The 72,089-nt window shown below is 33.7% G+C and overlaps 2 protein-coding genes and 1 non-coding gene across 4 annotated transcripts; 1 reads left to right on the plus strand and 2 right to left on the minus strand.

Annotated features, from left to right (window-relative positions):
* The first annotated feature begins 15,480 nt into the window (after positions 1-15,480).
* On the plus strand, positions 15,481-23,143 carry LOC123561397 (uncharacterized). Of its 2 annotated transcripts, XM_045353745.2 has the most exons (3): positions 15,481-15,672; positions 17,576-18,077; positions 20,312-23,143. In XM_045353745.2, exons 1-3 carry the CDS (start codon positions 15,670-15,672, stop codon positions 21,232-21,234), a joined length of 1,428 nt encoding a protein of 475 aa, XP_045209680.2. In that variant the 5' UTR covers positions 15,481-15,669; the 3' UTR covers positions 21,235-23,143. The 2 variants fall into 2 exon arrangements, with proteins under 2 accessions (XP_045209680.2, XP_053409209.1); XM_053553234.1 differs by having other exon boundaries at positions 15,482-18,077.
* A 9,455-nt stretch (positions 23,144-32,598) lies between these two features.
* LOC123560250 (mesotocin receptor-like) lies at positions 32,599-35,174 on the minus strand. Its single transcript, XM_045352487.2, has one exon. It carries the CDS (start codon positions 35,154-35,156, stop codon positions 33,780-33,782), a length of 1,377 nt encoding a protein of 458 aa, XP_045208422.2. The 5' UTR covers positions 35,157-35,174; the 3' UTR covers positions 32,599-33,779.
* A 9,303-nt stretch (positions 35,175-44,477) lies between these two features.
* Positions 44,478-44,553, minus strand: Trnas-cga (transfer RNA serine (anticodon CGA)). The gene has a single exon. It is a non-coding gene; the product is annotated as a tRNA-Ser (tRNA).
* Positions 44,554-72,089: the final 27,536 nt, after the last annotated feature.

Genomic DNA, 72,089 nt, shown 5'->3' on the forward strand with positions numbered 1-72,089 from the left:
ATATCACATCAATTTGCTAAAGAAGTATGAAGAACGCAAAGACACGATTGCAGCAAGTGTGGCAATTATAGAAGATGACAACCATATTCAAGGTGGAGCGGTAGATGATGAAATTCTTCTAGAGTTTCCAGGATACACAAGTGGTGAAACATTTTATGATGTCAAGATCTGTGAAAGACTTACTCAGGAACAGAGAAAGCAAGTCTTAGATCTTCTTCAAGAATTTAGTGAGGTGTTCTCCGAACAACCAGGAACAACTCCTCTCATACAGCACCACGTCGAACTGACTGACCAGAAACCTATCCGAGTGAAGCAGTACCCAATACCATACGCTAAGCGTCAAGATATGGAAGATGAAATTAAGAAGATGCTGGAAGCTGATGTTATAGAACAATCTGTATCCGAGTACAATGCACCTATCGTAATCGTAAAGAAGAAAGACGGAAGCAATAGATTCTGCATTGACTTTCGACGCCTTAATTATGTGACCAAGTTTGATACCGAACCTATGGCTAGTGTGGATGATATTCTGGCAAGACTGAAAGATGATAAGTTTTTTACAAAGATCGACTTATGTAAAGGTTACTGGCAGATTCCAGTTGCTGAAAGTTGCCGAAGAATGACAGCATTTTCTACAGACAGAGGGAGTTACCAGTTTAAGAAAATGCCATTTGGAATGGTCAACTCTGGGGCGACCTTCAATCGTATGATGATGAAGCTGCTAGCAGGATGTAACAACGTTGATAATTATATCGACGATATGATAGGACATACTCCAACTTAAAATGATCATCTTGTTATGCTACGAGACCTCCTCCAAAGACTTAAAGAAGCATGTCTTACAGTTAAACCAACAAAATGTTTTATTGGGTTTGGCAACATTGGATTTACAGGACATATGGTTGGAAATGGAATAGTTCAGATGGAAGAGGAGAAACTTAATCGCATAAGGCAAGCAGCAGTCCCAAAAACCAAAAGACAAGTTAGGGCATTTTTAGGATTAGCAGGCTATTACAGAAAATTCATACCTTCATTTGCCGAAATAGCAGCACCTCTAACAGACTTGACGAAAAAGGGACAGCCGAATTATGTCAAATGGGAAGTAAGTCAAGATAGTGCTTTTAATACCTTGAAGGATCAACTCACCAGATCGCCTATTCTTCGACTACCAGATTTTTCTAAACAATTCATTTTACAGTGTGATGGTTCAAGTACCGGGATCGGAGCGGCGTTACTGCAGCAGTATGAAGAGGGTTTGTTTCCAGTTGCCTTTGCCGGCAAGAAGCTGCTCGATCGTGAGAAGAACTACTCAGTTGGAGAAAGAGAGTGCCTTGCCATAGTATTCGGAATAAAAAAAATCCAGAAGTATCTTTATGGGAAGGAATTCGTCATACAAACAGACCACAATTCTTTAGCATATATCCAGAAATCCGCACCAGATAATGGAAGATTAGTGAGATGGGCATTATTTTTTGCAGTCATATAAATTCCGGATTGAGGCAATAAAAGGATCAGACAACATCTTTGCAGATTATCTGAGCAGACAAGATGAAGATGATGAAGACAGTCCCCACATTACAATATCAACAGAGGATATGCAGACAGAATAAATCAGATATTTTTGCCATGATTTTGAAATATGGAATATTTCTTTAGAAGGGGGCTGTTGTCAAAAATATCAATTTATTTGTATAAAACAAACACAATTTGCCGCCATTTTGTGTATGCTATTTTTGTTCGCGTGACGTCACAATGGCGTCTCTCTATCCGGTTCGCGCGTTCTGTATTTATACTTGAAATGGAATAGAAATAAAAAAAAAGAGAGAAAAAAATAAGGTTTAGAAAGAAACCTCCAGTATTGTCACTAACGAAACTTAAGAGTTTCAGTTAGAGGAGTACGTCTCCAAAGCGCAGCAAGTCCCGGTTGCGCAGCAAGTCCAATTTGGAAGAGTAAGTCTTCCAAGTGCAGCAAGTCCAGGTTGCGCAGCAAGTCCAGTAAAAGGTGTAAGTCCAATTCGGAAGAGAAAGTCTTCCAAGTGCAGCAAGTCCAGATTGCGCAGCAAGTCCAGTAAAAGGAGCAAGTCCAATTTGGAAAGAGTAAGTCTTCCAAGTGCAGCAAGTCCAGGTTGCGCAGCAAGTCCAGTAAAAGGAGCAAGTCCAATTTGGAAGAGTAAGTCTTCCAAGTGCAGCAAGTCCAGGTTGCGCAGCAAGTCCAGTAAAAGAAGCAAGTCCGATTCGGAAAAGTAAGTCTTTCAAGTGCAGCAAGTCCAGGTTGCGCAGCAAGTCCAGTAAAAGGAGCAAGTCCAGTTTGGAAGAGTAAGTCTTCCAAGTGCAGCAAGTCCAGGTTGCGCAGCAAGTCCAATAACAGGAGCAAGTCCAATTCGGAGGAGTAAGTCTTCCAAGTGCAGCAAGTCCAGGTTGCGCAGCAAGTTCAGTGAGAGGAGCAATTTAAATTAGAGGAGCAAGTCTAAGAAGCGAAGCAAGTCGAAGAAGCGAAGCAAATCTAAGACGTGAAGCAAGTCCAGGAAGTGAAGCAAGTTTAAGACGTGAAGCAAGTCTAGGGGTACAGCAAGTCAAGTATATCTAGGAAACCTTCATCGTGTATACTGCTTGGAAGATACCTCAGATATTGTCACCATTATAGTTAACCCAAAACTTGACACACACACATTTGTCATTTACGATATTATATTTTCTGAGACACGAGTTTTTAATCCAAATAGGATATGAAGAACATTGTTTTAAGCGACACCAGCATGTTTTATTTCATCAAATTTGTCCGATTTTTCGCTCTGTTATATCCATGGTGTTTATTCTTTAACATATATTTATTTCAAACATTTAATATTGAATCACTGACAATAAACAACCACAGATAATGTTTTATTTAGATTCATTATCTTTTTAGAAAAACAGAATAACTAAGAATGAGATATGAACTGGTAACGAAAACTTCAAGTAACAATTTCGAACATAATATTAAGAACGTTTAAGATCCCAACGTAGCTTTGTCTAAAGTAGGTCTTCATCACTTCCTAAAATTAATTAACGTACCTTACTATGGCACTAAAACGATGAACTACGAAACATAATTTAAAATTTAAAAATTGTTCTTCGTTCATCTTCTTGAATTTGTGAACACGATCTCATGTCTCAATGCCGAGTGCAGTATACGTTCTCCAATCTTCGTGCAATGACCCCAATGTCTAACAAATGGTTTCATCTCTACATAGGCTTTTCCATCCTTGAGCTTTTTATTCTTATCTTGCTGTGCAACATCTTTATTATTAAGCTTTGTTCCCGGACCTATTTTCGACACTTTCCTCTTGATCAATCTTAAACTCTTGAATATAATTTTTGCATGGCTGTGTGTACTAGTAGTCGCGGTATGTTGTCGCAAATCCTTTTTAATTTAATTGCAAGACAATTTCGGTTAATATCGTTTTTCTTCATTTTTTGAAGTTTGATGAGCACTGTAGCACTTTAGTTGATCTTTATATAGCTATTCGTGTATGATTCCAACAAATTAAAATGCAGCTACCATGCAATGCAAAGCGCATTCTAAATGTACGCTTTGTTTTGAGCACTAACTGGGTTTAGTTATGTCTACCGACTAAACTTATAACGACAACAAAACAGCGCTATTTTCATCAGTAGTGTATATAAAGGATATCATGTTAAAGATTTTGTAAAACTTCGTAAAACAATAATGATAAAAATGTTTTCATACAATCCAAAGGGTGTTGGTTCATCCTTAACACAAGTGATAACAATGTGTGTTTTAAAGTATTATAATGTTGCCAAACTCCTGTTACGTATGATGAAATAGACATTTAAATTTGATAAATGATTTTATACATGGTTGCTTAAGGAACTGTATTAACGATTGCTTTATTGTGCGAACGACTGTTCATCGCGTATCAAAGGTCGTATAATTTTTAGTATTCTTACAATGCTAGTTCTCCATATGAACAAAAAAAAAAACATTTTAAGAACATGCATTAAAGTATAATTATGTAAAAGACTTTTCCATATTCTTACTTTTTCGTTTCGAGTGAAGATTTTGGTAAAAGTCTTAGTTCATTGCTGTTGTTTTATTTCCTTTTTTTCTCAGTGTAAACAGTATAAAATTACATCTCTCGGTCGATCAAATTTTGACTTGACTTTCGGTTTCGTTCCAAGTCTCAGATAGGTTGGCTAGTGAATAATTACTGTATGTATTGCTGTGTATGCTTGTAAGTAATATTGTATCAGTTTTTGTAAGTAATATTGTATCATATAGAGTATTAAATTACTGTATCGACTCTAGTATGTAAAGGCAGCTGTGATAAGATACCTCTAATGTTCTTATGCCAGATGTGTCTGATATGATCTTAGTTTATTTGTCTTCTGAAACAAAATATCATATGTATTGATGTCAAAAATATAACTTTAACTCGACACTTTTTACATACGTGTTAGGTCACTTGGTCATTAATGGTATGTAAAACATTTTATTGTGATGTAGCATTCTATAATGGTCTTAATGGTGATTGTTATATCATGTCTTAATGTATTTGTAGTTCTGTGTCTGTACATATATGATCATATTTGTTTCATGTACATATGTTGTGCTCTTCAGTATTGGAGGAATTAAAAGTTATCTATCTTTATCATGGTTAAAGGCAAGCTTAAATTGTTGCGCGTGAACAATATACAAGTCTGATTGAATAATTGCTATCTCAATTATAAATAAAGGAGGCTAAAACGGATCAAACGGTCGAAGAAACTGCTGCTAGAATACATCTTAATGATTGATTCACAGCAGATTAAAGACGTCGAGAACTATATAATCAATATAGCCCTGTAGGGATGCTGTTTGTGAAAGGATGTTATAATTGTTAAGAGAACTATTTTAAATAGATACTGATGGAACAATAAATACATAATCTACATACTTTGTATTGCTAAGTAAAAGCTAGTCATATACGTTCAGGCCGTCATTTTAGGCCATTGTATGGTTTGTAATATCTAAATAAAAATCAGTAACAATGCAGAAATCTGTAGAAAATTAAATATAAGAACTGCTGCTGGTCTGCAGTCAGACTTATACTGATCCAAACGAGTGTTTAAATACCTGCGGATATATTAACAACACGATTTTCTCTTTTCGCCTTGGTTGTTTATTACTGAAAGAAAACGAGTTCAAAATTGTTTTTATGATAAAATTTTCTGTTTAACGAAGCCGAAGTTTGTTTGTGATCTGCATTGTGAAAGGAATTATTTAAGATTAACTAAAAGATAAATCGGGACTTACCAAGAAAATATACTGACGTAACCATCTAACAATGTATCCTTACATGTGCCCTTATATACGCTGCACAATACCCTTCTTTGATCCGTATATCAGACACGTTAGGGTTCGTGTTATGTAATGCTTTTTTCGGCGTTAGCTGAATAACATGGGTTTTGACCTAGATTCTGTAGTAATCGGGACACGGAACAGGTGCGCGCTGAGAAGATAAACCATTTATTAAGTCTTAAATGACATTGATTATCAGAAAGCATATATTAAATGGAACATATTTAGTAGTTTTGTTATCCTAAACCAAACTGATATATTCTAGTTTAAAGTTTTTAGTAATTTATCACCGCTAGAGAAATCGAAAGTAAACTTCTTCCCCCGTTGCGTACCTCGCTTATGGATGAATGAGTTGTTGCTGGTTGTAAATGTAGAGTCAGAGTACCCTGTGTCGGACTGTACGCGGTTTCGCACACACAGCAAATACATGTTCTTCGTGAAAATAAAGCAGACAATTTAACAATTTTTTGTTATTATTTCGCGAAACTGAGTTATTCCCTAAATAATTTGACACCAGGGGAATTTTCCCACTGGAGCCTCGCTCTGGCAAGTGCAGACAAAAACAATAACAACACCAATGGAGGCCAGTAGGTCAACTGAAATGTTTTTAATTTCATGAAACTAATGACTATGCAAACAACAACAATGTGCAAATTAAATTCAAAAATCACTATTCCATCATGTATTATGTTATTTACCTATTACTTTACCCAAATAAAAAGGATTTTAATATTTATTGTTTATATATATATGTTTTGCTTTAAGTTATTTTTTTTAACTGAGAACTTAACCAAGTAATTAGAGTTATGGGGGTCACTACTAGTGATTTAAAAGCTAGGATTTTATTTTCATGTCAACTGCTTTAGCCTTTTCCAGTCCAACTAATTGTACGTTGGTCGACATATTGTGCTAGTGGGTTACTTATGGGGGATTCTGACCCAACACGAGATTATTTCAGAATCAACCCAGGACGTCAAATCATTTTGACATTCTACCACTGAAAGGATACCTTTTGATCATCTAAATTTGCTGCTTAGTTGAAATATTTGCAAATGAATAATGTGTTCGTATATGCATATCCACATCTTTTCTGTCTGTACATCCTGTTTAATTCTGAATTTTTCATGCGCCAAACATTATTACCTCTAAGCCGTTTGTCTTTTTAAAGACATTTCTTGTTTATTCTTTCCCGACCTGGTTTATATTCAAGCAAAATAGAAAATTCGCTCAAATTTTAGTTTACGAAAAACAATAGTTTCATTACTTTTATGGAATAAACATCATTTATTAGAATGATAGTGTGTTTAGCTTGACGAACAATTTATAACTATTATCTCTCAGTCAGAATAAATAATAAATAAGTTATGTCTTATATTGCTACGCTAAACGCGAAATCAAGACGACTGATAAAGAGAAACGTTGCATTTATTGAATTTATCGAATTTGAAACAAAATATATGCTCTTCGATTATATTATTACTCGAGTATGATATTTTCTCGAAACCCCATGTACGGCGTGTTAAGTAAAACCTTCTTACTGTCTACGAATCAATTAAAGAGCATGAGCATGGAATGAGAAATAAATTTAAAGTAAGTTTGATGAAGCTACACAAAAATGGGAAGAATTTTCGGATCAAACTGGGTTTCCAGTCTTACACTTTATCAAGTTCCAGTGCCACTACTATGCGGTAGGGGATGTTTATTTGTCTTCGTCTGTTCGTCCGTCCGTCTGAAAAAATTTGTGTCACAAAAAGTATTAAACGATCGTCGCATAAAGGATTGAAAGTCCGTCATGAAATTGTGTTGGAATGTTATTCAACATTAGGAGTTGCGCAATATTCTTGAGCACAAAAGGCTTGAAGTGAGCATTGTGGTAGGACAGTGTCGTCCGACGTCGTCCGTCGTTCACAATTTCACTGTTAACTTGGAGGTTGCAATTTAAGTCCAATCTTTATGAAACTTATTCAGAACTTTGTGTTGAGAAAATTTCGACAGAGTTTGATATAGGGTCATTATGTGACTAGGTCAATTCATAAAAAAGCCTTGTTAACACTCTAGACTCCTTTATACTGAATCTATGTAAGACCTGGTCAGAATATCTTTATGAAATTTACATCAAGTTTGAAACTAGATTATCTAGGGTCCAAAATCAATATCATTAGTTGAAGTCATGGGAAAACATCGTTAACACACTAGGGGTTATGATTTAAATTCGATCTTTATAAAACTTGGTTAGAGTATTTGACTTTAAAATATCTAGATATATTTTAGAATTTGGATTATCTGAGGTAAAAAAGGGATCAAGAGCTGTATCATAGACAATCAAGCATTCTTAACACTGTAGAGGCAATATTTTATGTTGGATCTTATGAAACTATATTTACCTTTATTAAATGTAGGTTACCTTTGAAACGGGTTGAAAAATTTGGTCATTAAGCAAAATAACAGAAAGCCTTGTAAACACCATAGAGACTAAATTGTTTACCTGATTTATTTGAAAGACAGTCATAATATTTGCTTGCATCAATTCTAGGTCAAGTTTGAAACTTGGTAATCTAATGTTAAAAAGTAGAACAGTAAATTAAATCGTAGAAAAACATTCTTACACTCTAGATGCCATATTTTCTTCACGAAACTAAGGCAGGCCATTTCTGTTTAATATAAATGAAGAAATAGTGTTTTCTAAGATATGATATATAACAGAAAATATACTTGACACTCTTCAAACCTATTATCTATGTCGTCAGTCATTTTGTTAAGACAAGAATTCTGAACAAGGCGCAATACAATTGGGCCATAATTGTTATTTCTGGAGTGTTCAAAGCAAAGTTGTTTACGTCGGACGACGACGAACGGACGATGCACTGAGCGATCACACTAGCTAAACCTGACCACTTTGTCTCAGATGAATGTCATGTAATGTTGAAGAACATTTCAATAAAGCGTAATGATGTTTGACCACAAACTTTGGTTATATGTAATAAGAATCTTCTCTGACAGACAGACGAACGGACAAACAAAACCAAATCTATAACCCCACCGCAAAACGGTGACATATCAAGCAAATTCAGCAAATTTATATCCCTCGTTAATCTATTTTTTTTTTGTGAATGAGGGAAGTATGTTTCAAAAGATATTTATTTCTAGATATACACAAGTTATGTACAAAATGTGAGCAATGGTCATATGCTAATTAATAATTATGGGAGGTTTAGTGGTTTTAACTGAAATACTTTTTGAAACATAAGCATTTTCATTTTTTATTACAAACAAATGGAGTGGAAAATATCTGCTTTGAATTGGTCAAGGAGGATAATACTACAAATGTCATATGCTAATTAATATCTACATATATTTGTGTTAGGTTTTCTTATTGTAGCATTGTAGCAGAAAACCCTTTTGAATCATAAGCATTTTTTTTCAAACAAACCAAGGAGGAAAACTGTTTTTACTGGGTCAAGGAGAATAATTCTACGAATGAGCAAAGGCAGTGTGCCTCTTCATAACTATTTGAGGTCAACGCTTTTTGAATCATAAGCATTTTCAACTGCCGACGGTCGTACGGACGCACGGACGAAAAAACATCATGACGGACAACGCCAAAACAATATCCCTTCGCCTTCGGCAGGGGATAATAAGACAGACCTTATCGTTATTATGGAAATGAATTATCGTCTACACATAATATAATTAAAATTTTGAGATGCCCCCCTTAAAATATCGATCGTCTTAGGTGTCCACAGTCCACTTTGGCTTAATTCGCAAATGTCCATTAGTAGCGCAGTATATATGTATCTTACTGAACATTGTTTTGATAAGGTTTAATAAAACGTGAAAGCGGCTTACGGTATCGCACCATAGAAATGACAATCCCTGAATAATCAGTGAGAACACTGGGTATAATCAGATTTTTTCTAATCAATAAATACATTCATACAAATTGTGGAATCGTCTTCTAGACAATAAACACACGACACCATACATCTAAATATATCATATGGTGGAAAAAATGTACATAAACATTTTAGAGTGTATAACAGTTTACACAATCCTAAAAAATCAAAATTAGGGTTGTCACAAACTCTCCCTTTGAAATATCCGTTCGAAGGTCTTAAAACCCAACAGCAGATAAACTGTTAAACAATTTTCACTTCTTATAAAAACAACCTGCAGATTGTGTAAAAAGTATTTTATCATAGATTACATTGTAAAGAATCCTTACAAAATGAACAACTTAGTCAAAAGTGATTTGTTAATTTATCTGAAAATAAAGATGACCAGTACTTGCATGATATGTCACCCTTACAGAAATAAACTTTTTTTAATATCTGTTAATTTTTTGTAGTGAAAGAAAGGTAAGAAAATGACCATGCTGTGGAGTTATTCTGAAACATTACAATGATATATCAATAAAGTAACGCATCTAAACACATTTCAAATAACTTAAATAGTCTTTTAATGTAGCTCAAACAACTGAAATCAACTATTCCAAAATACTAGAATTTTCAAGTTTATTGTTTGTACACTAGGTTTGGTTGGCGAATATAAAATTCTCTCTAGTTTGTTTAGTTTTGCCCATTGTTTTCTCGTAAAGGGCAAACCCATTATTTTGTCTGGGAACCATACTCACTTTTCATGGAATTACGCACAAGTCTATCATTTAAAGGCTCCACGTACACACCTGCAAACATCTATAAATTGTTTTGTTATTTGTAAATGTGCAAATGTTGAGTACTACTCAATCCCGGGCCGGAGGGCATAGCAGTATGCATTTCCACTACCTTCGATGAACAGTCTCGATCAAACCGCAATTTGTTGTGTTGAGTGACTTGTGAAGATCCCAGGTGTCCCTCCGTGTATTATTTTAGGCAAAAGCGGACACCTAAGTCAAATCATCAATTTTCGGAAGCAAAGCAAGCTTGATCACTTTGCACATGAATTAATTCGGTTTCGGACCAATGTCTAAGTGGCCAATTATCCATTATTATATATATTCATATATTATAAGTCAACAATCTTGACCACTCGGCCTTCAAGTCCCTTCTTGTAAAGTGTCAGTAGTAAAATTGTGTGATAATAACACAGCTGTAAATGAATGCGACTTACATTTTACCATGCCATCTTGTAATGTTACTGTATTTGAATACAAAATTCGCAATTTATTGAACAAGGGTATTTAAAATTTGTTAAAAGAGCCTTATTTTTTTTTTTAATTAAACACAGCGTTTCTGTCAATATAAATAAATCTCATTCGCATATGTTAACTAGTTCTCCCCATAAAATAAACATAAGTAGTTCGCAATGCAATAAAATCCTATTTCAATGCGTTAGAGACACTGTTTTTATAAAGCTCATAAAATGCTGTATTTCTGTAGTCAGAATAAAGACGTCTTGTTGAGACATTCATTTAGTTATGTGTTAACATAGCACAGTGAATTATAAATCAATGTGCGTTATACCAGACATGATCTTGTTGCTTATAAAACGAACGAACGTGGTTTACAATTTATGATAGAATAAAGCACAGACAAGAAATTCGCTGCAGTGGGTCAAACGATATAACAGTTCTGTTCACATTAAAAAACACACTATTTAATTTGTATGGTTAGAAATCTCATCAGATAGGAAGTTTAAAAAAATAACAGATTGTAGATGAATCATTGACTGTGACTTCTGAAATATTTTTTCACGATTCAAAATCAGCTAGCGATGTCAAATGGGAACCACGACATAGAAGCGGTGTCATATGCAGAAGATATGCGAAATATACGTTTGCAGAATATTGAAAAATAGCTAGCTATTTCAGAGTCAGAGAGGTTGAAATGTTCAATGAGAAATTTTGTTTCGAAGAGAGAGAGAGTCTGATATGTACAGAGCTTGTGGAAAATGAGGTACTAAAGGAAGCCAGTACACTAGAAGTGTTTGACACGGAAAACGAAGATAAATCGCGTGTGTTTCGGCGGGGGATTAGACATTCTGATAAATGCGCAGCCGAGTCGGTTGTCCCCAATGACGAGAGTATGGAGGCAACAGATTCTGTCAGTAATAAAAGTAGTAATTCTATCTTAGGATAGGAGGGCGGCCAAGGTCCAACACAAGAATCTAATTATACAAATATGAAGTTACTTGGTTGGAACATTGAAGGGTTGAGGTCAAAATTAAGTGACTATGAAATATCTGACATGCTTTTATCGTATGATATAATCAGTTTTCAAGAGACCTGGGATATCAACTCTGATTACTGTGACCACTATTTTACAGATCATGTTATATAAATGAAAACTGTGCAAATGAAAAGGGCGCTATATAAATCTGGTATAATAATAATAATAATAATAATAATATACGCATGTAAAGCTAAACGATCAAAAACGGGTGGACGACAAATGGGAGGTGTACAGTTTTAATTAAAAGTAAGTTGTCAAAATATGCGCGTATGTGAGAACTTTAATTATGGGGTCGTAATACTCATAGATAAACTAATATCTGGCACACCACGGAATGTATTATGTTTCTATGTATGTTCCACCGGATAATTCGCCATTCTATGACGATGTTGTAGTGTCGGGCATAGAACAGTTAGAGGACTGCATTACTACAAATTACCTTGATACTGAGCTTCTACTGAATGGAGATTTTAATGCACGAACCGTTAATCTTCAGTTGTTGAATTTACTACGTCTAATATCAACATACCAGAACTGCACGAATTCCATGATATTATAAATAGCAGTGTGCAAACAGGTAGAACGTCATTCGATAATATAGTAAATAAAAATGGCCGCTAACAATTAGATTTCTGTCAAACATTTACTTGTTCTGTCGTTAATGGACGGTTCGGACCTCTCAGTGGCGAATGTACATTTTTAAATCAAAACGGTAGTAGTACTACTGACTATTACATAGTGTCAAAAAAATTATTTGATGTTATCAGTAATTTTGAAATTTTAGGAAATACTGAGACTTGCTTTGCCATTAACTTTACATTTTCATGTGTCTGATATATACCATGATGAAAGTAATACAGACACAGGTAACAATACACGGATTAAATATAACTTAACTGATGATAACAGTAATGAATACAATATGTATTTAGAAGAAAATATTTTAAATGGTAGTTTTGATGTTGTGGAAACCCTACTGAACAATGAAAGCAGTGACATCAATACATTAATAAGTGCATTTGAAGAAGCTATTTTAAACAGCAGTGATGCCTTTAAGAAAGTAAAGCAATTTGGTAAAATATTCAGAAAACACAAATCGAGGTTTGGTAAGGACTGCAAGCAAGCAAAGGGTGAAGCGAGGATAAGTTTGAACCGTTTTCGGTCCAGGCGAAGTGAAAGTAACTTAGTGTCATATATAGACAGTAAAAATACATATAAAAATACATGCAAACGAAAACGATTTGTGTATAATAAAAATACATTATTTAAATTAAAAACAACAACAGGCAACTCGAAAAGTGAGATAAAAAAGCTCACTAATAAACCTAGAACGGACCCTAACATTTCACTAGATGATTGGTTTAACCATTTTTGAATTAGTAACCCGTTTGCACAGGCTAACTGCGGAGATACTGAGCAAGGAGGAGATGGAGGCCAGATGTACAAAGTGAAAACATTGAACTTGATGAAAGCGAGCAATTGGTATTCAATGCCAGTATTACAGACGAGGAAATAACGGCTGGTGTAAAGTCACTAAAATTAAATAAGGCTACTGGTGGAGTAATTATTCCACAACATTTACTATATGGTGTAAATGTACTTTTACCTTTTATTCATAAACTGTTTAATAGACTATTTTCTAAAGTTGAATTTCCAAATCAATGGACAAAGTCAGTTGTTATACCGTTTTTAAAAAAGGTAGTGTAAGTAACTCTAACAATTACCGTGGCATCGTATTATTAGATGTTCTGAGCAAAGCTTATATATCAATTATCACAAAACAATTAACAGTTCATGTGAATGCATATTGTAAATTTTGTGAATCACAGGCGGGATTTAGATCGGGGTACTGTACAGTTGATAATGCATTTATTCTTCAAGCAATTGTAACCAACTATCTATGTTTGAAAAGGAGAACGAACGTGTATGTAGCGTTTATTGATTTTCAAAAAGCGTTTGATTCGGTGAATCATAATATATTATATAATGTTTTAAGACAAAGGGTATAAATTGTAAGTTACATAAAGCAATACAGTCTATATATGCTTCTGTAAAAGTGTGTGTCAGAACAAACAAAGGTATAACAAATAGTTTTGAATGTCCAATTGGATTACGTCAGGGCTGTAATTTGAGTCATATCCTATTTGCATTGTTTATAAATGAACTATTCACATTGCTACGTAGAAATGATGTTAGAGGTATACAGCTATTTCCTCATATTGTAGAGGTATTTTTGCTTATCTTTGCAGATGACATTGCCCTTATTTCAAACACAGTTGCAGATCTGCAAAAGCAACTCAATATATTGAAACAATTTTCTACTGACAGTAAACTTGTTGTTTATATAGATAAAACAAAGGTTCTTGTATTTAAACGAGTGTTAGACTGGGACAAGAGAGCGATGGAAATATGGAGATATGTTTACAGACGTTGTTAATGGTTTCACTTATGTTGGAATATACTTTTCTAATAGGCTCTCTGTGTACAAAATAGCAGAGGCTATGTCAGTTAAAGCAAACAAAAAGTACCTCTATATTTACTAAGTACGTTGCATAACTTTCCGCGTATACCATACAAAACATTTAAAATATTTGAATCAAAAGTTGCATCTATTGCTCTGTACGGCTCTAAAATATTTGGTCTTAAATTATGGCTGTCTGGAAATGTTCAGATATTTGCTTGTAAAAAGTGTATGAAAGTGGGTTAAAGTGCTTGTAATGATGCAATATTAGGCGATTTGGGTAGACACCCTTTGTATATATATGCTGCTAAGCGTAGTGTCAAATACAATGTGTTATGATACGCTTATTTATTATGACAATATTGATTACAGTAATTGAGTTACTGATATACGAACTCATTTGTACGAAAATGTTTACGGGTACCAGTGGGAAGCCCAAAAGGTTGACAACCCTAATTTGTTCATACTGCAATATGTACAGCGACTGAAAGACCAGTATATACAGGACTGGAAAGATAGGTGTGAACACAATGCAAAACTGAGTTATTATACTAGGTATAAAACAGTATATATCGATGAAAAATATGTAAATGTGGTTGATACTGATAAATTTGGAAAATGTCTTGCAGCATTAAGAAGTTCTAGTCATTCTCTTATGACTGAAAGGGTAGACACTTTGGTATTGCAAGAGAGGTTCGGAATTGTCTTTACTTTACTGTGAATGTTATATTGAAGATGAATATCACTTTGTCCTCTTGTGTCGTTATAGATATTCGCTCCTCATATATTCCAAATATATATGGTTAAAATATATCTGTATACAAATTTTACAGTTTAATGCCATCAAATAAAGATGTTGTATGCAATTTGGCCATATATATATACTATGCTTTAGAACAAAGGGAACAGTTTTTGTCAGTATGAAAGTAAGTTGCTGTATTCGCATTACATGTTTATACATTTATATATGTTACTATAAAATTGTATATAAAGTGCATAATCTAATTGCTTATTTACTGACCTATATGTAATTGCACTCTGTGTAATTTTGTCAAATATTATACATTATATGTGTTTGGGCCGGTGGTCTTAATGTACAATAAACTATTGAATTGAATTGAATTGAAAGCAACGAGGGGTTAAATGTTAAAGTTTGTAAGTTTATGTTTTAAGTTTGTAACTTAAATGTTGTTATTTTAAAAGAATACTGCTTGATAATCATATATTAATGACACTAATAATTATCTTTTTAATAACAATAAATATACATATAAATTATCCTTTGAACAAATTCTGTATGTACAACTAAAAGTGGGTAGATAAAATGTTGCATGTTTATTGTGGAAGATAAACCTTTGCCTGGAATCAAGGCTCAGTGATGTAGCGTTTATAAATAAATTTTATATAAACTTATATAAAAGGATTTAGGTATTTGTTTACCATTTGTATTTTCTATTAAAGTTCTATGTTTTATGATTCAATTAAGTTTATGACGCGTACAATGGAAGGTAGCATCGTGGATAAGATAATTAAGTAGAGCCAATGAGAAACGAGATCCCTAGTCACGTGATGCGATTAAACCAATCGCCGTCTTGTAAATCATTCTTGTTTTGGATGCGGAAAGGATTAGTTCAATATATATTTGCTCGTAACAAATACAGTTTTATCATGTTTTGAAGACGTTAATCTTGAAAACTTTAATGGTATGAGATTTTGGAAATATTGTTTATGCTTTGGCATATTTAATTTGTCAGCACAACCACCGTCTCTCGGAATAATTTTGTTGGAATGTTAATTTCATAACAAAGGATGTAGGCTATCACCAATAGTGCGAATAGCCTAGCTGGAACTAGGTCAAACTACAACCTGAATCGGACTGCTATTTTTATCACAGTCACGTGTCATCGCCCCGGCGTTCAAGATGGCGGATCGGGCATTGAAAGTGCAATTGTTTGGTCACTCATTTGTGAAACATTTGAAGAATTTTATCTTGTCGCACGATGATTTTCATCCACAATTAAAACTTCGAAGAAGTACACTAGTGCAATACACGAGTTTCAGTGGAGGAAACGTGGATACACTAAGACAAAATTTAGTGTATGTGAAGGACTTTGATCCGGACATTGTGATTTTAATTATCGGCACTAATGACCTTGCTTCGCCAAAGAACAGTCCCGAATCAGTTAGTTCGGCCATTATGGACTTGGTGGATACGCTGCTATTTATTCAAGCAGTACCATGTGTAATAGTGTTTCCAATCTTTTATAGGTTGGTTAACAAAATTCCAATTCGTCATGTAGTGGACATTCCCTGGTTCAATAACAGGGTTTATGAAACAAATGCCATTCTCACTGCAAAGATAAATGGTTGTTCTCATAAACGTGTTCGCTTTTGGGTGCCAAAAGGTTTCTGATCAGATGAAGTGCTGACGGAGGTCCTAGCCAGTGACGGGGTTCATTTGTCAGAGAGGGGTCAACAGAAACTCTACAACAATATCCGGGCGGCGGTGGTTGCAGAGCTGAATGCAGGCAGTCTTGTGTTATAAGATGCGTATTGTTTTAAGTTCATTTTATTTTTAATTTTCGTAATATAAATACATGATCGAGTTGCATTCATAAGGCAAAGCCTGTGACTACATTAAATTTCATTTTTCTTATGGATTTGCATCTGTTTTCTTTAATTTTAGTACAATACTTGATATTTACAAGCTTTACGGAATACAAGTGCAATGTATAGAACTGTCAGTTCCATCTTAAAGTTTAAATGAAACTTTTGACTCGGCCATAGGCATTCATATGCAGTTTGGAAAGACACATATCCGCCTTTTTATGTGTAGCCCTTTTTGCTCATTTCCGCTTGAGCTCGGCAACTAAGCTACACCACAATTTCCATGGATTAATACTGATTATTCTGAGTCTGTTTATTTTCTACTTGAGAGCGGTTGCTTTTCGGTAGTATATCCGACTATTTGCTTGAGAGTAGTACTTGTGTGTATACTGCTACTTTTCAGCTTTTATGTTATAACTTATTTTACTGCTTGAGAGCAGACGCTATTCAGCAGTCATCTACATACATATGCTTTGTATATTATAGGTTATTGTGTGTCGGCAATTGTAATCTATTTACTGCTTGAGAGCTAAGACTAATCAGCAGTCCTTTTTCAGTATATATATGTTTCAGTACATATACATGTACCGGGTATATGACCTACGTAATATATGCTTGACATATGACATATCATATTTTTCAGCAATAGTGCGTATTTACTGCTTGAGAACATGCGTTATTCGGCAGTGGTTTTAAAACTGAATGGTTTTCTGTCTTATGTCTGGGGTCATTATACACATAATGCCATTATTACTTTTACACAATCATTTACTTTATAATGAAATTATTATTGATGTACAGCAACGTTCGATTGGTTATCTGATTGAATTGTTTTGTCTATAAATCTATTCGCACATTTATTTACAGACAGAAATTTCCGTGCTGATCTGTCGGTGAGTCTGTTAAGACAGTTTAAATGGCTTAGCAGGGTGAATTAAATTTATTCACTCATGTTTATTGTCTAAAGTACATGGATATATTCAAATTTCTGTATTGCAGATGCGGTCTAAACGCAAAGCTGTTTCTACAGTGTCTTCCTGTCCATTTTGTCCATCAGAGAAAAAAGCGCGAAAACACGGGCCAGCAGAAACAGTTAATTGTCAGGTTCAAATGCCCGCCGCTGACTTACAAACTGAAACTAGTCGTAAATCACGAAGAGCACAAAGGCCTTCGGTTGATACGGGTAAATTACAAACAGGAAACAGTCAAAAAACCCGTAAATCCTCTCGCGTGACCGTCCATCAAAATCGGAATGACATTCAAGTGCAATCATCCGTGTCAAAAGTGCACAAAAATATGAAAACAAACAATAAAGGGAAATCATCCACACAGAGAAATTTGGGTGAACTTTTAGAGGAGAATTCAGAGGACATTTCCACGGAGGACGATCTGTCTGACGCCTCTAGCAGTTATTCGAACATTCCAGTGTCTTCAGATGAGGAGGAAGGGTTGCCATTTGGGGAGGCTATACAGAGCCACATAAATGACATTGTACCAGGAGGTAATAGGCCTCTATTGGTAGAACCTATCTCCACCACTATTGAGTCACAAATTGATATTAAGGTTCAGAAAAAAATTTGGGCTAACAGATATATAGATTAAGGTGTTCTTCTGCCAATGCATGAACCAAATATGCAAATAATGACAAATTTATGATACAGGTGGACAATGCCAACAATTTTAGTTTTGTTCCCTAACAAAGGTCTAGAAAGATCCTTTCAATTGAGTTATGGACCACAGCCTTTATAAGATTTTGTGCTGTATATGCGCTGAAATTTCCGAAGGAAATGCCAGCGCTCATGAAATATATGGAGAAATTGTTAGGGATCTGGCGCATAGGCACCCGGGGTCGGCTTGGCAGCACTATGACACTCAGTTCCGTATGTTGCGCGAAAAGGTCACTTTCCCTTGGGATCGCCTCCACACGGAAGATTGGTTAATGGCTTCTACACACAGCCCAAACCATAATTTTCGTCCCTTTCGGAACACAAATTACTCCCAACTTGGGGGTTCCCGTTTTCACCAAAGAAAAACACTCGGTCAACGTCCAAATAAATTCTTGGAAAACACATGTTGGGTGTTTAACAACAGGTCGGGCAACTGCAGATTTCAAGTGCCGCATCCACACGTCTGTGGATACTGCAGGGTCACACCACGCCAATCATGTTCATTCAGCGTAAGGAGCAAGCCGCAGCAGAATTGCCTCAGATTAATCCAACCACACCCAGTCTGTCCGTTCAGGCAGAAAATGATGTGGTCACCCCAATAAAAGTAAGAATGTTGCAGTATTATTTGCAGGGCCATCCACACACAAACTATTTAGTTCAAGGTTTCTCACAGGGTTTTGATATTGGCTATACCGGTCCAAGACGTCCCGTAGATTGTATGAATATGAAGACTTGCGAAGATTTTCCTGAACTGATTCAGGCGCATATTGATACAGAGTTGGCAGCCTCACGATTACGGGGTCCGTTCAAATCCAAACCATTTCCGAACCTTCAGTTAAACCCAATAGGGTTGGTTAAAAAGAAAACACCGGGTCAATTTAGGTTTATTCAGAATCTCAGTCATCCTAAAGGTAATTCATTCAATGACCACATTAGGTCAGATTTAGCTTCTGTAAGATACATGACTTTTGAGGATGCCACATTATTAGTTCGGAAGTTGGGGCGAGGCTGTTATATGGCAAAGACTGACATTGCAAATGCATTCAGAATCATACCCATTCGCTCAGCAGACCATGAGCTTTTGGGTTTCAAGTTTAGAAACAAATTTTACTACAATGTCTGTCTGGTAATGGGTAGCTCCTCTTCTTGTGCAATTTTTGAAACTTTTAGTTCTGCTATGCATTGGATAGCGCAGGTCAAGCTTAAAATACCAAACTTGGTTCATATTCTAGATGACTTCCTTCTCTTGGGTAAAACATCCTCAGTATGTCACTCTTACCTGTCATCCTTTTTACAATTCTGCGAGGAGGTTGGTATACCAATAAAGTCTGAAAAAACAGAACCTCCCAACCAGGGCATGAATTTCATGGGTTTACAGTTGGACAGTGTAGCAATGGAAGCTAGGTTACCAGAAGACAACTTGGATAAACTAGGGTCACTTTTGCAAAAATACTCAAAGCGTCGAAAAATTAAGTTAGTAGAACTACAATCACTACTTGGGTTACTGAATTTTTGTTGTAGTGTTGTCCTGCCGGGTCGGTGTTTTATGCGCAGATTGACGGATCTCACTACTCTAGTGAGAAAACCTCAGCATCGCATTTCCCTTACTGCTGAGAGTCGTCGTGATTTACAGGCTTGGCAACTTTTCATTTCACATTTTAACGGTAAAAAACTTCTGTTGGATTTCAAATGGATGACTGATTCGGCTTTGCATCTGTTTACAGATGCAGCAGGATCTTTAGGTTACGGGTCTGTTTTTGAGTCCCACTGGTTTTATGGTAGTTGGCCCTCTCATCTTAGGCAACACCAAATTACATTTAAGGAGTTGTTCCCAATAGTTTTGTCACTAGAAATTTGGGGTGCTATACTTACAAATAAGTGCATTATTTTGCATTCTGACAACCAAGCAGTGGTTTATATTATCAACAAGCAATCAAGTAAGGATAAATATATTATGGTACTGGTTAGACGTCTAGTTTTGGCATGTATGAAATTCAATATACTAGTGAAAGCTGCTCACATCCCTGGTAAAACCAATACTTTACCTGACTTACTTTCACGTTTACAGATCAACAGATTCAAGGCCCTCTCATCAGGTATGGATGTCATGCCGACGGCAGTCCCGGATCATCTATTAGACATTTGAACCAGTCTGTTTTTAGGCTGCTGGAGGGCTCGCTGGCACCAGCTACAGCAATTAGTTATAGAAACGCTTTTAAGCGATATACACGCTTTCACACCACGTATTATCCATCTGATAACTTACTACCTATTTCAACAGCAAAAATCTGTCAATTTATTGCTTATTGCCATGACAGTGGTCTTAAAGGTTCCTCTATTACTTCCTTGATCTCAGCATTAGCATATATTCACAATATTTCGGGTTGGAAAGACCCGTCTAAAGCTTTCGTTGTTAAAAAGATCTTGTTCGGTCTGAGAAAGTTACATAGTGCTGACAATAGGTTACCAATTTCCTATGATCTGTTAGTTAAAATAGTTAAAGTTCTGCCTCAAGTTATCCACGACACTAAATTACGCCTCTTATGTCAGACAATGTGGGTTTTAGCTTTCTTCGCTCTGTTAAGGATAGGGGAACTTACGGTTACACCCTCTGGGGCCCAGAATACAATCCTATTAAAGAATGTTAGGTTTCAGTATAAAGATCGAAAACCTGTAGGGGCATCACTGCTCTTGGTCAATTTCAAACACTCACACGGGATGTCTGCTACAGTCTTTATCACAAGAAACAACAACAAGGCCACATGTCCGGCGAGATTATTGCATAAATATATCCGCAACTGTCATCATAAAAGTGGTCCTTTGTTTTGTGTCCCTTGCGGTCGTCCAGTAACAGACAAATTTTTTAGGTCTGTCTGGAGAGATTGTATTCAAAAATGTAACCTTAATACAGTGTTATACACGCCGCATTGTTTGAGGATTGGGAGTGCAACACATGCATATGAGCGCAATATGTCAGATTCTAGGATATGATTGTTGGGAAGATGGAAATCAAACGCGTTTAAGAAATACATCCGTCCTGTTAATTACATAAAATAGATAGCAGCTTTAAGTAGTTTATGATTCGTGAGGGGCCTAGTATTTAGACGTGGTACTACCACTGCAGTTGTCTTTGGACACCATTTGTTTTTTGTATATTTTTGTTTTGTTATACAGATGATGTTTATATTCATGCACATTTGCCCTTGCAAGGTATCAAATATTGTCTGGTAAAGCCAGCTCTGGAGTTTCACGTTCACAGTATTTGTCTCTGATACAATTTTGCAAAATCACTTGGTTCGACACTTCTTGTCTGGTTGAGCCAGCAATTAGTAATTTTTTATATTGCATGAGTCTTGTGTTGCATTGCAATGCACATTTCAAATCTTCATAGCTGCTAAGATTTTATTTTTTCTTCTTTCGCAGCCTTTTGTATAATTGTGTTGTACATATTTTCATTATTTTCATTATGAAAAGCGTATTTGACCATACCGATGAGATCATTGTCTGGTAGAGCCAGCTGGAACTCATAGGGAGCTTCATGTTTATAAACATTGTTCCTCATACAATGGTAATATATTTCATTACATTTCTTGTCTGGTAGAGCTAGCAAGTTGATGGATGATGGATTGCATGATTTAGCGTTATTCTTTCACACATGATACATTCATTTTTTCGCAGTGAAATAGATGAAGATTATCATAATAATTATAATATCTGCTATATCAGATATTTTAAGGGTTTGCCATTTGTGTTGGCATTATCTAATTGTACATATCGATATTATGAAAATGCTCAGCTTAAGTTTCGGTCTGGTAGAGCCAGCCGGAACTAGTGATATACGTCGTGCTTTTTTCAACCAAGTTTACTGTGTTATAGTTAGTGTTCCACCTCTTGTCTGGTCGAGCCAGCAAGTGGTTGGGTTTTATATAACATGACTTTGAATATGTATATACTTTACTCAATATAGTTATGTGTTCTAGTACAGCTAGTCAGATGTTAAGACATTGTTTGTCGAGTATACGCAAAGTGCCAAATTATAAGTCTATCCGAGCCAGCAAGAGATTTTGGTATAGTCTTTTTTATGGTTATTAATATACATTCAACTCTATGGTGCTGTCGGCATCTTGAATGCCTTTTGATAATTGTTACCTTTTATAGATTTCCCCGTACGGCTAGCTTGTGTATCATCCAGGGCGCTGTGTGGCGGTTTCTTATCGCCTGGATATAGATAACTCATACTTTTTCCTACACTTTAATGTAATTTTGTTTTCCGGTATTTTGTAAATAAATATCCTATATTCAATTCATACAGTAGTTGAGTTTTCTATACGAAGTGTTACACAAGCTTTCCTTTGGGGAAACAATGAGACATAAATAAATTTTATATAAACTTATATAAAAGGATTTAGGTATTTGTTTACCATTTGTATTTTCTATTAAAGTTCTTTGTTTTAAGATTCAATTAAGTTTATGACGCATACAATAGAAGGTAGCATCGTGGATAAGATAATTAAGTAGAGCCAATGAGAAACGAGATCCCTAGTCACGTGATGCGATTAAACCAATCGCCGTCTTGTAAATCATTCTTGTTTTGGATGCGGAAAGGATTAGTTCAATATATATTTGCTCGTAACAACCTCCATCTTTCCCTACCTCCTCCGTATTTTAGGTTGGTAGACGTTCAATTTTATTGTCGGTTTTTCTTTGGCTCTAGTTTCTTGTCGCTTGTATTATACAAACATGTCTGTGTATATATGTATTTTTAGCGTTAGTTAGCTTCTAATTGTTTTGTCGGCGGTTTCTTATCGCCTGGATATAGATAAAACTCATACTTTTTCCTACACTTTAATGTAATTTTGTTTTCCGGTATTTTGTAAATAAATACCCTATATTCAATTCATACAGTAGTTGAGTTTTCTATACGAAGTGTTACACAAGCTTTCCTTTGGGGAAACAATGAGACATAAATAAAGGCCATGCGTAAAATCATCATTTACGTAAAACTTCAAACAATTGTGCAGCCTTTGCTTCGGCCGTTCCATTACATTTTACCATGTTAATTAGTGCACTCATCTTCGAAAGTGAGTACTGGACCATTTTATTGTCTTGAGAAAACATCTAAAAGTTATAGAATTGTTAGAAATACGTTTTACACCATTTCTACAATTTTAAAACACTTCTTACTTCAGCTTTCTAGTCGGCGATTTTCTAAGAACAAGATAAAAAGACAAGAAAAAAAACACAATTCATTAAATTTTATTCTTTAAATGTTTTCATTTTTATGTATTAACATACGATAACTGTAGATGTGGCTGAAATTCGGATACAATTATCCACACCTAATACACAGTGATATTTATATATTTGCTTAAATATTGTCATAAAGATCTAGCGGGTTATTTGAGTAATTCTTTCTTTTTACAGTATCCATAACTGATTTTAAACTATCATTATATGTAATTCAATTATCTAAATGTCGAGCATATATATGTTTTAACAACACTAAATATCTCCCCTTCTTGAATGGTACAGTATCTGTTTCTGCTAAGTTTTGTGCATGTACACAGGTATTATTGAGATTTCTTGCAAACCAGACGGGGATTTCCGGTATTTTTACCGGTGCTGGAAAAATCCATCTTAAACCCCGGGGTGTAAGATGACTCTCATGCTTTAAATGACGTATTACGAACGACATATATGTAGAAGGTTTATGTAGTTATTTATACTTTATTTCGAAAAACGGAATAAAAATCCAATACCTTGACAGTTCCTCTTTGCTCCTGATAGTATATTTCTCGATTCAAAATACGTTATTTTATCAAATATTCATAACGTTACGCTGGAACTGATAAAACAAAACCGGAACTAAACATTGTTGTTTGTCTTTGAAACGTCATGACGTCTTTCCTGTTACGGACGTTGATTTCCCGCGCTTTGTTTAAATACGCTGCTATAAGAAATAGTTCTAAAAAGAAAGCCGTTCGACTGATTTTATTTTTATTATTATATCTTGATATCGGTATGCAAGAAAAAGATTCTGTCACTGGTTATAGGTGCAGATGGGAATATACGGCTCTCTGGTAACTGTTTAGGCGGTAACTTTGTAGGAACCTCGTTATCGCCTAAACAGTTACCCTCGAGGCCGGAAATTCCCATCTGCACCTATAACCAGTGAAAGAATCTTATAGCACTATACATTATTTTCTTGAAGTTTGCCGCAACGTCTGATTTCGACGTTTCCCGTATTTTTTGTTATGACGTTACACCATTGTATTATTACAAACTGTAACTGCCTGAAGATATGTGCAATTGAAAGCGCTTGCAGTGAAGAATTAAAATTATTGAAAAGAAAAACACTCAGAAGTCTATTGCTGTTATTCCTTGAAAATTGAAATTTTATATATTTTATTTCTGCACAAGGGTTTTACTGACTTTTATGTTACTTTATATATATGTATATTGCTTTATTTGTTCGTTTGTCATGATACATATGCGTTGTCTGTGTCTCGTTATGTGTGTTTGTATATGTCTGTTAGTCTTGTGCACGCCCGCGTGCTATGGGTTGTGGCTTTAATTTTTGGATATTCGTCTTTTTTGAGACAATACAACAGTTTTATATACTAGTATATCCTAGTCTAAGAACGGAAACAAATATTTTAATTCAGTGAATATACATCACCTGTTATTCAACCAGAAATATGAAGGCTATGCAAAACAATTTTAATTGAACACCTTTTTGTTGTGTGTAGAATGGATAAGCTTAGACACTAGTTTGTAGTTTTCCTGAAAACAGTTATCATTTACAGACAGAATAATCACGACAATGAAGCCGCAAATAGTTGCGAGTGTCAATGGCTGGAAACATTTGTAGATTTAAGAAGTTAATAAAGATCAAGTGAAAGATATTTTTTCAGACTGACATTTAAATCTATGTGAAACACAATCTCTCGCTTCATTTCAAGATTAAACCTAATACAGCACATTACAGAAAGTGCCATAAAAGAGGACGATAAAGAGGAAAAATATTCTTAAATGGACTTAAACAAATGATGCCCTGTCTAAAGAATTTGCTTCAGTGTGCTATGGTGGCAAATGTTATATTCTATAAGTTAAAAGTTTAACGTATACATATAGTCTTCACGTTCATATTTGAAAATATAAACATAAAAGTAACAAGTTTAAAATAAAATATTTTATGATACTATCCATCACAAGAAGTTATATTTCGACTCGATGAACACAAACTACTGAGCCTTGAGGCATCTCAGATCGATAGAGCTTTCAACAGATAAAAATCTGTATCAGTGATGTACAAAATATATCAGTTTAGACAATACAGCCCATACCGGTTTAACTGTGCATGTTTTCATTTGTTTTGTTGTGATGGTAAGTATAAACATAAATTGTAATCCATGAAAAAATTGAAATAATATGTAAGAATACACTTTGCCGAAAAAAATATTAAGATAGGCATTGTTGTAAACGTTATAGTTTAAATATAAGAACGATCTGTTTTGCCGCATATGATTGTCATTTATTCGCAGAAAGTGCTCAGTATCACGTTTTACGATAAAAATTCTATTTCTAGACGACTGAAGGCCGTTATGATTAGCTATGTTAGGAATATTCTTTTATTTCATTTCACGGACGGAAAAGCTTCACAAAGCCGCAGTCACTAATGACATACATATCTGCATCAGTTAAAAATATCCCGATTTATTTACCAATATGCTGCCTGAGAAATAAGTACATTGGAAGTCAGTTATTCGGTCAACAAATGCTTTCGTGGCCTAGAATCCATCGTAAAGTTACAGTAAAAAGACCATAGGGTCTACATTAGCTCATTAGATACAAAGGGGTTGACTTTATTCAAATGTTTATATTTCGTTAAAATCCTGATTTATTACGATGAACTTTGGTGATATATTAGGGGAGGTCAATTTTTAGCACTTTCTTACGATTTGGAAATACCTGGGCTTTAGCACATGTCACCTATTTCAGCTATAAAAAATTATTCGCACGCGGAAAAAAACAAAATTGTAACGGAGAAAGCGTTTATGGAGAATTTTGGAACTTCGTCAACTCGTTTACTCGTTTCCACAATGAGAAATGCAGAGCTAGAAATTTAAGGACTATTTTCAAAATGACTTTCGTGTAATAAATGTTGATTCTACGGAAGCGTGAAAGGGCAATCATACGCTACATGTAATGCGTTTTATTACGCTACAGGTGCGGAAAGGTTATTGGACAAGAGCTTTAGGGTAGAAGATGACCACTGACTAGCAATTAACTAGTAACTATTCATCCCCTATTTCCTTTTCATTTTTTCGTTTATGTATTTTAGAATAGGAAATCATGATTACGTAAGACCTGAAGTTGTCTATTTTCTTATCTGAAACAAAGACTGACTTGATTTTAATGATCTTTCACGACAAAAATTCAATGAAGGTCCTCCAGATACGAAGGTCGGGGAGTGACTTCGAATATCTGACTTCTTACTTCTAAATGATTTTATTTGAAAATTCAGAGAATTCCTTTAGGCCATGTATGTATTACGATAATATTGAATAGTAAAACGATAAACCATTTACCGTATCTTGGCATTTTATACATGATTTATTACTGATTTGACAGGTTATTTTCCATAAGTATTGATCTGACACTCGTGAACATTTCATATGCTTCCGTAAATAAATTAATATTTGGTTTTTGTTCCAAGATAGCGATATTACTATAGACATACCTATTTCTGACTACATCCATTTATTTTTTTTACTTTTATAAAGGATAGGTTTTTCTTCAAGATATAGATCCTTGATTTATCTACACTGGATTAAAAAATTCGAAGGAGTCTGTTTCATCAAATTAAATCTTGCTATGACTATGTGAAGTCACAAAAATATGTGACAAATTGTTCGATGAATAATTTGAAGATGATGTACCTGATACTATCAGCTTATGAGGAAAATACACTGAAACGCTTTAAAACACACACTTTTTGAGGTTATGTGATGAATGGGGACGGGGGATCCACAACCACTTTGTTGAGGCTATGCCATCTTTACTATTGATAAACTAGACATGTATTACGTCATTATGTCAAGAAAGTGGTTGTGGATCTCTCCTCACCCCCAGTCATCAGTTATGATAAAAATCGATTTTGGAATACATTATTTTAAACAAAATGTCTGATAGCAAGATAAATTTAGATCTATTACAATTTCTTATGTTTATTTTTGAAAACTCGTGAGTGAAAATGTTTATTAGCGAGAAACTCGTGTTTTTCGATCTCCAGTGAATTCAGGTAAAACTGATAAATTGCCGGCGAACTGTTGATCTGTTTCAAGTAACAAGTGAAGGTCAGTAGCCTAACATATGCTGTATCCTTTTATGATTGTTTATTCTCGCCGTGGGTGTCCCACCATCAATACGCGGTTCTTCCTTTTGCCGTTTTACGCGAGTAAGAGTGACAGTGCTAGGTTCTCAAACATAATGTAATTAAAACATGTTATTTATAGTCACGTTTGGTGTGCGTTTTCAAAGCGCTTCATATGAAAATTGAATATAAAACATTAAAATAAGTGTTGGTAACAATAAAAAACATCAATTGTGTGTGCCTTTGCCATTATATGATAACGGTAAATGATCACCTAAGATATTCGCCTTAACAAGACCATATTTAACATTAACAAGACTTAAGTTTCTTTGACATTCCAATGCATTAAAATGCTGACAATGCATTTTGCTTCACATCAATTTATTTGTGGTAATAGGGTTAAATTCATCGTCTCTCTAAACTGAGAAATAACAGCTTTCTTCTCGGAAAGGCACAATTTGAAAAGACAGTGCACTAATTGATACGATCCGTGACATTTGACTCACTGACAACTAGACAATGTTAATCTTAGCTGCATCACATTTCGTTAAAGAAATGTAATAGCTATGTACGACCTGAAATCATAAAGCCACCTAGTAGCAAATTAATGCTTTTCCTGCAATGACATATAATAAGATTAGACTGACATTGAACTGAAAAGTAGATCGAAAATGAGATGAACTTAATTAATAAGTAAAGAAATTGTACAGATCCATGCTATAAGGCATGCATATTCTTATAGGAAAATTGAAATAATGACTATCAAATATTTCAGTATTCATTCAAAATGCAGCGTTGATGATACTAATATAAAAGAGCAATTTGTAACATTCGTATGCCCAATGATGGCCTCTTTGAGGCGAGTTGGTATGTAATTGTGGACTGTTGCTCAAACACAATAGGGGTTACTTTCTGATTACAGGCGGCAATCCTACGAAGATTAACATTCTTCAGTTATTGAGTAGAATACCATTTTCCGATTCGAAGTCACTGTGATATTGATGTCAGACCTTCAAGACAATGGGGGCCGTTTACTGACTGCAGGCAATCGTCCAATGAAATATAACGACTGAGAGCTAAGGTGTTCCTCATTTACTAAGCGGAAACCCTGAGGAGAATCAATGACATAAAAGGTGATTAATATGATACACTGACTGTAGTCAGTAGATGACCCCTATTGCTTATTTTTGAGGAGAACAAATTTAAAGGTAAATGTTATAATGATCTTAAGTTTGAAGCTAAAAATGTAAATAGATTTACATATAAGGGAGCAAAATAGTACTACTTTGCTCAACAGATCCTTCAGTTGTCAACAATGCCATATTTAAGAGGTACAGCCGAATTCATTTGAATTATATCACGGTGGTCATAATGCTTAACTCTAAAATATAGTTATTTTATGTTTATGCACTTTATTGTGAAAATAGCACTATGTACTTCCCTTAAAAACATTGTAGTCTTCCATTGCTCATATAATGTAGTTATATATGCATGTTTTTGTGACATACACTTAACTTTATCCCTTTTACAAGTCACAATAATACATAACTGACTGAGTGAACTCCATGTAAAAGAAAATCTCTTTTGTCTCTGAACTATGGACACAGTTCAGACAGAAATATTTGATGGCAAGAAAAAGACGTTATTTTACGGATGTTTTTGCATATATCCTGCATCCTGCACATTTCATAATCTTTTACGAAGCAAAACTGTGCTTCTATTTGTGCTTGGTTGCGCTGCAAGGTTGTACAACAGACGTTAAACAAGGCAATGCCAAAAAAAAAAAAAAAAAAAAAAAAAAAAATGCTAAAATGGCGGACTATGATAACTTTAAAGATATTTTGTACAGGAATAATCATATATAACTGTGGATTCGTGAATTGTTACTCTTGGTTTCTCTGACGTAAACCATTTATAAGTTGTTTTTTTTTTGTTGTGTCATAAACAAAAATGACCTTGATAAAATAACAAAAATGTACTTACGTGTGATAAAGACTGAACCTCCGCACAAACACATTTATGTTATATTAACTACAATCTTTCAAATTTGACCATTACCAAACCACTGGATAACATGCACCTCGGTTACAAAATAATCGGTTTTCACGCGTAAAAGTGATTTTATATCTACATAATATTAGATTTAATTCTTAGCTCGCTCTTTCATTATCAGGCCATTGGCTTAGTTGGCAAGGAGTTTGTCTCAAACAACAAGTTCTGACCGTAAACGGGGCGTGTTTATTTTTCTCAAAACATTTTTTTGTGTATATTTTACTTGATATTTTATATTGTTCAGTTGGGATACATTTTTTGCTATGGTTCAGTATGTCTAAAGACATGTCTAAGACAAAAATTGTGATATACATTTGTATATTGGTGTATTATAAATGTCACTGTTTCTATGTACAACACAATTCCGTCTTGAGAAAATATGAAACATAACAACAATCTTTACTTTAAAAAGAGAAAAGAAGAACAGACATGATATAAATACTGAAATAGAGAATAAAAATGCAAAGTGTATATCCGCATACGACATTTCACAGCATTTCAAAAAAGTGTTAGTGAAGTCAGTTACGTTACCAAATACATTAAAAAGACTTTTCATTTCTGATTTTGTTAATTAAAACTTCATGATTTGATTATTATTATAGGTGCATGAGTTGCGTTTCTGCTGTAAACAGATTAAATTCATATTAATCAATATTTTGGTAGTAATTTCAGTTACCAGTCTTCTTAGCGCGGGGGTCAGTTTAATTACTATAAATTTGGTGTTCAATCAACGGTTTCGATGTTTCTGACCATTTAATGACAAAATCATTTTTAAATCAATTAATGATTCGTGAAAAACAGAATCTACGTTTACTAAAATAGAATGACGTCAGTAAAATAGTTTAAGCTCTGTAGCTTATTTTCCCTTAAATATAATGCCGCTGTCTGCTGAATTCACACAGATCTGTGATTAACATTTTGGTAGCATTTTCGCCATCATTTTAAAACGATTGCCAGACAATATCAGTCTTGCAAACTTCATTTATAGATCTACTTTTTGAAATGGTTTTCTTACGGAAGAGCATTAGTGGCAGGTGTATGTTATTAATTAACTCGAAATTTCGTGTTACGTATCTCGAACTTTCGAGTTACTAAATCGAAATTTCGAGTTACTTAGTCGAAAATTCGAGTAACTAACAACAATACTTTAGCAATACGTTGATGTATATGTCCTGGCCAAGATTAAGTACCTGGCGTAACCGTCGGGTAGCCCTACCTGGTGATATGATTAAGATGACTGGGCAACGTTTGCTCATAAAGATTTTATTTAAACCTAGATTGTGCCCATATGACAAGGAAATATAGACCTACCTGGATATATCTAAATTTTGAAGAGTGGTCACAGAAGGTGATCAGAAGGTATTAAAATTTATTTCACTATTTTGACCATATCTGAACATACTATACATGTAAATGAAGGTAAATATTCTGGATACATTTCGGAATCTGGAGTAGCTCTAGAGCTTATGGGGTAGGTCATACATTGGTGTATGGTAGTATGTGTTCAAGTCACTACATGTTGGGTACAATATAGATGGTACCACCTCAAAGATTCATAAATTGTCCATTATATTTTTGGCCTTTGACAGACGGACAGACGTTCAAATTTTGCGGATAAAAGGGCAAAATACGACGTCGAAATTTCGTGTTATTAACTCGAAATTTCGACTTATTAACTAATTGGAAATTTCGAGTAAAATATCTCGAAATTTCGAGTCAGTATCTCGTTATTTCGAGTAAATAAATACAACGCTCATGACACTAATGCTCTTCCGTATTTTCTTGTGTGTGTGTGTGTGTGTCTGACTGAACATATTTTCTACCTAAACGACTCCCACTTTTCTTTAGATTTTTTATTCGGCACTTTCAATGTTCTTCAAGAAGACGCGCAAGTTTCTAAAGGGTTCTAGAATGTGTTGAAGCCATTTCAGTTGTGTCAATTTCATTTAGAATAAAATAAAAACTCAACACATCTAGTGCTTATGCCTAAAATTGTCATTCCATGTATTTCCTTTTTCGTTTTTAATACGTTCTGGGTGATATACTAAGGTTGTTGAATAAATATACGTTATTACATTTTGATCAAGAAATATGCGTGTTAAACTTCAGAAAATTCATTTAAATCAACACGTTAGACCGTAGTACCTTCTATTTGTGTCGTACAATTACACCCTGTTTCTTTTAAAGGCACTCCTCTCTACAGTTTTTCCAGACGGGTCGATATTTACCCCAACACCGTGCCAATTTGGTTTCGATGTAGCTCATTGCAGACTTGGTGCGGTCTTCTGCGCATGCCCGGAAGTGATTATCTAATGTCGCGTACGGCAAATTATTGTATGTTCGCATGCATTTAATGTACAAAATAATTAATATACTGACTAAAGGTTAGGGTAAGTATCACCATGGTTACAAAATATATACATTTAAAGTACTTTTAGTTCAAATTGCTTCAATCCGACATATAATGGAATCTGTTATTTATTACCAGCGTTCAAACTCTGCATTGAGTCACAGCTGTTTCTAATCCCGTACCGTACATTCGTAAACTACAGGTTTTGTTAAAAAAAAGGGCGGAAACTTTCATCGTTCTATGCCATCAAAATGCTTCAGAAACATCTTAAAATCCGCTTATTAAGACATCTGCCGTTTGATAATTATATATATATATATTTAAGTCATTTGCTCAAACACTGCAAGAGTATTTCTACCAACCTGTGTTGTATAAATGCCCGCCACACCCCACCTCATTGTAATTTGATTTAAGCGAAATCTTATATGGTGACCTATCAATTTTCTTTCTGTTTTAGATTAGGTAGACATAACCAAAGGTATGTGCAGAGTTTGATTAAATTCTATTATGTGAAACTCGATAAAATAGCAGAGGTACCAACTTAAAACTGACAAAAATATGCAAAAATAGCCCTTGGGTCTGCTGAACAATTATTCCTTTCTTTACAAAATCATGTTCTTTTGATTTCTCTGAGCATGTTTCAAATAGATATATTGTTTTCCGTTATAAAAATGCTTAGATAATCAAATTTATGCTTATTATTGTACTTTACTGAAAGATATTTTAGGATTACAGAAATTTTGAAAAATGTTTAAAATAGCACCATATCTAGGGGAAAATTAAATTGAAACAAAGCTGGTGACCTAGTATTTTATTTCATTTTTCAATACATCTTAACACGATCTTTTAATACAAAACATTTCATCAAAATCTATTATTGAGAAAAAAAATACGAAACTGTAGCGAGCGCCTTTAAGATTGAAAAAAAATCGACTTTACCAATGTCCACATCTATTTTAAAAAGACAAAATGTTTTATGGTCGACAGTTACCCGGGGAAGAAATTGTCATCATTATTGACCTCATATATCACATCGAATCAATCACATACCGGAAACTGTGGTAGAAAACCGAGATTATTTCCTCCGTTTTCACGCATGAATGATTTCAAAATTAAACATAAAACATTCCGAGGGATCTACTTTCCAGATTATATTATACGTCACAGTTTATGTTTACTTTGTTATCAAATATTCACAATGATTTGTGGCTAAAACTGCGTTCTGAAAGCGGTTTAGTATATTTACTGTTAACATTTTAAAATGTATTTCACTCATTTTGTTTGTAACTGTTGTTACAGCAGTTAATAACTTGCCTCTCACGTTAATTTAAGTGTATTTATTTATACATCAATCGATAAATACATTTGACGTATGAATTTAGATTTTAATCTTACCTTCAGATTGTAGTATTTGTTATTAATAAACTGTTATTTCAACCGCGTTAAACAACAACACAAAGCTACTACTTTCCAATTGATATTACTGGAATTTAGGAATGAAAAATCTCTCCAATCCTACTTTAAAATTTAAGTACAAGTTTGTGAAAGACAATTATCATATGTAATTTAAAAACAAACTACTTTAATCTCATTTTAAATGATTCTATGTAAGTTCCTTTCTTTATATAATAGAAATGAAAACTGAGCAACATCGTCAAGATCATTTAGGTATCTCATACCTATAAGATATGCGTAACGTCAACATGAAAAGCAGAGTTCAGCCTTACTATCGAAGAAGTTGATGACAGTCAACAACTATCATATTTCTGAAGATATTGTATCGCTGTCGACTGAATAATTTTTATGATCTAAATTAGTTTGCCCACCATTAACTTTTCTAGGGGTCCATTTGTACGGCGTCAAGTTCGTGTCAAATCCTCTATAATTTGAATTAAAAGTTGTAATATATTTTCCATTTTGACGGTGTCGCAACTTGAAACTGCTTTCTTCTTTTGCAGCATGATGAGCAATAATAACACTAGTTTCTTCATTGTTTCTGCGTCGGAAGAAAATTCGTTTCCGTAGCGAAACTAAATGAGGTGTTTTAATAATACTTCTTTGGTGATTTTTTCTGCCGGGCTTTCTACAGAGAACAAATGAATAGCACAATGACATATGAGCAGTTCGTAATGTAAACAAACCATACAAAATTGGATTTAAGGCAGAGTGAAGCATGAATATTATTTGTGATACGGTTAATGCATTTCTTAGATCCAGCGTATAGTGGCTGTATATTCGTATCAAAGAGATAATGAAATACGGTGTCAAGCATACAATATAAGCGATAATAACCGACAGAGTCATGAAAACAACTTTTCTTCTAGATGCCATTATTACTTTTGTTTTCATTGACATTCGCGGTGATTCAACACGATTACCAACGAAAGTTGACAAAGCCGTGTCTTGATTGTGTTCTCCTCTATTCCAGATAACTCTCGCAATTGCACTATAACAAAATGTCATTATTCCAGCGGGAAGCAAAAGAATATAAAAAGTTAGGAACGTAAAATAAAATTTCCTTTGCCATTCAGCGCTATATCCCGCACTTTTACAATAATGCACATATGTTTGTTTTGTCTCACTGAAGACTTCCACCTGAACAAAAATGAAAACCTGAGGAATGGCAAACACAAAAGCACTTAACCATGCCATCACAACTTTTGCCTTAATCTTAGGCCGTTGCGCTAATGACTTTAAAGGTCGCACAATGACTTGATATCGGTCAATACTCATACCTGTTAGTAGAAATGTTGTACTAGATAAAGTGACAACTTGAAGATAGAGCAGTAACTTACACAAGAATGCACCTAAAATCCACTGTTTAAATACTGCTTCAAGAAGTTCAGTCGTCATTGTTATAAATGCAACCGTAAGGTCAGCGATTGCAAGATTAACGATAAATACATTTACACGTTTACGCCGTCTAGTTCTTCTGTTTGTCAATGACACTATCAGAACAAGATTTCCTACAATAGTTGTCAGCATGACAAACAACATTGGCGCTATTTTATGCAAAGATTCACCACTCCAAAATGCAATCACGTGATCATCTTCTGTATTGTTATATAACGAACGATGTCTACATGTTGTGTTTTCATTTCTTGCTTTCAGGTCATCGCTTTCCATATTGCACATTTATTTTGTTAATTAATGTCTGACCTGAAATAGAAAAACAATATTTAAAGTCATAATGCTTACAATATACCAATTGATTAATAGTTTGATGTTTTCAATACCCTGTTTTAAATACAGAGTTTCGAAACTTTCGAAAATTTGGCTGAAGAATTAAAGCATGCTCGTAATTATTAATTGTTTGACATTTGGTGTACAGAGACACATTTTTGTAGGTCTGACACAGGTTTAGCGTTACCATGTCTGAGAATTTTGGAAGCCATCCAATATTTGAATTATGCACATTTAATAACCGGAGACAATCTGCTTTTAGACATTATTTGCCGTCATTGTCCAAATAAGTTCATTACTAAGGATAGGAATTATTTAGGGCTCATGCAAATTATTGGAATATAGCAAAGGAAATGTTTTACAGCATATTTCCGGCCAAACAATAGATATAACACAACGAACAAGGGAAAAAAAGAAGAAACGGGACTATTGAACACTTACAGCAGAGAGAAAATGACATCACATTTTGATTTGTTCCCAATTTACGGCCTTTTTTAAAACTGAGCTGATTCTCTCAAACATATCTGGTTGAAATATATTATTTCTGAACTGCCTGTGATAGAAAATGAACAAAAATGTTTGATAGTCATAACTTAACATCACACAAAGAGAATTAAGCAATAAATGAACAAGCAAATTCGATGAATTGGTATCCCCCGCCGAAAGGGTTTGTGGTGAGGAATGGCAAAAAGATATATCCGGCAAAAAGTTAAGGATGTTAATAAGAAGCAAATAATTTCATTAGTCAAAATCAATTTAACAGAAAACAAATGTTTAATTAAAGAGTACATAATAACTGTATGATACTTTGATCCTGACTAAAGAATTTATTTTGAATGGGATATGCTTACTGTAATAAGCTTAGCTTTTAAAATTAAATGCAGTTAATTGAAATGTGAGCTTGAAGTTTAACTGGAATGAAATATTGTCTTTGAGTGGTTTGGCACCAGGTGTTGCTGTTTTACATGTACATATGTACATTTGAACTTAAAAGATCAGATGTCCTTAAGAGAACACAGGTAAGATATCTTGAACATGGCTGAGGGCAAGTGGGTGACCAGGTGTGGGTGCGCAACTTCACATGTTTATAATAAATGTTCACAGAAAAGAATGAATGAAATTTAATGAAATTCTGCCAAATGGTAAGTTTGTTATGTACAAATATGTGGATTTTTAGACAATTAAAGGGCAATAACTCTGAAGTTACAAAAAGAAATCCGTACAAAATTGTCTGTGCACAACCAAATTATAGTGCTCTAAATTCTGTTAAAGTTTCATAGTTCTAGGTCAAATATATCAAAAGTTATGATGCAGAAATTGGCATATCTATAGATCTAAAGTACCCTATATAGTTGACACTAGAAACTTCTAAGGGCCATAACTCTGGTGTTACTTGGGCAATCTGTCTGAAACTTGATGGGACCCATAACCTCATAGTGGTGAACATGTATATGAAGTTTGTTTGAAAAAAATCTAAAATAAGGAATGAATTTTTTTTTTTTTTTTTTTTTTTTTTTTTTGGGGGGGGGGGGGGGGGGGGAGTGTCGGGGATAGGGGGGAGGTGTGTGACCAAGGTAAGGGGGGGGGACCAGGTGTGGGTACACAACTTTACATGTTTACAATAAATGTTCATGGAAAAGAATGAAAGAAATTTAATGAAATTCTACCAAATGGTAAGTTTGTTATGTACAAATATGTGGATTTTTATACAATTAAAGGGCAATAACTCTTAATTTACAAATAAATCCAAATGAAATTGTGTGTACACAACCACATTATAGTGATCTAAATTCTGTTTAAGTTTCATAGTTCTAGGTCAAATATATCAAAAATGTTATGATGCAGAAATTACCATATTTATAGTACCCTATATAGTTAACACTAGAAACTTCTAAGGGCCATAACTCTATTGTTACTTGGGCAATGTGACTGAAACTTGACGGGCCGCAAGAACTCATTGTGGTGAACATGTATATGAAGTTTTAAATAAATATTCCCAACCGTTTCCTAGATATGGCTCCGGACGGACGGACGGACGGAAAGACGGACGGACGGACGGACGGACGGAAAGACGGACGGAAGGACGGACGGACGGACGGACAACGCCAAAACTATATCCCTCCGACTTCCGTCGGGGGATAACAAGTTACTGTTAGAAGGTTCTGTTATGTAGTTTTATCAATTTGGAATAAAAAGGTCATTAATACAAGTTTTTGGAAGGTAACGTACTTATATTAACGTGTTATACCCCGGTCAAAAGAACGCTATGAGCACCGTACGAGTAAGTTTTCAGTCGAATTTTGGCAAACTCGTACGGACATCGTTGGTCCGTACGAGCGTCGTACGGATTGTTTGAACTCGTAGAAGACTCGGGAACTCGGTGAAAATGTTTCGAGGCATAAGTACTAAGACATTTATGTTATTACGGTAACTGTAATATTGTTTGAGGTACTTCCCGCTATATAAGTTTTCTGCCGTGTGACAACATAAATTCTCCTTATGCCTTTTTTTGTTTAATCATATCGGCTGTTCCACATTAGTGTCTCCGCTCCTATGAGATACTTGAAACTTTTAATAAATATTCCAAAGCAAATGTAGTAATAGATCAGTCTTATCTGAAACTTTATATGAGTCCTCGCGTTACATTTTATATAGTGGGAAGATATGTTCAAGTTAGTTTGTTTCCTAGTGTTAGTGGTGCTCAGTAAATTTTGCATAAATCATGACAGGTGCCATATATGTCAAACCCTAATGTGAACAAAAGTAATAAATTCAGTAAAGTTCGTTTTTTTTTTTTTGTTATTTTTTGTTTGTTTTTTTTTTTCTTTTTGGAATCGTCTTACATCTGTAGAACGACCCGTTTATTTTTCAAATTAACATATACAATATAAAAAGCAGTATAAAAGAGAATATAAATGTATAGAACGTGTGACCAAATATTATTCAACATTTGTTACATTACATGTATTTCAAAAAGGTTTTCAGAATAGGTAGTCTTATATTTCTTTTTTTTTCCCAAATACTCTATTAGAACCATAATATCATTGAACAGTACATTACTTATATTTAAATATTTCGTTCGTCTATCGCTAATAAAATAGGTTTTATATATACAACACGAAATGGTATTTAATAATAAATTTATGCCTTGATACTCTTTAAGTTCAATTTTATAACCAATGACGATACTTTCTAAGCTTTTAAACGATCTCGAAAAACCACATTTTTTTGAAGACGTTAGAAATGATTGTCCAGAAATTTATCAGATATCTGCAATCTAGGAAAAAATGCGAATAATCCTCAATACAGTTACAGTGTTTACAAAAAGGATTATCAAATATATTCCAAGTAAATAAATTCAGATTTGTAGCAACAATACGATGGATAAGTTTGTACTTAAACTGTTTTACTTTGTTGTCTAAAGTGACTTTATTTAAAACATAATAGAAGGAACTCCACATAATGTGTTTACCAAACTGTTGTTCCCAAAATTTGTGGATATATGGGCGTTCAAATGTTCTTTTTAGAAGTATATCGTATATGATTTTATTTGTCGTATCTTTGAAAGGTTTATTAGGTTCAATAAATAAATCTAATTCTGTCTTTACCCTTGTTGAGTCCTAATCTCTTGATTTTAGTTTCGTTTTCCATGAATTTGGTATTACCTTCTTAATGATTTCAGTTTCATATCCAGTTATGCTTAGATTTGAGAAGAGTTAAGATTTTATTAACATCAATTTCTCCAGTATTTGAGATTATATCATTAACGAAAATGATCTTGGAGTCTATCCATGACTTAAATATAAGTTAGACATTTGCCGCTATATTTTATGAAACGATTGCCCCAGAGTATTTGTTTACGTATTTCTTGATAAGATTCTAATTTAGTTGTATCGATTTTACTTTTTTTGTTGAATTCAGTCCATACAAGTGTTTTATAAAAAATAGGAATAGTGTATTTAGTACGTGGTAGTGACTTATAGGAATCTAAGTTCATGAAAAATATCACAAGATTTTCTTAATATTGATTTAAGATAAACTCTGATATAACTTTCCAGTTCGCGTTTTCATGTGATAACAGATTGTGTACCCATTTTATTTTCATTGTTTTTGAGAATATATTTATATCTATCATGTCGAGTCCCCCATCACATTTATGCCCAATAGTAATGTTTCGCCTGATTTTATCGTTTATACCATCCCAAAGGAATTTGAAGACGAGTGCATTAATCTTACTTAGAACATCTTTTGGAGTTTCTAAATTTTGTATTAGATATGTAAATTTTGGTAACGCTAGAGACTTGATTACAAGAATTTTTCCATAGATTGTCAAATTTCTTTTACTCCAATTATTAAGAAGTGATTGACATTGCAATATTTTATTTTCCCAATTAAGTTTATCAATTCTTGTCTGTTATTTCCAAAGATTACACCTTGTGCTTTGACAGATTTATTTGTAAATTTGATGTCAAATTCTTTTGTACTTTCATTATTCTTCCGTTTTTCAATCCGTAAATCTTCAGTTTTTGATTCATTCAGGTTTAAGCCAGAATATACACCGAACTCATCGATAATTTGAATTGCAAAAGGAATTTCTGACTTGTCTTTCAAGAAAAGTGAAGTATCATCTGCTAGTTGAGTGATTTTCAAGTGCCTAATTTCTTTAACATTAATTGCAATTACTTTTACGGATTTTAATTGCCATAATTTCGGCTACAATAATGAAGAGTAAAGCTGATAATGGACATCCTTGTCGTATACCTCGTGAGATTTTAAAGAAATCAGATTTCCACCCATTATTAATTACGCATGAGGATATATCATTATATAATGTCTTTACCCAATTAATGAAGGATCCTTGAAAGCCAAATTTGTTTAAGACATTAAACATGAAGGCCCAGTTTACTGTGTCGAAAGCTTTCTTAAAATCCAAAAATAGAATAGCACTATTAATTTCAATAAGGTCTGCGTAATCGATAATATCTTGAATCTGACGAATGTTATAACCAATATATCGATTTTTATGTATCCTTGCTGGTCAATACTAATTATTTTTGGAAGGACATATTGAAGTCTTTTAGCTAAAACTCTAGCTGCTATTTTGTAGTCAATGTTTAATAACGAGATAGGTCGCCAGTTTTCAATATTTTCAGTATCGCCTTTTTTTGTAAATTAAGGAAAAAAACACTTTGCTTTTGAGATCTAGACATTTCACCATTTTTAAAACCTTCGTTTAGGGCATCAACGACTAAATTACCAAACAAATTCCAAAACTTTACATAAAATTCAATGAATATGCCATCTAACCCCGGACTTTGTTTAGTTTCATTTCGTTAATAGCTAGAGTGCATTCTTAATGTGCTACTAAACCTTCGCATTTGTTTGAAAGCTCATTAGTTAACTTGTTTTCTAAGTAAATTGCATCAAGGTATGATTGTGAATTTATATAGCTTGTTTCAGAGCTATATAAGTTTTTATAAAATAACACTTCTTGATTTAAGGTTTCACTTTTGTCTGTTATTATTTTATTATTAACAACAAGAGAGTTTATTACTTTTCTACATTGTCGCGACTTTTCTAAACTGAAAAACATATTTAGAGTTTCTTTCACCTTCTTCAAGAAAGGATACCATAGAGCGAACCTGTGCTCCAATTGTTTTTAGATTATATATACTTTCAATTTCTTTTTCAAGTTCTTTTATTCTGTTTTTATTTTTTTTATTAATGTCAGGATTAGGTATCTGAACGGACTTTTTAAGTTCCTTTTCTAGTTTGAATAACTGGTTATGTCTTTCCCGTGATGCTTTTTTTTGAAAAATTAATAGAAGATTCACGAATTTCTAACTTGCAAATTTACCATTTTATTTGCTCATTTTTAATGTTTGAAGCTAGTACGGAATTGATTGCTTCTGGAATGTACGAAATATTCATCATTTAATAAGGAATTGTTAAATTTTCAGAAGCCTGGTCCACGTTTGTCAGGTACTCTTAATTTCAAAGAGATAGCTAGGTGATCAGTGTATTATATTTGGGCTGGTCTAATATCAGTTGAAAGTATAAGGGGTCCAATATTTTCATCACAATTTACCAAAAGTCTATTCTACTCTTTTCCATGCCATTTTTTCTACGCCAAGTAAATTGTTCCATTTTTCCATTTGTTTGACTCCATATATCTATCAAATTATGAACTTTAATCAATTTTGTCAGAGTTTGTACTGGAATATTCTTAATGTTATTTTCTTTTTGAGATCTACATACTCTATCATTTGTTGTTAAAATATCATTAAAATCTCCACTTATAAGTTTAAGTCCTTGACAGCTGTCTGAAATTAGATCACTTAAGTTATTGAAGAATGTATTTCTGAGTTTTTTATCATTTGGTGCATAAATATTTACGAGTGTATACGTGTTATTATCCAGTTAAATGTTTAAAATTACGTATCTACCATCTGCATAATAAAATTCATCAATGAGTTTATAATTAATGTGTTTTAGAATGAAGATGGAACATCCCCTACTGTTTGTTGATCCAAACGAATGGAATACATCCCATTCAGATGTATTCAGAAGTAAATCTTTTCTTATAGTTGGTGAAAAATGAGTTTCTTGTAAAAAGACTATTTGTACCTTTTGTTGCTTTAACCATTCCAGCATCCTTGACATTTTTTTTCTATCGTTTAAACCTTGTGCATTTAAAGAAACAAAGTGATTGTTTGAGAAACTTAGTTTTGATTCACTCATTAATATCAAGTAATAATTTTGAAAGGATGTCTTAAAGTATACAACAATACATATATAATAAATTATAGCCATCGTAAAGCATACTACACGAAAAAAAAATCACTTGCGAAATTATTTACAGTTTCAGCAAGAACTATTAAATTGACGGCCTGCCGAGTACTATATGTTTAAATATTTTAACGAAAGAGGGGCGATCATAAATGGGAGTGTACTAAATATATTCAGTATATAATGTAACGCACGAAAACTTCGTGGAAGGCGTAAATTGTTACTATTAATGTTACTATTTGTCCGACACAGGGGTACGTATACTTTATACACTTTATACAGTGACTTACAAATAGAGAGGTTACAATCAAAGGGCATCGTTTAGAAGTTTTAACATCCAACTGTTACACATACACAGTATTCTTATAAGTGTCATAAACGTAATTATGTTTTTTTTTTCGACACTAGTGTGCAGAGTCAAAAAAATTATTTGCATGATTCTGGATGAGAGTGCATTTACAACCATATTTAAAGCGCATACAAAACAATCAGCTAATTTTTGCAACCTATCAATCTTACGAAATGAAAAAAGAATAATATATGCAAATTTGCATAATATACGCCAATGGACACGAAACTAATTTTCCTTTGACATTATAACACATAAAAGAAAAAACAGTGTCTTGAACAGGCGTACATACACATGATTGTCTAAACGCTAAGTACTAGAATACGCCAATAAACATTTTAAATAAAAGTATCTGTTACAATAGGGAGCAAACATCAGTATAATATGTTAACCTATTACAGAATTAATTGCATAGCTAAGTGTACATATTGTAAATATATATTGTACTTACAGCCTTGTGTTAGTTTTACATGTCTATACATGTTTTTAAAGTTTCTTTCAATCATAGAGTATATTCATAATTCAGTATTCATAATACGTAAAACGTCATCAATGTTCAGTTTACTTTCAAGAAGCATTTGAGCCGTGCCATGGGAAAACCAACATAGTGGGTGTGCGACCAGCATGGATCCAGACCAGCATCCGCGCAGGCTGGTCAGGCTCCATGCTGTTCGCTTTTAAAGCCTATTGGAATTGGAGAAACTGTTAGCGAACAGCATGGATCCTGACCAGACTGCGCGGATGCGCAGGCTGGTCTGGATCCATGCTGGTCGCACACCCACTATGTTGGTTTTCCCATGGCACGGCTCATTTAATATTTTGTAAAATTAATAATTTTCTTTTGGTCATTCACTTATGTTGACGAGTTCCGATTGCATACCTTTTATTTCGTTTCATACCTTATTTCTAAGCCACAATACTAGTATAACATTATTGCCTGACAACGATAATGAGTAAGTAGTGTTTAAAACAGTTCTTGGATAGTGCAACTACATGTAGATCTACATATGGATTATTTCGGATTGTTTCTATTTCATAATACCCTAAAATTAAACGGGTTTTTTTAATCATTATATGCAGAATCTATAAAACAAAACACATGCGCGTAAACGCTAGTGTAGCTTAACGTACAATGTGTAAAAAACAGTAAACAAGGATGTCGATTAGCGTCACCTAATCCTAAAAAAACCCATGACTTGTCAACTTTGTATGTTTGCCTAAAGAAGTATCTTAATACGAAACGCGTTGCAAACTTGAGTTGTCTTCTTTCTTTCACCATTTTCTGTCAAGGTGACGTAATTTTCCTTTATGCGTCATTTGGTGGTAATATGTGTACTATTTATTTAATAATAATTATTATTTAATATGAACAACGTAAAGAGCATGTTAACATCGCCCGAGCCAGCGAATGTCTCTATAAAAACACAATAAGTACTGTGTTAAAACACACCTGAAACATCAGGGACAGAACAGACATTAGCATGATTAGCTTTCGCAAGAGCAATCATTTCTTTTGTATACTACTGCTTCAGCTGATCCTTCAGAGCTGTGACTAATGTCTTATTATTTCACCGCGGTATTGAAGAGATTTCCGATAAGCAGATCTTTTGACCTGCAGCTTTATTAAAGTGATATATCGTGGTTATTTTCAGCTCCAATCTGTCGTTAAAGCTAATATATAATAGTGAATAATTTTCTGGCATGAAATGCGATCTTATAATCAACCTTAAATTAATGTAGAAACCTATGTTGTTTACATAAACAGGCACGTCAAATACTTTTCTAAAAGAAGAAAATTAGTTACATTGGTATAACTTGAATCTAAAATACAGCGATATGACTGGTTCTAGTTGGTCGAAAGAAATTGCATCTAAATGTGTGTGTGTGTGCGTGTTTGTGTGTGTGTTTGGGTTTAACGTCTTTTTTCAACAAATTTTCAGTCATATAAACGACGGTGTCTAGCAATGCCCAACGTTTTAGTGCTACTTCACTGGAATGTCACGCCGTAGACACATGACATGATACCCCACCCAGTCACATTATACTGACACCGGGCTGACGAGTCCTAGCACTATCTTCTTAATGCTGAGCGCCAAGCGAGGAAGCTACTAGTACCATTTTTTACGTCTTTGGTATGACGCGGCCGGGGATCGAACCCACGACCTCCCGCACTCGAGGCGGGCGCTCTACCACTAAGCTACCGAGGCGGTCTTGATTTGTCACTTTAATCCTTTTAGAATATATGACTGGCCTTGTCCTGTCGAAAACCAATATGACTGGCAACATGTGTGCTGTCAAAGACAACTTTAAAGATTATTTAATGTAATAGGAAATCTTCTTTAAAATGTGTTAAGCTATAAACTAAATAACAACTTTTAGTGAAATAAAAGGGTAAGGCTCATAATATGGCGATATATGACCTTTTGTGTCGATTCGCCGTAAAACTCAACTCATTCATTCCAGCATCTTCATGCAATATTTAAAATCATTCGCTTTTTCTCTTAATCACTTATTAGATGTACCACTAGTCTTCAGAAAACGAATAAAGTTGGGCATTTGATATTTGATAGAATGTCCAGAAAGATAGAAAAAAAAAACACAAAATTTGTTGGACTGTGCGAAAATATATTTTCTTTTCCAGCCTCGCTGTAATCTTTTTCAAGTGAGAAAAATTTCCGCTTTCAGAGAGTCTGCCCGGGTCGCAAACATTGCCAAAGATAACGAGTGCTCCTCGTTAAAGCTACTTTCCACAGAACAATTAAATTTCGTTACAGAAAAAGAAATCTTCAAGTTCGTGGTCAAATAATTTTGTTTTCAATACTGAAGCAGTGAAATGTTTTGAAATTGGTATTGTTTCAAAGATGTCGTTGGGAAATACCACGAAACCAAACTACCTGTCGTCAACGACACTTCGTAAGTTAGCACTTTGCAGCCAGTTTACCTCGGCGCATGTGCAAACATCTATTTCCGAAAGACTTTGTAAACCAAAAACAAACAGGTTACGATCAAATTATCTTATGGAAATCTCAAAACCACTTTTTGCAGTCGCCATTGTTGATTGTTTACATCATTTTGTTTTACTTCTTAAAGTTAGTTTTAATACTTCGTGGCAAATAAACATCTTCAAAGAAACAAAGTAACAGAATAGAATTCAAATATAGCAGTTTCTATTTGCTTAGTCTGAAACTGTAAATAAAAGATAAAAATGCTTACAATTCCACGGAAAGGAACTTTAGAAATATGTTTTTGACATGTTATTTTTTAATTCCAACAGCACAGACACACAACTAAAGAAAAATGCATAGCTAGAATTTAAAGATTGAAAAAAGATGATGACAGTGGGTTGTTGGACAAATAAGAATGACATTGCTGACTGTTTTATTTATGAACCTGGACATGAAAGATTTAGTATAATAATTATAAATTGTGTTTTATAGCTACGTTTTCATATTTTAAATAATTCTATACAATTTACTACCATTTACAGGCTTTTTCTTGAATTGTTTTGCTTTAGTTTTCGAAATTTAGACGCAAGCTATTCTTCAGATATAGGTCTCCTGGAGTGGTCATACGAACTACACGTCAGTTCAAACTAATTTACATTGCTGTACTAATTTCTATTTGTTAGGCAAACAGGAGTGGGGTATGCATTTATTAGCAAGCGGAGCAGAGTGTTTATTTTCGTGTATATGGTCAGACAGCGTACATGTATAGTCTGGCAATGTATATGGTATACAACAGTACATGCATGTATTGATAATAAGAAAGAAAGTTTTTTTCTCTTATTTTTTTTGTAAAATGTGGAAGAAGTGCGTTTATCAAGGTAGTAAAATATATATCATAACAATATACACAACGGTGTACAGTAGCACAAGTTTATAAGCAATATGAAAAATGGTTTTGTTTCCACAAATAGTAGAGGGTGTGTGTTTTAGGTGGAGGGTTCATTAATTCCGGTTTATCAGGTTGAACACGTTTATCCTTAAACAAACAGGTGAGTTCAATTAATAACAATGAGGGTCTGCTTAATGGACTAGGACCATTGGAGACGTCTGTATAGGAAAATACAGCATATTGTAAAATTTAAAGGCACCATAACTCCTAAAGAAAGTATGGTACATTTATGTCCTGACAATATACGCGAATTTACTTTATATGCAAATATGGGCCATGTTGAAAACTGTAAGTGAGGGAGTGAGTGAGTGAGTTGGGGTTTACGGCGAATCGACACAAAATGGTCATATATCACCGAGAAGTCATATTGCAAACGCCAACTGTAAGGCATAAACATTTATGTAAAAATGTAAAACACGTAAAAACATCAATGTAAAAATGTAAAGCACACTGCATAATGTAAAGCATATCTAAAATCAGTTATGTAAAAATGTATATACGTATCATGTCGTATGTGTTAAAATATCAGCTGCAAATATAATAATATTGCAAAATATGTGAATAAAAATATGAAATGTCAGATTATTTTTATAAATTACTATCTGCTTTAAAAACTTTAAAAACGATAAAATATTTCCGACTGAAACGTTTTCAAATAACTCTTTCAAAGATTGAACGTCATAATATGGAAAACTGTAAGAGGAGTTATTACGACAACGCTTATACAAAATGTACTAATATTGGGCAGTATGTAGCATACTGTAAAAAGTAGAGCATACTGTAAAAAGTAGTATTTTTGTTTATTTTAGCTTTAGTTTATAATAAGTTACGTTAGCCCAAATCTAAAATGGTTCGATCGCAACCCCATTTAGACACGAACCCTCGATCCATGGGCATGACCGGCAATTTAACCACTACAACTACATCACCGCTCCCCTGAATTGCTGTTTTCTATTCAATTTTAAGCTTTTTTAAAGGAGCTTAATATTTTTAAGCTACATGTTTTGGTACTGAAAAAAAGATAATTTTTTGAAGTGCGAATTCAATTTTCACTTATTTTTGTAATGAATATAAGTCTGCTGTAAATGTCAAAGGAGATATGGAATATTTGAAAAGTATTCTATCTTTTAAATCGATCTTGATAAAATTGATATTAACCTCTGGAAAACACAACAGAGTAAAATTTCATACTCAATCTGATTAAGCCTGTTCATGAGAGGTAAAGAAACATGCAACACTATGTGGACTAACGTCACTTGCTCAAGCTACGAGCAGAACTATCAAAACTGACCACATGAATAAAGTTAACAAAACATGTATTTTTAAATTGCAAATAAAATAAATACAGAAATTTTCATATTATCTAAGCAAGCGTTTAGGCATTGTGACATCAAAAGTTCTTTTATTCATTGCAAAATACGTCTTTATTGCAAACAGTTTCTGTGAATAACAATTGAGTGTATGTATGTATTTTTCTTAATCATCAAGAGGAACAGTAACATTATTTTTTTTCCTATTAACATCAGTATATACGGACATTGACGAAAAAAATAACGTATTTAGTGGTACAAATCATATATCTATTTATTAAAACGTAAGAAACTAATTGGCTCTAATTTTAATCTTAATAGTCATGATTTTTCTTACATTTTAGTGCATTTTTGAAATAACAGTGTTATGTAATTTAAAAACTGAACTCTTTAAACTGATTTGACATTTTCATTTCTGAAACAGTTATCGTCTTAACGACATCCAAAGATAATAAATGCCCAAGGTTTAATCTATTACACACATACATGTAGAAGATAGGAATAAGAATAACCTTAAACTTGAAAAAATGGCTGTCTTAATCTCTGAGAATTAATTCTAATTGCAGCTCTACATATACAATCACTCATGAATCTAACGTGAAGATGGCTTCTGGATATATGAAAAGACAGTGCTGTATTTTTGCTGGTATTTAAGATCATGATGTCAAGTCAATATTTATGTATAAAAGTGTTACACTTAAGATGGTGCTGTTGGGCATGAGACGTATTCCACTTTTCACAACTTCTCACATACAGACACAATTAAACCGAGTCGGATATTATTATAATAATTATTGCTTGATTGCATGCTATGTTACCAATGAATCTTATAGATTTATGAAATGAAAGATGAGGAGTTTTCTATCTTTCACAGTTGCAGGTGTGTGCTATGTCACGTGGCAATAACAGAATGTAATATTCTCTATTTTAATCAAAATAGCATTTTACAAGCATTTTAATGTGCACCCAACATTTAGTCTAGATACCGCCTCGATAGCCTAGTGGTAGAGCGTCCGCTTCGAGTGCGGGAGGTCGTGGGTTCGATCCCCGGCCGCGTCATACCAAAGACGTTAAAAATGGTACTAGTAGCTTCCTCGCTTGGCGCTCAGCACTAAGAGGGTAGTGCTAGGACTGGTCAGCCTGGTGTCAGTATAATGTGACTGGGTGGGGTATCATGTCACGTATTTACGGCGTGATATTCAAGTTAGGCAGCACTACAAAGTTGGGCATTGTGCTCACTGCTACAAGTAGACACCGTCGTTTATATGACTGAAAACTTGTTGAAAAAGACGTTAAACCCGATCACACACACTAGATAATTGATAAAATAATAAAGACCTTATTTTTTTAAAAAATATCATCAACATATAATTATTGCATTTTTATCTTGACATTTTTCTTAAAACATTTGAAATATCATTGTTACCTCTCATGAACAGACTCAATCAAACCGAGTCTACTATTATTCTTCTTGGTTGCATTCTTTGCTTCCAAAGGATATTTTACAGATTTTATTCAATATAGCAGTATGCAAGAAAAAAAAACAATTGAAGAAAAAAAAAAACTTACCGACTGAAAACTTGTGTCCAATTCTTTATCCTTCTCACCCTTTTTACAGTGTACTTCACTGTGCAGTTATATCCCTTACATATAGAATGTTTGCTTTTGCAATAGTCCCTCATTTATTTTCAAGAAAAAATGTAACCATTGTAAATGACCTTTGCTGTACTTTCCTTTGATGAAAATATTAATCGTTATCTTTCCGTATTTACAAGTTGTAATTAATGTCTGCTTAGAAACACGTTTGAAAAGTGGTTACGAATCACACTGCATCAGTGCTTCTTGTTTTCCGATAGCAGGAAAATAGTTGTATTCGAGTCTTTTATACTTTGGTCATTTGAAGTTACACTCTGTCTTTAGTTTTAAATTGGTAAATTTTGTTTCAGAGAGCAATTCCCCAACTGTTTTTATATCAATGAAGAAGTTGACATACGTTTACAGGGCTCCAGATAACTTTTTTTGGCCGATGAGTATTAACTTATCATAATTTTTATGAATGAGTAAAATAGTAAAATCTGAAATTTACTTGGAGTACTGATTTTTCTCCTGAAAATTTGTAAATATGAAAACAAAAAAGAAAACGGTTTTATAACATAAAATATATAATATTTATTAATTTATAATTTGGCTTTAAACACCGCTAATGAATCCAATAGAATACTGGTACTCAATTTAGCTTTAAATAATTATGTTTCAATGATTGTTCTTGTTGGTCTAAAGATGCGTAGAGTGTTTGTTTACTTTTTACAATCTTAGAAAGAGACATTTTGTTGTTTACACCACACCGGAGGTTGATATTTTAAATCGACACTGCTTTAAATACACTACCGTACCATCAATATTGTTTCCCAACTACTTGATTTACAAATGCATTGGGTATATAATATAGTTTAACTTATAAAGTACCATTCAATGCATGTGTATGTTCTGTGCGGGAGAATTAATGCTGACCGTGCTTTGTTACGTAAAGCTTTTAGATGATTCAGATTTTGTTTAAATACGCTAGTAAAAAGTCATTGCAGGAGTTTCTGTAATTTCTTATACGTTTTTATACCCTTAAAAATGATCGCACATGCGTATATGCATTATTTCAAAGCGTAATTTACGCTAATACTCATCTTATCTGGAGCCCTGCGTTTAAATAGACTAAAATTAGGTTTACGGATTCGGTAGTGCAAACCAGTCTTGTTCTATCCCAGCCAAAGACGCGGAGGGACATAGTTTTGGTGTCGTCCGTCCTGAGCTATAGCCTAGACACGGTGTGGAATATTCAAATAAAATATGGAAGAAGAAACGAGATCCGAAATACAACCCTGAAAGCCAGCAGAAGACAAGATCTATGACCCTTTGTATGTATATAGCGTATGCATAGCGTTTTGTTTTATTCAACTGAGTGTCCGTCCGAATAATGTACTGCGACTAAGCTTGCGCAAGTGCCATGGTTTCAGATATGGTTTTGACTGCTAGGGTCAATGTCAGCATCATTTTTACTTAAAACAAAAAATGTTTTCCAACAAGCTTTCATATAGTTCAATGTTTTAGTTGCATTTTGGTAGTCTGGGTGAAGGTCATTATTCCTAAGCTATAAAAAACTGTTTTTTTTTTTTATCAATAGTTTAGTAACAAATAAGAAACTTTGACAAAAAACAAGTGCAAATATCGAACAGATAATGCCACGTGCCAAAAACGCATCCTCCCCAGCCTTGTAACATGTAACCTTTATGCAGACCGAAACTCATTTGTATTTTTGTTTAGTTTGGTCATGGTTTAAAATGCCTAAAAATGAGAATGATTTACAGAGGGTGAGATGCATAGAGGTGTTCATACGTGGAGTAGAGATGGAAAGATTAATAACTTTGCAACTAAACAGCTATAAACAGAAAGAAAGAGGGAGAGACTTATAACAGAATAGTTGGAATATATAAGATTTTGAAGCGTTAAGAACAATGTAAATATAGATCCCCCCAAACCCCACGTCTTCAAAAAGTAAACTACGTATAGGCTTCGCATTACACTAGGCAAAACCGTTGAGGAAAATTCTTAGTAAACTTTTAAATATATCTGTTTGTTGACAAACAACGTCCGACTTTCCTACCGTTAACTACAAGAGGCGACTTATGTTACATGTTCTTGTAAAAATAAGCAACATTTTTTAGTCGTTGTTTTATCTTTATGGCAAATATGTTCATACCATAAAATGAAAAGGAGGAAATTGTTAAGTTTTGGACATAATTTGATAGAACATCGCTAAAGATAAGAGTTTACTTAAGATATAAAGTTGTGGAGTAAATCTTTATCAGAAGCATAAACTACTGAAACTGAATAATTTGATTAAACGCCTATTTCTGTACAATGTCAAATTCAATGGCGTTGTAAATAGTAATAATGATAACAATAATTATAATAATGATGATGATAATAACTACGCATTAAACGTACGAAAGTTGATATCAGTACTGATATAAAAGCAACAAACTGACTTTCAATTATTCATTGAGCAGTTGTACTAAACTAAAATATATGTCAAAAGTTTGCATGGTATGAGTAACAGAAACATACAGGGTCAAGCACTAAAATATTATGTCCTCTTATCAAAATGTAATTTAACAATTTATTGAGTTATTCTTAAATAGAATGTGATACAACTATTATACTTTTGTATACATTTTATAACTATTGATGACACTTTGCAAATTTGTGATACACTCTTTCTTCGTTGTTTGTGAACGAATGAAAAACATGTTACCTTAATGGGTGTTGTGGTTGTTAAAAACTGCCCAAGCAAGCGGCCACTGAATAGTTCAAACATATACACATTGATTTATTGGATTAATCATGTTATTCAGAGACTTTTGTGCACGTACGTTTAACTCATTTAGACCATACAGCAATTCAGGGTGTTCAGTCTATTTTACAATAATTTTAAAGATGCCCACATAAGAATAACAAATTAAAATCAACGAATTTCATCTATCAAAGAGAAGAAGACTTTAGAAGCTTAGATTTAAAAATCGATCAAAGCGTATCTTCAGAAAGACTCGTCCTTTGCTTAACATAAAACAATGATTAATCAATGATATCATCAAAAAATTCCCTCTTGGAAAATGTAACAATAAATTTAAAATACTAAAGGTTTGAAGTTTACTGTAAATAAGGATAAACTTAAAAGACACTGTATGACATTTTCTGCTGGTAGGCAACATAGGAAATGTACACTTTGGTAGATCGCAGTGGGCTATATTAAACAAATGTTAACTGTTAATGTTCACTGTAGAACTATAGAAATTGTTTACATTTTGAAATCTTAATGCTTTAGAAAATCTAAACGTTTGGGCAAGGAGTTGCGCAGCAAACAAGAATCATATTTAATTGCTGGAACACATTGTTTGACAAAACCTCTTCTCTTCATTTGGCAGCAGATTAGCATTAATTAAAGCTCTTTCTTTTTTAAAATTAAGTCATACGAGTATGATTTTTTTACGTTAATTTTAGTAAATTTAACACGTTACTTAACTTACACGTGCTGATATGTTTTGTGTTAAAAGAAGTACTTACTCCACAACTAAGAGCAAGCCTTAACTTCAATTTTCATTTATTACAGATGTGAAGTCACAGAAATAAATTTAATTTGTTTATTTATATCTGAAGGGATACGAGTGTGTCGGAATTCTGCTTATTTTCTACTTATTTTGAAAAAGAACAGAAAGGCTGCACCAGCTTGTGTTTCCATGATGGTAATTATACATATATGCATAAGTAATTGAAAAATACATGTATCGGATAACAAATTGACAGTGACATATATTAGGGCGAGACAATAACATATTATTGAATTAGTGTAACAGCTTGCACAAACAATACTTGTTGCATTTAGTTAGATTTAGACCACACTGTGTTTACAGTTGAATATAGTAATTTCTCTGTTTTAAAACTGTATTGAAAATAGATTGATTAAATAAGTTTGCAGTTTTTTTATTGAAAAAAAACATTAATTCAGGAATGACATATATTGTCAATCTGTCATCTTGTAGTACAGCTGTATTATACCTGTATTATTAGAAAATATTTCATGAAGTTTATAGGGGCAGAAAGTAGGTGGACCTTTAAACTCTATAATTTGTTACTGGTTGCTTATTATTCCTTCTCTTGAGAAGGAATATTATAGTTCAATAAGTCACACTTGACTGAGCTACTGATACCGAAAGCTGTTGTCATTACAAGCTGGCCAATAAAACTCCGTGACCTTAGAGATAACATCTGACGTTAGACTATTCTTTCCTAATTGAGGCGACTCTCTGACTGAACGCGTTCCGTGGATTACATATTACTAAACCCGAGGATGTTATTTCCACCATTCTTGAGGAACATAACATACATTCAGTCGACCAGATAGACATATATCAGCAAATTTAAATGTAAACAACTAAATTTTATCGTTACCTTGAAATGCATTGTTAATATATGAAAACAAACCCCACTGCGACCCTCTAATTATGCGCAACAAATTCACGCATCGGATCGTAAATGATTAACCGGGTCAATGTCTTATTGCCGTATTTACTCTACTGAAAGTGGTAACAGATTTAATTTGTTGTTGGATTTAACAATTTATGTTAAATTACTAGCGTAAATACTTACTTGAAATTTTTTGGCAGTATAAAACAGACATTGCAACCAAAATTTTACAAGATGATCATTTTATATTTATATAGGTATGCCCTAGAAGGAACCTTTGTTATGCTTTAACTTGTTAATTGTTTAAATTTCAAAAGCTGATTGATATCTGACATTTTGAGTAGGGAAAACACATTCGTTCATGCACAGTTGTTATAATTATCCTTGCATGACCTTTGTATGTCATGTCAAACCGAGTCTGCTATTACATTGCTTACTGCATTCTATCCTTCCAAAGGACTTTTTTTATAGATTAATTTATATATGGATGATTTCCACTTTCCATTTTTCTTTTTAAATTTGCTTATTTCTACCACAGGCAATGTAAGAAAATAAATTTGATAGCCAGGTTCCGGATTATGTAACTTTTCGCATTTCTGCAAATACACATACGTGCATTATAATTTTTGTTGTGTTGTTATATCTTTTGGTCGATTTGGATCATGGTGTTAATTCAATTTACGATAATAATAGAACTCCGCTTAAGCCGGTTCTAGGGGCGTATGGGGTGCACATTTAATTACCTTTCATGAACAGACTCAATCAAACGCAGTCTGTTTTATTCTGTGTATTGTTCTCTGCTTCCGAAAGGATCTTCTGATAGAGTTGATTAATCAAATCAAATATTCTGGTCGTACTTTAATTGTGCACAACTAAACATTTCAGCTATAGGTATAATCAGATCAGAAAAGCGTATACTTATATGAAAACGAAACATTTTAGTAATGCAACTTCATTGCATGCCTTCTTTTGTTTACAACATAATTTATTTTGTAAAAGAAGTTACCGGAAGTTTTCATAAGGCGTACAAACAAAAAAAGTAAGTACCGGTATACTCAAAAACAACCTGCACCAATGTCATTGGTATCTACAGACAACCTAAGTCAAAATCTAGTGAAATTCCTGAGTATGGCTGGTGTCTGTCAAACGTATTTGGCATATGTCATCCCATATTAAATTGTCCCGATTTTTTTTTAAATGTGTCATTGGTTCTTCAATTACTGAATCGAAATTGCAAGATTTTTGATAATACCCAGCCATGCCCAGAAAATGAACCTGTGTCTTCTACATGTTGGCAGAGAAAATTCAGACAGCTTGTTTTGACCTTAGATTCTATAAACTTGCCTTGTCCGTTGTCAGAACATGACTACAAATGTTAATATTCCATGACAAGATAACCTTTTTGCAAGACTGATAATCAATTTCGCATCACTGAGCCCGTCGAATGCTGCACTGATTATCTATAGATGGTCGTTCCATTTTTTGCATTAGGGTATATAATTACAGCCTTACGTGTCCATCTAGATCAGATTCCATCAAATTGAAAGCCGCTGAAATGATATTATTATCAACCTATAGAGGCTTATATTTAGATTCTGCGAAAATCATTGCAATTTTTGAAAACCTATTACAGGTAAGGTCGATTAAAAGTAATACAATTTAATAAAGAAATGTATACGATGCTGTCATTACAATTACATTGCATGATGAGTTACGGTCAATTGACGGGTATGCGATCAAATATTTAGTACTAGTAAAAACGGATTGACGGAGAAGTCATTAAAATATACTTCATCGTATCAGTAGTAGAACAAATGAGTCATAGACACTCAAAGGCAAAACTTAAGAGCGGTCGAAGAAGAAAACCCAAGCACTTTAGGTCAAAGATATATTTTTTCATCTTCATATTCTTACTACATTATTTGTTATTTTGTGAGTGCAAGATAATATTGTTATATCGATGCATATTCATGGTCTATTGAAAAACCAAATGCCCACCTGAATATTAAATTTCATCTGTAATTGCATTAGTTGTTGTTTTGTTCTGATTATTGGAATACATGTTAGCATTATTACTATTATTACGGTTACACTACACCTCTGTCCTCATTTTATACAACTGTATCCTACGTAAACAAAACAAAAGAGTAAACAAACAATACAAGTTAATGAAAACTTGTTCTTAATTGTATCGTTCAATCCTTTATATTCTTTTCCAGTAGTAAAATCGGGTTGGAGATATCATAATTCAAATTTTGATATAATGGTGCACAATGCAGATTGACTTTTTAAATAACTGAAAATATATTATGATAAAATGCGTTGTTTAACAGTGAGTAGTAAATCTATCTTTTAATTAACGCGTCTTTATTTCGTATTACCACCTTTTTTTGGTTTCTGACCGGCATACAATAGGTCTTACAGCTCTATGAAAATTGAAGAAGTTTATTCATGAATTGAGACGAAACCAAATTCGTTTGGATACTGTCTTGTTGAATTGCGATAACTATATGAAATTGGAATCTCTAAGAAAATATTTTTGTGTTATGATACAGATTTTGTTGTTCAAATTAAGGAAACCAAAGAGAAAAAAGAATAGAGAGAACAGAAACTTACTGTTTGACCACTGGAGATGATTTATTGATTATTCCTTCAGACATGCTTCCTTTACATATGTCACATTTATTTCCTTTCGTATTTTACTTGTTATCATTCAAACTGTAAAGTAATCAATTTGTAGATCTACAAACATTACGTAACATGAATACTTGCATAAACAGTCCGTTATTTGTAGATTTGGTATGTTCATGTGTACACAGAACCACGTCGGTTTTGTAAATGAGTTGTATTACTAGCATTGGGTGAGTTTATGCTTTCCAATAACAAGACATCTGAATGGCGACATGACACTTGCTTCAGATAATCTTCTCTTTCTTTAGAAACAGAAACAGGAATATACACAGGGACATGCAAATATAATTGACTGTTAGATATGTAAGCAAAACTGTTGAATAGAAAAACACTTCTTTTTATGCTGTCCTTTATATTCAGAGCTAAGAAAATCATTTGAAAACATCTTTTCGAACAATGAATAAATTCTGTTACATAATGCGACGAACAATAAAGATGAAATATTGCAACTCTGTAAATTTCTAGATAAACAATTTGCCTTACGATCTAGTGGTAGAGATGTAAGACTTTTAACCATTATATCTGAAATGATTTTGCATTACATAATTATGTACATGTTATTTTATAATTACTTGTTGTTGTTTTGTTTTTGCCAAGGCAATAATCTTTCAACATATTGCAATGAAATTTTAACTTGAACTTGATCGTAATACGCTTCATTTTACTTGTAAGTATTATGGATAAAATATGAAGGAGTTACATTCAATAAATGTTAATTATGTAAAATATCCGAATTTTTATCTGTTTTAATCTTATATATTTTTGTTTCGCCGCCCGGGTTATGCATCGCGCATACATTTTATGATTTTTGAAGAAATTCCTAATTTCTGTGAAGCTAGGTTGTTTTTGCTGTAGAACATTAAACATATCAGAAATTAGGCAAAAAAGGGCATTATCACACAGAAGCTTTGATTGACACTCTTAGCTTTGATGCAATGACTAATAATGACGATTTCTGGACGACTACCGTTGTTTTTACATTATTTTTGTTCTGAAACCACGTATTTAAATGACAAATGACGTCTGTGTCAGGACGACGCCCGCTGCTTTACATTATCTTCACCCATTTCTTACAATGACTAATTTTGCATATGTCAGATGATTCTTGTTTTATCTGACATTATTACCTGCAAATGTCTTTTTCTGTATTTCAATTTTCATGTCCATAATATAATGTTAAATGAAAGCAACACGTTTCCTCCCACGAACGTGGTATACCATGGACCTAGTTCACGAATGGTAGGCACACGCAGTTTTTTGCAAACATAGCCATTTATTCTATTATTTATGTGGGAACTCGTTTGTTGATACATCAACATAAAATTCGAAAACATATTCAATTCAAACGAAATGAAATGTTTTTACAGTATCTTTTTAAGAAAATTCGTAACTTAGCCAGACTAAATTTATTGTAATGGTTATGTCCTACGGTAATTGATAACAAATTAAAAACATTGTATTAGGTGGTATGTACATCGAATCTGTTTAGTATGCCAACCGTTTAGTCGTATTGTTAAATACGTAAAATGTAATGAGATTTAAAATCAGTTTTCTAACTTAAAAAGAAGATAGTAACTTTCTTCTGAAAATCTTAATTTTCAACATATGACTCGTAAAAGCTATGTCAATATGGTATTTTCCATTATTCATTCAAGTCATGCTACACACTGATCGGTTAACGCTTAAAATTTGACAGTATTAATATTTTTGCTAATGGCCAAATTTCTAAGGATACATTAACCTACATAACAAAATCATTTTTACAAAGTATTGTGATTTTTTTTAAAAGATATATATTCTTAGGCAGAAAGTTAACAATATTAATGGTATCTTTAGAAAAAAGTTACACGTCATATCCCATCCCTGTGAGACCTTCAGAGTAAGATGTACTTGTCTCTGAATTTTTGTAAAAAGAAAATGAAGAAAAAAACAACAACGAAAATTTTGGAAAACTCTTTATGGATAAGGTCGATTAAAGCGTATCTACAATTTAAACAGCCGCAACGAACTAAAACTCTCGAAATATTTCATGGCAAAAAAAAAATGATCTGACGAAGATATTGGTGCCAAATTGACTTTACGAAAGTTTTCAATTCATAATTTTGCAGTCAATCATTTATTACTGAATAAATGGCATTGAATGAGGAGCTATTAAAAGTGTAATAAATCGCATTAGGGGCAAAACAAATCAGACATGTCCAGCTTAATCTACATAAAAATTGTTTGAGATTGTATAATCATTAAAAAGGCAAGCAGTTTAAGTCACGAAGTAATAAATCATTTTCATTTCTTATTATTACAAATTAACTTGACTGTTCTTTTTGTGTGTAAATCTTCAATAAAATAAAGGAAATTGAATTGTACATTCCACTGTAGTTATTTTGGCATAATAATTATCATTTAATAACAAGCATTTAATTTATTATCCTAATTCGGGGTCCGCATCTAACATAATTATACCATGTATATGTACTATTAGTATGTAGAAAGGTGTAAGATTTGTTTTTCATTTTTATTGTATATTTTTATTACGCCGTTCATGGAGGAAGTATTTCATTTAAATATTTTCAGAGCAGTACGACACACATTGGTGGTACCGTAATACTTTACAGTACAACCTCTCCAGAGCGACCCTCTCTTAAGTAAAAACCTCTCTATAACATCATCATATTAAGCTGAAATATACTATCCAATTCACCTCTCCAGAACAACAACTTCTAAATAACAGTCAATATTTGTATCTCCTAAAGACTGCTGCTCTACAGAAGTTGCACTGTATTTAGTTAAAATGGTGTAGATTTACAGGTTTGCAGACGTTTTGAATGTCTTAGAAATATAAAAGCGTACTAAAACTTGAGTATTTATGTTTAAGGCGTAATTTGCATTTCGATTTTCGTCCATAAACATTTCTTGCTAAGATTTGTATAAGGATCTCCGTTGCATGTGGTTAATACCACTGACTTAGGATCAATTGCCCCTCATTGATGTTGGCTCGAAACCTTGATGAATGACTCAAGGAAGGTCAATGTCTCTACCCAGGTGCCCGCCGCTGCATAAAACTATGCCCATAAGGAAAACCGGGGTCGGGTCTTCCAATACCACCAAATCAAGAAAATTCGCTGTATGGCCTAAATTGTACCTGTATGACAAACTAAACAAAAAAAAAAAAAAAAAAAAGAGCAGACGTCTGTTTGACGGTATTTTTGTTTGTTTGGATTTTTAACAAGTCACATTATTCATATGGACAGTGAATATGTAAGGCAATTATTACCGCAATTTTGTTGAATAATTTACGATTCAGTGGTTCAAAACAAAAGAAGAAAAACAACAACAAAAAAAAAACACCAAAACAAAACAAAACATAAACTTACTGTTTGAAAGCCGTTGATGATTTATTTATATTCATGAAACCACGCAGAGTTAATTCCTTTACATATGATATATTTTTTTTTTCTACGCGTAATCACTCAATGTCTGAATTAAGCATTTTACAGATCCTTTTAAAATATTACCGTATGGATACTTCACTTAAAGAATGCCATTACTTGTGCATGTATTTTGTTCCAGTATTGTTATTTTCCTTTTCTGACAGCAGCGTCGCTAAGTTATGATGAGAAAGTTACATTATTTACATTTACGTTAGTATTTTTTCCAGTAACTAACCAGACATCTTTACCTATAGAATTACTGTTTTTTATTGAAGGATTATTTGTACCACTGTTACACACTGTCAATAGTATTAAAAAGCTTTATGTTGTATCAAATAAGTCTTTAGATCAACTGATTCTGATTTTTATTGCAAAATACGCAAAAATCATTTACTGAGTACATTGATGGCAAATTGTGTACTACAAGACAGATTGTGCATGTGTACACATCTTAATAAAAATATAATACCAAAAACAAACGAATACAGCAATCTGTTAAAGCCTTTTTAAATACAGTCGGTGTAAAAGGCCCGTGCAGATTAAAGAAGTGCTGGAAATAATGTAAAACTGACGTTTTGTCAAAAGAACACCAGAAAACTGTAGTTCTAACCAATTTATGATTATTATCTAAAGCTTGAAACGTGAGTGACAGTTGATAAATATTTGGAACATAACAATTATACAGCATCACCCATACTGTCAATATTATAATGTCATAAAAATAGTCCAATAAGGACAATCTTACATTATTCAGAATCTCAGGATGATACACTTAAATCCTTTCAAAGGTCCATGAGTATTTTAATTTTAATGTTTGAAAGAGATAAAGCACCTGCTCAAATAAACAACAGATATAATTACGTTGCTAGAAAAGCAGTATTCTAATATTGCACATGAACTGATATGGCACAGCCATAAAAGGGACGTAATGAAATATTTAGGATTCAGTGATGCTTCCTCATATATCAAATAACATTTAGACTTTTGCCAAAGAAATCAGAAAAGAATTATCGAAAATAGAACACAACATGAAATTGATGTTTTATGTTCAATACAAAAATTATAAACAAAAGCATTATGACCTCTTAAATGTTCCTGTTTGAACTAATATACAATAGCCAATAGCTTGCTCCATGTGTCACAATTATCGAATCAGTTTCACTGGATTTAGGTTTTTATGGGGATGTGGTTTACAAACTTCGTAAGATATTGGGTCATGGTAATTTTCCAAATGTATTTGGTAAAATCATAAAACGTTTTATTAAAAGAGGTTACGACCCAACTGTTTTGAGACATACCGCATGTTTAGTGATCAACCCGTTTACAGTTGGACACTACGCTTCCCTCTTTGATTGTGTCTGACGGAAGATGGGGAGGACTCTATGATAAGCAGTTTATAAATCCTACCAGGACTGAACTGTTTTGATATTTGTCTTCTGGCCTGTTTCGTCGGGCCCTTAAGGGTGTTTCTCTTGTTGCTCTGTCTTCTGAAAAGGCATTGAGTACATACGTTTTTGGTTCTTAAGGTTTGCTTTTTATATATTTATTCACGAGCATTTTTGTGTTTTACATGCCATGTCTTTTTGTTTCCATTACGTGTGTAAGAGATTCACCTGGAGGGGATTACTTTTATTTACACTGTCCCGTGTCTTTGGAACATGGTGGGGGTAAGAGTGAGGTTGGGTGCGCACCATAAACCGGTTTAAGCTCCCCAGTGGTGTTTTTGCCACTGACCGTTCCAAGGCGGTGCCCCACTGTGTTCCTTTGTTTGTTCGTTTTGTCCTGATGTGTTGGCTTTGTGTGTGTGTGTGTGTGTGTGTGTTCCTTTGTTTGTTCGTTTTGTCCTAATGTGTTGGCTGTGTGTGTGTGTATGTGTGTGTGGTGCACGCGTTTGCGTGCTATGGGTTCCGTTTTGAGGAGGCTGCGTTTTTGGTGCGTGGCATTCCCTGTTTGATATTTGTCTTTGTTTTTTATTGTTCAACAATACAGGCTTTAAAAGCCAATATATTGAAAGAGAACTTGAGGTAATAGCTAAGAAGTAATTATCACATTTCTATTTCTGATGATTGCGTTATAAAGTAGGCTCGAGTTTATCTTAACTTAATGTTAACGATATACTGGTTAACAAAACTTAACTCTTTTAGCAAACAGAATGTGATGCAACTGTGAGTGCAAACAAATATTATCCAGTTAAAATTCATACATACGCGTATGTGTTTGTGTACAATTACGTTAAGTGCATGCATGCACATGCATATCGGCATGGTCAGATGTTTTGATAGTGGCAACATAACAGTGACACAGATTTAGATCATATGGCGACTTGCTGTGTGGCGGCCGTAAAAGGTCGCCCCGACTTCATCTCAGTGTTGTTATATTTTCTGATCCTTCGGGATCATTGATTTCAATTCATTTAGATTTGAAGATTGAATACTGCTTAAGCCGGTGCTAGGGGGCGTGGGCAGTGTTGCATTTTCCATTACTGCTCATGAACAGACTCAATCAAACCGAGTCTGCAATTTTCACTGTTTGCATTGTTTTCGGTGCTTCCGAAGGATCTATTTTCCAGATTTTATTTACTTCACAACAGCGGGTGTTAAGTGCTGTGTGGCGGCGGTAAAAAGTCGCCCCGACTTCATCTCAGTGTTGTTATATTTTATGGTCCTTCGGGATCATTGATTTCAACTCATTAAGATTTGAAGATTGAATACTGCTTAAGCCGGTGCTAGGGGGCGTAGGCAGTGTTGCATTTTCCATTACCGTTCATGAACAGACTCAATCAAACCGAGTCTGCAATTTTCACTGTTTGCATTGTTTTCGGTGCTTCCGAAGGATCTATTTTCCAGATTTTATTGACAGTTTTGACGTTAGAGGAATACTCCAGCTTCATCGCATGACAGAATTCTACATCCCCTGCGAGGTTTTAAGTCCACCGCGGTGAGGGGCAAGTGAAATGTGTTCAGCCTTTCTGCTGTAAAAAAACAAAACAAGGATAAATATCAAACACGGAATGCCACGTTCCAAAAACACAGCCTCCCCAAACGAAACACACGCAGAACTGCACACATACTCACATACAAAGTTAACTCACGAGGACAAAACAAACAAACAAAGGAACACAGTGGGGCATCGTCTTGAACGGTCAGTGGCAAAAACACCGCTGGGGAGCTTAATCCGGGTTATGGTGCACACCTAACCTCTCTCTTACCCCCACCATGTTCGAAAGTCACGGGACTGTGTAAATAAAAGTAATCCCCGCCAGGTGAATCTCTAACAAACGCAATAGAAAGAAAAGGCATGAAATGTAAAATACAAAAATGCTCCTGTAGTAAAATGTTACCGGGATTCTATTATATCCTGTGTGTTTAATGTGAAACATTCAGCGCTACTGTAACTTTTTCTATACTACTAAACATCATTAAAAGTGCCAAGTTTCCCAAAAAAGCCCAACGTGTAGATTGACCAGATAGGACCAATATTTCAAGTCGGTCTTACAAAAAAAGCACATGACCCTATCCTTTATACTAGCTGAACTTCCTTGAGATACAGTGATGCTTTATAACTAATTTGGTGTTCAGCCTTTTTACAGTTGGACGCTACGCTTTCCTCTTTGATTGTGTCTGACGGAACAGGTGGAGGACTCTGATTAGTAGTTCTTAAATCCCACCAGGACTGAGCTATTATGATTTCCGTCTTTTGGCCTGTTTCGTTGGGCCGTTAAGGGTGTTTCCTTTGATGCTCTGTCTTCTGCAAAGGTATTGAGTACATGTGTTTTAAGGATTGCATTATATATATATACAAGAGCATTTTTGTGTTTTACATTACATGCCTTCTGTAGCCTTTACGTATGTTAGAGTTTCACCTGACGGGGATAACTTTTATTTACACTGTCTTGTGACTTTCGAACATGGTGGGGGTAAGAGTGAGGTTAGGTGCTCCATAAACCGGTTTAAACTCCCCAGTGGTGGTTTTGCCTCTGACCGTTCCAAGGCGGTGCCCCACTGTGTTCATTTGTTTGTTTTGTCCTTGTGTGTTTATTGTGTGTGTGTGTGGTGTGCGAGTGTTGTTCGTATGTGCCTTTGGGGAGGCTGCGTTTTTGGAACGTGGCTTTCCCTGTTGGATATTCTTCCTTGTTTTTATAAAACACGGTTTGATAAAATTCTACAATGTATAACCATATTTGCTAAAAACGTGCAAAAGTACCTTGTCCGATCGTGTTTATCCGTAGTATCGGATGTTGAATAATTGTCCATTATGGACAGACATAATATTCAGGTTGAAATAATGAACGAAATATGGTACATATTTCCTTATATTTATAATAATTAGTTTTGTCTGCAGGCTGTAATTACATCTGGGTACATTCTTAAAAAGTCAATCAAATAATCACGCAAGGAGGAAATTGCAAGAACAACATTGCGCACAACTTTAAAAGTATCTGTAAATGAAATATTTACTTTACTAATTGTTTAAGGTGGAGAATTTGCTTGGATGATAACTTCATCTGAAAAACAGCGAAATATATTTTATTGTTTCCGTTCTTTACGTCAGAACACGCTGCAGGCATTTTCAAAAGCATCAATTCAACATTTTCGTTTTTGTCGTGTTGAGCGACCTGTGAAGTTTCCACTTTTCTCTATTTTAACTATATTAGTCATCGCACTATCAAATAGGACATAAGAAAGCAAAGCGACTAATTGTAGAGGGGTCAATCTCCAAACATGCACTGTGCTTTACGATTTTGATAAACTTACTAACACATTTTACAAATATTTAATGAAAATAAGCATTACGTTTAATTTTACTAAGTTAACAAACTACATCCCCAAAGGATGCGAGTGTGTAAGACCAAGTGTTAGACATGCGTAAAAGTTTGTGTTATATTTCTCTAAAAGTTTGGACATGGTCAACCTAAAATCGAAACAAAGCATACCTCATTGCAGCAAAAAAAATATCAGGAGTATTTTATGGCACTAGATGTAAAATATCTACCAAACATTCTGTGATATACAAGATACGTGCTGAAACATATATTTTTTGGCATAACGATTATTATTCATCAATATCAAAATTAGAAATTTTACTTTTGATTAGATGTGTAAAATGGCATTTAATCAAGGAAAAATGCTTTAAAGCATATTTTTAAACCATCGATGTGAATGCCAAAATACATAGATAACGTAAGAAAATTACACATTTTAAAATACTGGAAGTTTAGTCTCATCGTTTCGAAGCTGGGCGAGAACAAATTTTATTGTTATAAAATAGTAACATTATTAATTATCACATGATTCTGCTTCCATGTTTTGTTTTCACATGGATTTGTAATCCTTCTTGGAAAAAAAAGTGCAATGCTAACTTTAAATTATGTAAATTGCTAACATTTCAAGTACGTAAGTTTGTTTTCCTTCTATGTCAGTGACATAGGGTTCAGTAATAAGACTTAAACCATTGTATTGCTTCATCCCATAAGGAACTACTTAAAAGCTGTCAAAATAGTTTAAAAGGTTGTAAAGTGAACAAGAAACCTTTAAATATAACAACAGCACATATACAACTTCTTAAATGAACAAAGGAGTATGTGTAATGGAATAGTATGAGAGATAATAATTGCTAAATTGGATAATTAATTTCCTGTTGTTTTTTTGTGGTCATCCTGACTTTTCTTAAGTGAGAAAAAATCTGCGTAGTATCTTATTTTGTTATATATCACATAAAACCGTGATATGTAATGACATTTTAAACATAACTTCACAGAAAGTACAGAAAAGATAAAAAAAAAAATCAATAAATCAAGAAATGATTAGGATTCTGAACTTTTATTTTTTTGGATTTAACATCGCACCGACACATGATAGGTCATAATATGGCGACTTTCCAGCTCTTAGTGGTAGAGGAAGACCCAAGGTGCCCCTCCGTGCATTATTTCATCACCAGCGGGCACCTGGGTAGAACCACCGACCTTCCGTAAGCCAGCTTGATGGCTTCCTCACATGAAGAATTCAACGCCCCGAGTGAGGCTCGAACCCACATCGATGAGGGGCAAGTGATTTGAAGTCAGCGACCTTAACCACTCGGCCACGGAGGCCCCCTGGATTCTGAACTAAGTTTCATTTTAAAATTAAAGTTATATTTTACTTTGATGTTTCAAACAAATGTTCAGGATAAATACAGATAAAAAATGTTTGCACTGGACATTTTGTTTTTTGCAACATGTGGATTGGTGTAAATTGGAATCAAAGTGGAAAACGTTAAGTATTTGCAAAATTAACATTAAATATTATAATTTTTTTTATCCGACTGTTTCTGTCTCAATTCAATACGCATAACAGCTGTGTGTAATAAAAATGTTGATGAATATTAAAAAAAATGACAAATCAACAGATGACAAGTTTAAGCCACACTTTTAATAACACAGCTGTTTGATATATACGGCACTTTTTGACATATTCACCTCAGATTGACATATTTGTTATAGCTTTTTGACGTAATAAGACGAATGGTTATATAATACCACATTATTTGGACATGTTCACGTCAAAAGTTAACATAATAACACGATTTTTGGCAAAAAACAAAAACAAAAACAACAACAACACTATTTCAACAAGAACACACCAAAATGTGGCATAACGACAAAGCCGTTTGACCTGATAGGAGACCATTCAGACAAGTTAACAACACACTTGACATAATTAGACAGAGCTTTGACAAACACCACACTTAGACAAAAGTGAGCTAAGCTATGTTAGTTGGATGTACCGGCACTTGATGAACAACAGGGTTGCTACTTAGTTGAGAAAATGAAATTGCCTGACAATTCCCTGACTAAACCATACTTTCACTGACCAATACCACCATATGTTTTCGGCCTCCTCCACTCCTACAACCGTCCAATCCATCCTGTTATATTTTATTTTGATGATTCAGATATAACAAACTTTCATCAACAAATACCAAAAATATATGAGTGTAAACATTATAATGATGATATTAGTCAGTGACATTAATTGACTGGACTTGACTTGGCTATAAACACACCCCTCACAATACTATATTTTTATTCTACACATGTAATTATATGCCTAAACAGAAGCATGCTTGTTTGAAGCTGTACACTTAGGAAGCATGTGTATTTCTGTACTGCCTCTGAAACAAATCAACGCAATGACCTCCAGATTTGGCTAAAAATAATCTTTCTTTTAAATTGATGTTTGATTATATTATGAACATTAGAATATATTAAGTTTTTGTTTCTAAAATATTTAAAACAAATCCAAATCAAGAAAAAAATACCGCGTCGGGAATCGAACCCCGGACCGCCGCGGCAATAACGACATTTTTCCCGTCGTCGTAACCAACAGTGCTATAGCGGAATTAGTGAATTATGACATCAAAATATAGATATTTATAATCGAGACAGTTTACCTGGAGTAAAGCGTTACAAACGCTTTTCAATTTTCATCGTAAAATGTAGTAAAACAGCAAATTCTCATGCGTTTCCGTAACATATAGTTTCTCAGTAATTAGGTTTTAAAGCCTTCTTAAGAAATATAGCATTTATTTCCAGATATTTAAAAAAATGATGACTGACTTGTTGTTATATTATTTGCAGCAAAGTACTAATGAACAGTCAGAGACAGAGAAATGCTTCAAAATGAGTAAAACATAAGTAACGCCTTTAAAATGAGTAGTTGAGTGATAAATATACCAACAGTTTACTTATTTAATATTTGAAACCAATTTATTTTTTTTTTGTAATTACTCCTTGTTTGATATACATTTTAAAATGGACATTATGCGGCCACAATGAATAAATTACACACTGTACCAATTGTAAATCACTCTCAGCTGATATAATTAAAAAAAGGAAGAATGGAAGAAAGAACAAAACCTTGTGGATATGTCAGTGAAAAAGGTAAAAAAAATGAAGACCACAGAGAAGTAGTCTTTCTTTGAAATTCAGTCACTCTTGAAAAGTATGCGGTGATATGTGCCGACACCGTTTTGATCTAAGAAGCCACAATCAAGACCTAAACTACCTCACTATTACTTGCAATCACTGCCGCACAGCGACAAACAATTTGTAATTAAACCTTACGTATTAAAACACATGGTATAGCTTCTTGCCCCTAACGAAATATTTGTTCTTTGAAATTTAAATGGACTAGCCTCCAGATCGTTCGACAACAACAAAAATTTGTTTTTTAGATGTCTAGAAATAAATGCTATATTTCTTAAGAATGCTTAAACATTTAATTACTGACAAACTATATGTTACGGAAACACATGAGAATTTGCTGTTTTTACTACTTTTTACGATGAAAATCGAAAAGCGTTTGTAACGCTTTTACTCCAGATAAACTGTCTCGATTATAAATATCTATATTTTGAAGCCATAATTCACTACACCCGCTATAGCGCTATTGGTTACGACGACGGGAAAATGTCTTTACTGCCGCGGCGGTCTGAGGTTTGATTCCCGACGCGGTCATCTTTTTTTCTTGATATGGAATTTTCAAAATATTTTAGAAACAAAAATTCGTATTCTAATGTTCATAATATGACAAAACTTCAGTTTGAAAGAAAGATTATTTTTTAGCCAAATCTGGAGGTCAGTGCCTTTAAAAATGCATATTAATTGAGTGCAAAATGAAGTGTTGTCGATTTCCGTGCCATAGTTTGGAATAAAGTGTTATTTATATAGTTATGCACTTGGTGATTTTTCGCTTGGCAAGGATATCATACAAGAACATTTGTGATTTTTTAAGAATCATGATTTTGTCTTGATCGTCTCTGTCGGAGTCACAAAGTCTTGTCAGTGTATTCTCTATGTTCGTAAACCACTTGACAAACTTTGATGAAACTTAACAACACTTATTTAACTTGTATGGAATATAGTTGACAGCACATGGATAAAACGTCACAGCAATGAATGATACTAAATGTAAATGTTATCTCTATTTCTCGGTAAACGAAACTGTCATGGGTTATATTAAACATTGCCAGTGCATCATGTTTTGTCAGATTTTAATGACATTTCAGAATTATAAGAAGCCTAGTTGCGCAAATTCTCAACAATTTCAGATCTAATGGTTTCAAAGTTTTCATTATACCCTTGAATCATCGAGATCGCATCTCGCTCTTCAACCGTTGTATATATTTATAGCAGTAATTTATTAATATGATATGTAGTAAAGAACCAACTATTCAAGGTTATTCCTGCACCTTTCTATATATACGTAGACAATTATTTTGACATTTCGTTTTCTTCTAAAGAAAACTGTCTTATCAATTTAGTATGCAGACTGAGACAAACGTCCTTTCAAAAAACACATTTACTTTTATAACAGCGATGTTGTCAAGAGTATCGTGTATTTTAGAATAGGCAATAATAAATAATCTTTCACGTTGTTTTTTTTTCTTCCACAAACATTTTGTAATTGTTTTTGAGATCATCGAAAAGTCCAACTATTATAATTTGTGGAGGTTTTGGCATAGGGATGCACACAACTTCTTGGGCAAAAAAAATTAGGGCGTACAAACTGTAATTTCCAAGCTGTAACATACTCAAACAGAATATATACTAACGTTTCTAGTTTGTAAAAACAATTGTCACCACGGTTTCACACTTATAAGGGTTTGTATAAAAATATTTCACCAAAACTGTCAAATTTAAATAGTACTTAAATACTGCAATATTTTCAACACCCGAACAATTAAAGAAAAGCAAAGCAATAGCTGATTGTACGTCAAATTGTCCAACTATTGCTCAAACTCGCTAAGACAGACTGTTGGGTCACTTAGCTTTGTCAGCACGGAAAATAATAGTATATATTATTTGCTACTTTGCTAGAATGTCGTAAATACACAAAACAAAACTACTAAAGGTTTCCAAATATGTAAATACATAACTAACCTGAACAAAACAGCTAACGCGCCATTAGTTCTTTTGCTAGTAGCTTAGAAATTACGCAATCTACAATTCTGAAATTGTGCATATACTTAGAATAATATGTTATTGATATGTTTTTACAATTTCAACAAAAATAAATAATGCTAACATATAGATTCGCTCATTTTACGACTTCAGTCCATCTTTGAAAAGTCTCCAAAATACACTAAAACATCTTAAATTAACAAACTAGCCATAAACGTTGAGGGAAAAAATGATGGCGTTGTCATGCCCTATCGTATAAGAACATTTAATATGTGTGTGAAATTTAAAGATTTTCTGGAAAAATTCAAAATCTACACTTTCTTATTTCTATGAATTGTATAAATCGTTAGGTGGCGCATATTACCTTAAAGCTGGAAATGCATCAAACAAATTTAGTTTATGAGCCGGGCTAGAAGTTAACATTTCGAGAACTGTTTACGGTAACGCTGACCTTTGCTTGTCATAGTAGAAAACCCGGCGTGGCTTTCATTCATTAAAAGTACATTAAAACTTTTTTATGCTATATAATAATTATGGTATGTTTGATTTAAAAATGTTTCCTAGAAGTGCATGTGTACGAATGTTCTCTTTAACGTTAACAAAATCATCGTTTGTCGTTCAGATGCGTATTATTATATCACTTGAGCCACACCTTCGTTATATAATTCATTCGCATCTGAATTCCAAACAATGTTTTTTTTCAACGACAATTCACTAAATGAGATTATATTATTCATTAAACCGCATAAAAGTGCCGTGTCGTTTCTAAACCTCCAAAATGCCGGCTGCTTTCAGCAAACAGTTTGTTCAAGTCATTATACATAATCGACATATTTTTAGCTCAGCGCCAGTATGATTGTACAGTCTACCACAAATCACTTGCATGTCATATGGGTGGAAGAAACATTTTGTTTCTCAAAACAAAGCTGGTTTTAGTGACATTGTGATTTTTAAAATCTGTGGTGTCTAGGGTACATCCTCAAGAGATGCTTCAGGGAAAATAGATTAAATTCTACCATTTTCTTTGCGGCAAATCTGAGATTAAAAGGTATTTCGTATAGAATGTACAAGATATTTATGGCTGACATTAATTCAGCTTTTATTGACGACTCGTAAATTGTAAATTTTTTGTCTACGAATTTTTGTATTATTGTATAGGTTTGTCATACATTACATAAACACAGTACAAGTCCGCTTCATCCGTAGGTACGAATTTTTGTAAAGCCGGACACACTATATAATACATTTTAGTAATAATTATCTAAAATTCATGTCTATTAAATCAGCATTATTATCTCAAATTATGTTTTCTTGCCAATATCATATGTATATAAGAGGGAAGGTGATTAGGAATGAAGACTGTTTAGCTATTAACAAATTAAAACTCACCAGTTTGCTTTTTACCTTTGTCCGTTCCGTGGCGGTGCCCCACAGTGTTCAAGTATAATAATAACTGTATTTATGTTTTTATATATATCATATCACAGTAATAAACACACTACTATGAGGTAGTGGCGTCACGAGACTGCGTTCTTAGAACGTGTCCTTCCCGTTAGAAAATTATACTTATTTTTAGAAAAAGGCATGTTAGGCGTGTTTATAGTATCTTTAAATGTTATACAGAAAATGACAAGAGACACTATATTTCATTTAAATTCTTTAAAAGTCAGTCTAAATACAAAACTGAAACAAAGGCTTTAGAATGAAATTCCCTCTCCGGGAGACATACGTTCCAATGTTAGTCATGTGTCAACAATAACATGTGACAACATCTCAACGACAATTGGCTACGGTATCGCTCAGTGTGACCCGAGACAATTTTCATATAATTTTTATTTATATTATAATAAATATATTGATTAAGTTTATTTGGCCTTGCTTTGAATTGTATTCAGATTCTAAAATTAAACGCATGAATTAATTAAAACACCAAGATTTTTAAATTATTCGTCTGTGATTGAGTAAAGAGAAGCATTTTGCTGTTTCTAGAATAATATGTTGACCGTTTTCAAAAACTGTAGTTATAGACAGTCAATGATAAATGAAATACAATTATACCTGTTTAACCTAAACAAGAAATTTCTTTAAAAATGATGGTCGGCGAATTGTAATAAGGAAAGAAGTTTATGAATTTTTCATCTAACATTCATCTTTCATCTAACATTTTTCGAATTGCAAAACTAAACACCGCACTTTAACTATTTAAATGGTTCTCTTTTAATTTTTCGCAAAGGTTTCGTAGGGCTGCAATTTTGTTTCGTTTATCCTTAGACGAATAATTACAGCAGTAGTTTGATGAAGATTCATGAAGCGGTTCATGAGAAGAGGTCATTAAACGTGTTTATATTTTTAGCTAAATTGGCCCCTATCTCCATTTGTAACAAAATAGCAGGAGACCTTACGATATTGTTACACATCGAGTTTGATAAAAATCCATTACATTTTAGTGGTTAATGCGAAGAAAGGCAT

This window comes from Mercenaria mercenaria, chromosome 10 (genome assembly GCF_021730395.1).
Source record: "Mercenaria mercenaria strain notata chromosome 10, MADL_Memer_1, whole genome shotgun sequence".
In the NCBI taxonomy this organism is placed as follows: domain Eukaryota; kingdom Metazoa; phylum Mollusca; class Bivalvia; order Venerida; family Veneridae; genus Mercenaria; species Mercenaria mercenaria.

Excerpts from the sequence above, each read along its gene's own strand:
- LOC123560250 (XM_045352487.2), bottom strand. The coding sequence starts at position 35,156 with ATGTGCAATATGGAAAGCGATGACCTGAAAGCAAGAAATGAAAACACA.
- LOC123561397 (XM_045353745.2), top strand. Across the intron at positions 18,078-20,311 it reads AAATGACATTGTACCAGGAG|ATCAACAGATTCAAGGCCCT; the intron begins GTAATAGGCCTC and ends TCACGTTTACAG.